The sequence below is a fragment of the Anas platyrhynchos genome, chromosome 36, assembly GCF_047663525.1.
Source record: "Anas platyrhynchos isolate ZD024472 breed Pekin duck chromosome 36, IASCAAS_PekinDuck_T2T, whole genome shotgun sequence".
NCBI lineage: Eukaryota > Metazoa > Chordata > Aves > Anseriformes > Anatidae > Anas > Anas platyrhynchos.
The window spans coordinates 4,598,958-4,660,022 of NC_092624.1; the positions used below are offsets into that span (position 1 = coordinate 4,598,958).

A 61,065-nucleotide genomic window follows, 5' to 3' on the forward strand; every position below is an offset into this window, starting at 1 on the left:
AAATAGTTTGTCTTTCAGGACTTATAAACACTACTGTTGTAGCTCAAGATCAAGTCTAAGTAGGAACATTAACTGGAATTGTCTTACAATTCCAGTTAAAATACCTGTTTATAGTGATAATACCTGTTTATAGTGATTCCAGCACAGAGAAGTTGTATTAAAATTAAATTTTCAAATTAAAGCAAGATTTTTTTTTATGTTTCCTAACAAGTTGTAATGCATCTTTGCTGCCTAACTGCAGTTGCATTGTAACAGATTCCTTTTCCCAGATCTGCCCCTTGTAGGAGACAGTTGAGCATTTGCAACATCTGTTGTTTGATGCAAATAGGCTAATTGCTAGATTCTCTTGGTATTCTTAGTTGAGTTACTACATAAAAATTTAGAAAACAAAAAGAAGATAAAAGAAATTCATGAGACAGGTATAGGATCACTAAGGAAAACTCCTCCTAGACCTTTAATAAATGACAGAAGTGTGTAAATATTTCTGAAACGCACAGGAAATTCAGTGTATGGATAGCTTGGCTCCTCTTAGAAACTAAGCTTATTAGTTCTAGGGTAAATTCTGAGAGAGACAAAGACTGGTGTTTTGTCTTAGCAAAAATATATATACTAATAAAGAAAATTAAAGTTACATCAGAAAGAAAAAAAAAAATATAATGATCCATACTTTGGCCAGATAAAAAAGTTTACCAGTGAATAAAAGAATGACTTGTGTAGTTTTGCTGTATTGACAACGAGAATAGAAACAGACAGAAACAAAACCAATTGAATAAAAACATTTCCAGGGCAATGAACATCATTAATGTTCTCTTACGCTTTTTCTCTCACTCTCTTTTTCTCTCTCTCCAAGGAAGTAAAGTATCTGTATGGATAATTGTTTATCTTGGGAAATTTCTTTCTACAGAAGGAAGAAAAAATTATGAGAAAAAAACAATTTCTATAGGACTGCTTAGGATTTTGAAACAGAGAAGCCCTAGCAGTGTAAGAACTGTACGTGCAAATTATGTACAGGAACACTGATGCAACTACATATTCATTATCTTGTCTAAGATGCCTACCATAGGGGAAATTATTTATTTAAAGTCTTATTAAATTTGTTGACATTTTGAGGTTTAAAAAAAATTTAGCAAATATCTGCTGACAGAATTATAGAATCATAGAATCATAGAATATCCTGAGTTGGAAGGGACCCTTAAGGATCATCAAGTCCAACTCTTGACACCGCACAGGTCTACCCAAGTTCAGACCATGTGACTAAGTGCACAGTCCAATCTCTTCTTAAATTCAGTCAGGCTCGGTGCAGTGACCACTTCCCTGGGGAGCCTGTTCCAGTGTGCAACCACTCTCTCTGTGAAGAACCCCTTCCTGATGTCCAGCCTAAACTTCCCCTGCCTCAGCTTAACTCCGTTCCCGCGGGTCCTGTCGCTGGTGTTAATGGAGAAAAGGTCTCCTGCCTCTCGACACCCCCTTACGAGGAAGTTGTAGACTGCGATGAGGTCTCCCCTCAGCCTCCTCTTCTCCAGGCTGAAGAGGCCCAGTGCCCTCAGCCGTTCCTCGTACGTCTTCCCCTCCAGGCCTTTCACCATCTTCGTAGCCCTCCTCTGCACACTCTCCAACAGTGCTTCTGTTGGAAGCCAATTGCTTCTCATTGGCTTTGAATATAGCGTGCCTGAGCACGAAAGTTTTGGTGGAAACTTTATTTGGGGAATGCTCAAGACACATAAACTGGTTTCCACAAAACATCCCACTTAGAGAAGGAATGAGATACACACCAAGCACCAGCATTTAACTGTCTTCCAGCTCTGATAGTTAAGGAACCATCTGTGAAGCTGATAGAGATGGTAGAACACCAGTTACTACTTCTGCCAATTGAACACAAAAAAGCTGGGACACGTCCTGAAATAAGAAAGTGTAGAGAAGAAATGATTAGCATTGGCACTGCAATACAATCAAACAATCAGATCTGTCAGTCTCAGTAAAAGTCCTACCCTCACTTCCTGCAAACAGGAAGATCTTAGAAAGGATGTGGGTTGCTTTTTCAACCCACTTTTGAGAAGTTTTTTTAGTAAGTGAGGTGTTTTACTCACAGTTTTTCTTGCACACCCTGTTGCAGAGATACTTTGATTAGAAGTTAACTTTTATAATAGAAATTTACCTCCTCTATCAGAGAAAGTGATCTCACAGTAAAAGGACAGAGTTCAGAGTGCTGTTACCTGTGACTGTTATAGAATAGTGTTTCTCTATAATTTGTGACTGAAAAGTTGAAGGATCTCATGGCTGGCACAGAAAAAAAAAATCTAAATGACTAAACCACAATGTAAAAGTGCTACTGTTCTTAAAATTTAATGGTCAAGCAGTATCCTAGGACAATGGGTTGTAAGAGACACTAAGGTTTTTGCTCTTTGCAAGAAGGGCAACTTCTAGAATTAGAAAAAAGATGTTTCTTTGTGTGCATTCTGTACCTAAATCAATCAGTTTAATGGCATTTGCCAGCTTAACTGTCAGTAATGCAGAAACAGCTACTCTTAGAAATCCAAGCTGTTCAAAATAAAGCGAGTCTCATCACATTAGAGACAATAGAGGCTGAATCTATTTTCTTCTTCAGGGAGAAGAAAATCTAGCTGTTATCTCTGTTGCTATTCTAGATGCTCATCAGATAGTGACCTCATTTGTCTTTTGGGTAGATACTTTGAGCACAAGTTATTTCTCATCAAATTTATTCAGTAGCCCTTGGAGAAATACTTCACTTCTATAGAGCCTCTTGCTATCAAAATAGTAGCCCTCGTTGTCCTGTTCAGACAATTATTTTAAACATTTAAACATAGATGAATAGCAGATTTGATGGTTTCTGGATTCTGCATCACCACAGGCTTTCCAAAGGCAATTTTAGGAGCTGAGTGCATCAAAAAGAATTAAAATGCACTGCATGTTGTAATTGTTGTTTCCAGGTTGGTAAGAACTCTCAGAAGTGTTTGAATTCAGACTTAAGATTTCTGCTTATGGAAAATCATCCTGTTTTCTCTCTTAATGTGACCACTGTGGTCATCATTACTTTTCTATTTCCTCCAGACTGAAAAGCAATCCTTGTTTTCAACCCTCTCAGGAATGATCTGGAAGATAACAGTTTTGTCTGACAACTTAGACATCAGATCACCTTAATTATAGAATCATAGAACCATAGAATTACAGAATCATAGATTGGCTTGGGTTGGAATGAACCATAATGATCAGCTAGTTCCACCCCACATGTCATTGGCAGGGATGTGATCCACTAGATCAGGTTGCCCTTCATCCAGCCTGGCCTTGAGCATTTCCACAACCTCTCTGAGCAAATTGAATTGTTCCAGTGCATCACCATCCTGAGTGAAGAATTTCCTCCTAATATCTAATATATCTAATCTAAATCTCTCTTTTTTTTTTTTTTTTTTAGTTTAAAACCATTCTTCCTTGTCCTATCACTATCTGACCATTGAAAAGGTCACTCTCCATCTTTTTACAAGCCCCTACTAAGTAACTAAGTATTGAAAAGCTGCAATAAAGTCACTCTGAAGCCTTCCTTTCTTCAGGCCAAACATTCCCAATTCTCTCAGCCTTTCTTCATAAGAGAGGTGCTCTAGCCCTCTGATCATATTAATGGACCTCCTCTGGACCTATTTTAATAGGTCTACATCTGTCTTGTGCTGGGGACCCCAGATCTGGATGCAGCACTCCAACTAGGCCCTCACAATGGCAGAGCATAGGGAGACAATCATCACCCTCATCCTGCTGGCCACTTCTCTCTTGATGCAGTTGTGTCTTCTGAGCTGCAAGCACACACTGCTGGCTCATGTCGACCTTTTTGTCCACCAGAAACCTGAAGTCCTTCTCAGCATGGCTCCTCTCAATAAAATATTCTCCTAGTCTGTCCTCTTATCTGGGATTGACCTGACCCATGTGCAGCACTTTGGACTTGGACTTGTTGAACCTCATGAAGCTCATGAGGGCCCACTTTTCTAGCTTTTCCAGGTCCCTTTGGATGACATCCCTTCTTTCTGGTGTATCAGCTGTACCACTGTGGTGGTTTTACTCGAGTGGGCAGCTGAGCTCCACCACAACCAGTCTCTCACTCCCCCTCCTCAAAGAGGAATGCAGAGAAAATATGATGAAAAGGGCTCAAGGGTTGAGATAAGGACGAGGAGATCACACAGTAATTATAGTGACAGGCAAAACAGACTCAGTGTAGGGAGGTAGTAAGATTTATTACCTATTGCTAGCAAGCTAGAGAAGCAAGAAACAAAGGAAAGAAACCAAAAATACCTTCCCCCCCCATCCTCCCTCTTCCACCTCCTCCCCCCGAGAGGCGCAGGGGAATGGGGGAATGGGGGTTATGGTCAGTCTTCTTCTCTGCAGCGCTTCTTCTCTGCCAGTCCTTCTCGTTCACTCTCGTCCCTTGTGCTGTGGGGTCCCTCCCATGGGATGCAGTCCTTGATGAACTGATCCGGCGTGGGCTTCCCACAGGCAGCAGCTCTTCCAGAACTGCTCTAGATATGGGTCCGTACCATGGGGTCCATCCCTCAGGAGCAAATACTAGGTCCAGTAACCCTTCTCTGTTTAGTTTGTCTAATACCTGGACCAGGAAGTTATCCCTGATGCATTCCAGAAGCTTCCTGGATTGCTTATAGCCTGCTGTGTAAAACAAAATGTTCTCAGTAACTTAGGAAATACTATCTTAAAGAAAAGTTGTGTTAAATATTATTGAGTTATTTAGTTTTGTCTTATGATCATTCTCTTAATATCTACATACTCATTCTGTGGAAGGTCATTAAAATAAAAAATCAGAAGACTGAATTTCAGCTCTGTATAGATATTTGCTCTCCAAGCTCACTACATTTGTAAGTCATTAAAATTATAAAAAGATAATTTGGCTTACATACTGGAAGCAGCAATATTCTTTATATTTTCTTCCATAACATATATCATATATACTTCAATGCACCAATGTTTACACTGATAGTTATCTATTACCTATAGTGAGGTTTAACAAAGTGAAAAAGTAAACCAGAATACCATATATTTTAAGTGTGTGGCTTATAGTAATCTTCCTCTGATCAGGTTGGATAGAGAAAAGAACACAACTGCATGTGTTTCCTTCATACTTGGAAGATTGAAAAGTTTGGATGCTGATATAAACTACCTTTGAAACTAAATGATACTATATCATTAGCGTAATCATTGCCATGCAGGTATTTGAATACCAGCTTTCTAAAAGGTAACGTCTGCTTTTCCTGTCAATTTTCATTTTGGAACAATTACATTTTTTGTATATTTGACAGCAACTTGGTTAGTGGCCTTGAGGTGACAAAGCTACACATATGTTCTGAATCAGAAGAAAAAAGGTCTTTTCCTTTTTATCTCTTCAGTGACATTCATTAGTGCATGCAGCTTTTTATGTCCTTTGTAAAAAGTTAATGGATTGCTGCAAAGGAAATCCTTTACTTTGTTAAAATCCACATCTCAGCACTATTTGTAAGGGAAAGACTCAACGCAGTACTTTAACACAGGCTTTAAATGAAGGTCGGTGCTAGATGATAGATACAAAGCGGGAGAACAAAAAGATGAAGATAAACTATACAAAAGAGCAAAATTTGTTAGGAAGTTAAGCCACTGAACAGCAGGAAAAAATACAACAAAAAGTATTTTTAACTTTTTAAAAAAAAAAAAAAAAAAAAGAAAATGAAGGATGTGGAAGAATGTGGTTCCAGTGAGTTCTGAGTTCTAAGGCAAAAGTTTATTTCATCAGTCTATTAGTAATTATGTATTCTTATAAATCTAGATAATATGATGTATCCATTCCAATAAAAAAAGAACAGTAGAAAAGTAGAAACCTGGTGTGGATTTCTATTCCCACTTGAAAGACATACCAGAGACAAAGGGTCATTCTCCTTTCTCATGCCTAAAATCCCTGCAAGGGAATTATTAAAAATAAGAATGTCAGAAGAAAAAAAAAAAAAGTATTTAGCATTTTCCAAAGTTTAATTTTACTGGAAACCTATCATAATTGTGCCTGTTACTGCTGCTGTTATTCCTGGACTGTTTTTGTTGACCTGGATTTTCTTGGAGATTCTTAATTCTTTAATTTCCTTAATTTAGAAGCTACCAGACCTGACAAATGACTGATTGTGTTACTCTTGTCAATATGGGCACTGTGTTTATGCATATGGAAAAGAACATCTTCTTAGATGGTGTTATAAATGAAGTCTCAACTCAATCTGAATTTAGTAATATTTATACTTATAAAAGGTATAAAAGCTATAAAAGGTATAAAAGGCATAAACAGTATAAAGGCATAAAAGGTATAAACAGCACTGCGTGTGCAGGGAGTCTATGCTCCATCAACAGGCACACACAAACATCAAACATTCTAAGTATACAGAACATTGCTTTTACATACTAAACCCGAGTATGCCTATACAATCAGAAAAGGTAACAAACAATCCTTTAAGTTCCATGACTTAACAGTCTCCATTTTCCATTCCTTTTGAACAATATGTCTTACTTTAAGTTGTCAAGCAACTCGGTCTTCAGGCCTTATGTATTCCGTTCTTCCCGGATTGAAGACAAGCATCCATCTCTTTTTCAAGGCCAATAGGGCCTGCGTCAAAAGGCACACCCACGTCACCAGGGGGTGTAACAGCAAAAGCCTTCGATGGCTGTAGTGGCAGAGGGGCCCATGGCGTAGCAGTCGGATCATTAAGGGAGCCCGCAGCTCCCTCACTATCTGGCAAACCGCACGTTTGTGATTGTGGCCCCACATGGCTCTTTAAGGCCTCAGAGACTGCTCACCAAGTGCTGAGCAATCCCCCCTCGTTGTTTTTAGTTGCAGAGTCCCACACCTTGACCTCAACTTGGTCCCATATTTCAGGCTCATAAACTGCCCAATTGTTAATACGGAGAATAAGCTGTAAGGTTACCAGGACAGTTTTTGTTTCTAAGGACGTATGATTCCCCATAATGCACAGCTGCTTACCAGCGAGGGGCAGTTGTATGCACTGGTCCGCTTCTCTCAGCTTGAGCTTCTTCCCAGCTCTGGTGCGTCCATTTCCAGCGACTTTCTGTACGAGCTTCTCTGAGCAGTTTGCTGAGTTTGGCCAAACCTATCTTCATGAGGCGATCAATGTACCTGTTCCTGTTCTGGTCTCCGTTCTGCTAGCCTGTTCCTTTTCATTCCTTCTTTCTGCTTCTTTATTGATGACATAACTTCATCACATCATGTTGCCTTTTTTTATTTTTTTTTTTATTTTTTTTATTTTTTATCTTGAGGGCAGGCTCCCCTCTTATACCCTTCTCCCCATAGCAGTTCTTTTCAAAACAACTTTTCATTGGTCAAACAACTTTGAATATAACAGCAACAGCAAACACCCAGAAACATCCATGCCTTAACGGCTGGAGAACAAGCAACCAGAGACTGCATGGAGTCTCCTGAATCACCCTTCTTTGTTCCCTCTAAACTCTTTTACATTCCTGATGGCCTCATCCTTAAGAGTCTGATGTTACCATCAACCACGGGGCTTTCCGACCCCCATGGCCACACTCCCAAATCTCCCCTTCTTTATTAATATCAACCATTTTCTTGACACGAATTACCACTCCATAGATAACACTGGGATTTAGCCTCAACCTAGAAGTACAACTTCCACATTTAACAATGATATTACAGCACTAAAAAAAAAAATAATAATAAAGAAAAAAAATAAAAGGCATATAGTCAGTTTCCTTGTTCTCACAACTTCACTTATATAGTATATGTGGTTATATTTCTTCACATTTATTCATAAAGTTCATAAACATTTTGTGGGAATATGAATGTTGTTTTTGCAGAGTTACATTGTTTAGAAGGAAGGAATATGGTACTGAGATATGCTTACAATGATAAGAAAGCTTAAGCAGACGACCTTGTAAAATGCAGACAACCAGACTCCTTAGGACAATTAGGTGAAAATCACGGTGTTAAGTCAAGTCAGATAAGTGAAGAAACATTACCACTTCAAACAGTAAAAATGGCAAAAGGAAATTGAAATTTAACAGGCCGGCGACTGAAGGCCATGCATTGTTTGTGAAGCATCAGATAGATTGTGAACCTGGATTACCCATTCAGTGGGGAAGCAGGGGAGGGTCCTGTCATCAAAAAGTATATAAACTGTGTTTTGAAACTAGTAGACGTGCTCTCTCCTGCTTGTGGGGCGCCCGCCATTGCAATCGCGAGTAAATTACTACTTCACTAAGATCCTCGCCTGAGCCTAAGTTATTGGCTACGGAGTGTTTCTCAGAATTTGTACTTACCCAGAATGGCTATTTCATTAATGATCCTCCCTAACACACATCTGTATCGATGTACATGGTATTTCTTCTTTTAAGAAGAAGGAATAAAGGTCTTGCTTTGATAATTTTCTGTAACCAACAAGATAGGTGGGAGAAATCTGTTTGTTCAATAGTTCACCAAGTCTATGTGTTACTTGTTCAGTGTCACCAATAGTACAGAAAGAGAAGAAGGAACCAGACTCATTTTTGTATTTCAAAGAAGCTTTGAAAAATGGATTATACTACAATGTATAATAAAAACACAGGAGGATCCAGCAGCTGGTAGTAAACAAAAGAGGTACAGAAGAAAAAAATATAGAAAGAAACACAGTCATAATAAAATAATTATAAAATAATCTGCATGGAGATAACTACATAATTACAAGAATTTTAAAATTAGCAAGGCTCCAACTAATCAGACATATCATCAGAACTGCGGCTTTACCATGTTAACCTTGTTATCTAATATTTGCACTGCTTGAGATGAAAATGAGAAAATATATGCTCCACCTCGAGTACTGTGTGCAGTTCTGGGCACCACAGTATAAAAAGGACATGAAACTGTTGGAGAGTGTCCAGAGCAGGGCTACGAAGATGGTGAAAGGCCTGGAGGGGAAGACGTACGAGGAACGGCTGAGGGCACTGGGCCTGTTCAGCCTGGAGAAGAGGAGGCTGAGGGGAGACCTCATCGCAGTCTACAACTTCCTCGTAAGGGGGTGTCGAGAGGCAGGAGACCTTTTCTCCATTAACAATCAGCGACAGGACCCGTGGGAACGGGGTTAAGCTGAGGCAGGGGAAGTTTAGGCTTGACATCAAGAGGAAGTTCTTCACAGAGAGGGTGGTTGCACACTGGAACAGGCTCCCCAGGGAAGTGGTCACTGCACCGAGCCTGTCTGAATTTAAGAAGAGATTGGACTGTGCACTTAGTCACATGGTCTGAAGTTTTGGGTAGACCTGTGAGGTGTCAAGAGTTGGACTTGATGATCCTTAAGGGTCCCTTCCAACTCAGGATATTCTATATTTGGTCTGTGACCTCCTGTTCTACCTCAAGCCTTGAGCTCTTTTCATCATATTTTTCCCCCCTTTTCCTTGTAATGGGAGCGGTGGCCATGGAGTTCACCTGTTTACCTGTGTAAAACCACCACAGTAGGGAGATTGAAAGGGTCCAGCACCAGAGCTGGGGCCATCCAGGGATGGCATCTCAGCACCCAGAACATGCTCTGCCAGCCTGGTGGCACAGGAGGGACTGGTTCCCCTGAAGGAGGTCAGTACAAGGGGAAGGCTTGATTTCCAACACAGGCATTTCTGGCACATTCCTGAGAGGCCTGTGGAGCTGCAGGCCACACCAGTCTCTGGGACACCGGACGTCCTTCCTCCCAGAGCCAGATCCTGAAGAGGCACCAGCTCCCAGGGAAACCTGTCCCTGGACTGTTCCCCTCACAAGGAAGCTGAGCCATGCCCAGAGAAGCCCTTGGGCTTAGGGCACCCCTAGCATCAGGAGCCAGAAATCTTGGCTACCACATACTCCTTTGAGCCCAGAGGGACACTCATGGAAGGTTCTTGCAGCAGCCACCAGCCATTTCCAGCCCCCCGCAAAGCTTTGGACAGCTGACAGCACCTGTGACACATCTTGGGAAGGGGCTGCTGACACCCTTACCTTTGGGGGAGAGATGCAGGAGCACTGGGAACAGGGAAGTCAGGACAGAGGTGATGGTCGTGCTCCAGCAGCCCTCCATCTCACTTGCTGCTGGCCCTCAGCTCAGGACAAGAGATGTCCGCCCTGGGTCCTCAACCACAGATCCTCTGCAAGGTGCCCCTGTTCCTCCGCCCGTCAGCGAGGGTCGCCCAGTGCAAGCTTGCTGCCTGCTGACCCCACTCCTGGCCACAGAAGGACAGCGCTGCGGAGGACCCAAGCAGTGCCCAGCAGGGACCAGGCCTTGCAGGGAAGTGCCGGCACTGCCGCTGCTCCAGAGACGATATCCTGGTGATGCAGCGCACCCCCTGTGACATCAGCCCGTGTCATTAGAAGGCCTGTGAGGTCAGTAGCATGGAGACAGCACAGATCGGGAGAGAGCCGAGAGATTTCCCTTCTTGTCCTGAGAAACAGTCACCTCCCTTCTGCCCAGTTCATTCCTAGCTTCCTAGTTCATTCCTGACCCATCCACCAGGAACATCTCCAGATGGTGACAAAGGCCACGGAATAAAGGAAGTGGAGTGCTGGAGAAGTCACTGCTGTGTTCCTGCCCCAACACGCCTGTGCTCTTGGAAGCCCTTCCAGGAAGGTGGGGTTTGAGGCTTGTCCTGGCACTGGGCTTTTTTCAAACGATGGGAGCGAAGGCACCTGGGATGCAGCAGCCCCTCAGTGTGCCTGAACTCCTCTGCACCGCATGTCGCTCACCTGGAGAAGTAGGATGCGTTATATGGAGGGAATTGCAGCACATTCCCGGGCCTTCCTCCAGGCAGAGGGCCTTTGTGGTGTTGGGGCATCCCTGAGGGCCAGTGGTGGAGCTGGGGCCGATCTCCAGGCAGGAGAAGGGGCTGCTGAAAATGTCCTTGGCTATGGGCACCCTGTGATCAAGGGACACAGAAAAAAATCACTGGGCTGTGTCTTGACTGAGTAAGGGATGGGGGTAAGACGCAGCAGCAGTGTTTGCAAACCAAAGGACACAAGTGGAAACCCCAGTGTGATGTGCCTCATATCCATGCACTACCTGCCTCTAACACATAGAGGTGGGACAGACCTTGGCTCACTGCAGCCCTGGGAAACGGTCACTTGCTCATAAGCACCAGGTCTACCAGAGATGCCCTCAGGGGTGCCCGTTAAATACCAGCTGTGAATGGCCAGAGCTGTCCTGTGAGTCCTGTGCTGCCCATGTCAGCTGCGTGCTCCAGTGGTGCTGGGCAGCGTTGGTATCTCAGGTAGCACTGCAGGCCTGCAATTGGCTATTAAATAGAGCAGCTGCCCTGAATTTAGTTAGGCAATGTAGGGATGTCCATGAGACAAGTGCCGTTACAGTCCCTGGAGATGGAGGGAAAACCAGATGGAGAAGAGGGAGAGAGAGACTCAGCTCTCCCTGTGGCACAGTTCTCCATTGGGTCAGGTGGATGCCTCTACAGGCTGCCCTGAGCCTACTGAGGAGGGACAGGTTTAGTTGTCCTAAATGGGTGCGTTTGCTGTCATTTCAGCTGGCCAAAGGCATTCATCACCAGCCTCCAATGGGATGCCCCCAGGTGCTGCCCTGTCCCTCAGGGTACCTCCATGAGAGCTTGCAGATGCCTGCACGTACCTCTACCCCCTGACATGTCACCAGGTGTTTGCAGCCCCCTGATTTCCTCCATCTCCATTTATGATCCTGGAGCTGAGATAAGGAGCTCACCTGCAGCTGCCCACATGGTGCACATCAAAGTGAGTGCAGACGAATCCCAGGTCCTATGGATTTGTGCCAGGCATGGGAGGGATCTGAGTCCCATTCCAGCCCCAGGACAAAAACACAGCATGAGATGGTGGGTTAACTGGCTGTGCTGAATCCCTTCCTTAAGCAGGGGGTTAGAGGAGTTACATCTATGACCATGTGTGGGTGTCCCACCATCAACTGGCATGAGAAGAGAAGACTGCTACAGATAATAATTTTTTTGCTAAGAGAAATGAGCCAAATGTCAAGAGGTGTGTGTGCCAGGTGAGGGAGGGAAGCCCAGGGATCCCTTCAGACTGTTTCCCAGCAGGTTCTCCTGCAGCCCCAGGGCCATGTGCAGGGAGCCTGGTGGGGGGCAGAGCAAGGGAGGCCTTGGGCTGGGCCTCTGCTGCTGAGCTGGGCCGGGCTCCTGGGCCCAAGGGGAGCTCCTGGCAAGCGGGCAGCGCTGCAGAGAGACAGCTCTGCCCAGGAGCAGCTCCTCTGCACAGCGCAGCAGGCCTGGGGGCACTGCCTGCAGAGACACAGTGCTTAAAGGCAGGCAGAAGTGGCAGCATGCCCAGAGCTCCATGCAGGAGAAGACTTCCCAGCCCTGCAACCGGTAAGTCTCTGGCTGGAGGGCAATGCAGCCGCAGTTCCTGGAGGCAGGAGAAGCCGGGGGTGCAGGCAGGGGTGTCCAGGGCTGTGGTGCAGAGCAGGGTCCCTGCTGTGGCCCAGGGGCTGTGTGCCGGGGCAGGGCCTCTGCCGCCTGCCAGGCTCAGCACTCAGCCTGCCCGGGGAGCTGCCCAGGGCGCTGCGGGGAGAAGCTGCGGGTGGAAGGAGCCCCCCAGCAGGGCAGGGTCCTGCTACTGCTGGGAGGCTGCTGCCTGGCGCAGCCTGCTCACAGCTACACAGCACAACTGGGTGTATAAAAGGGGACTTAGCAAGAGCTGGTTTAAGGAAAGGGATTTCAGCATCAGTCTCAGCTTTCCTGAGACTCCTGACCTTTCAGTTTTGTCTTATCTGGCTCAGTGGAAATAGAAATAAATACTGTTATTTCCAAGATGAGTCTGACACACTTAATCCATCCCATGGAAGGTTACAAGCAACCCTAGCAAGTTGCTTTCCTGCCCTTCAGCCCATAGAAAGCTCCACCACCACCCGTGCAGCGTCAGCAGGTTCTGTGGGAAGTAGTCTCTAGGACATGCCCTCAGCGAGCTGCCCCTGGGCAGAGCCCTGCTGCCAGGAGGTGTCTGCAGGGCAGAGCTGAGCACCCAGCGGGTGGGATGGGGGCTGTGAGCTGCAGGCAGGAGGCATTGGGACAGAGACCCAGCTGCAGGCAGGGACAGCTGCAGGCAGCACATCCCTGGGCTGGAAATGGCAGGACAGTGCGAACATAGTCTGGTACCTCCTTTTCCGACCTCAAGCCCACAGGAATCAGGATGTCTCATAACCTCATGAGTGGAACCTCCGGCAGAGCTGGCTCTCCTGAGATCCTTTCAGTCCCTCCCTGGCCTTGCCTCCCCTGGCAGAAGCCCTGGGCTGTTTCTCTTTGTTCCTTCATCTGCTGTTGCTGTTCTTGTTTTATGGCTTGCTGCAGGTCTGGCTTTCAGCTGCAGCTCTAGCACTGACTTCTACCACACAGATGTGTCCATAGGAGGAAGGTGCCCAAAGTTCCCCTTAAAACCTGTGGGGCTCAGGGCAATGCAGTTTACGGGGCAGGAAAAATCTGAATCGTCTTACAGGCAGTTCCTGAGGCCACAGTAATTGGGCCAGTGGACTGAGCCCTCAAGGACTCTGGCTGAGACGAGGGTAGATGGACAGACTGGCCAACCTCACTGCATGAAGGAGAGTGCCTATGTCTCAAGGGACTCAGAAGATCTCAGTTGGAATACCTGAAAAGTGCCGGGGTTTTCTTCCCTTAAGAAATGCTCCTGAGTATGACACAGCTAGCTGCAAGAAAGTAAACCACAAATTTTGGCAGTCAAGAGCATTCACAGTGGTAATGCTGTGAAGTCCACATACATCAGAGATAGATTAAGCAGAGATCACTCCTATTTCTTATTTACCTAGACATGAAGGGAAAGCCTGACTCCTTCAGAGCCCACAGCAGAGCCCCCTGCTCCCAGTGGCACCCTTTACCACGATCACCAACTGGAGCTCAAGCAAGGGAGCAGAAAAAATGTCTCAGAAAGAGGAAAATCACTGTGGGGGATTTCAGAAAGAAGTGGAGCAGGTTTTTATCAAAGATGTCTTTCCTAATTATCATTGTCTTTTATTTTCCTGGGATTGTTCCCCTTTGTCCAGGAGGATCAGATGTCCAACAGCAGCTCCATCACTGAGTTCCTCCTCCTGGCATTTGCAGACACACAGGAGCTGCAGATTCTATACTTCGTGCTCTTCCTGGGCATCTACCTGGCTGCCCTCCTGGGCAACAGCCTCATCCTCACCGCTGTAGCCTGCGACCACCACCTCCACACCCCCATGTACTTCTTCCTCCTCAACCTCGCCCTCCTCGACCTGGGCTGCATCTCCACCACTGTCCCCAAAGCCATGGCCAATTCCCTCTGGGACACCAGGGCTATCTCCTATCAAGGATGTGCTGCACAGGTCTTTTTGTTCCTCTTCTTGTTTTCAGTAGAGTATTCTCTTCTCACTGTCATGTCCTATGACCGCTATGTTGCCATCTGCAAGCCCCTGCACTACGGGACCCTCCTGGGCAGCAGAGCTTGTGCCCAGATGGCAGCAGCTGCCTGGGGCAGTGGGGTTCTCTGTGCTCTGCTGCACACTGCCAATACATTTTCCCTGCCCCTCTGCAGAGGAAATGCAGTGGACCAGTTCTTCTGTGAAGTCCCCCAGATCCTCAAGCTCTCCTGCTCACACTCCTACCTCAGGAATGCTTGGGTACTTATGATTGGTGCCTGTTTAGCGTCCATGTGTTTTGTTTTCATTCTTTTTTCTTATGTGCAGATCTTCAGGGCCGTGCTGAGGATGCCCTCTGAGCAGGGCCAGCACAAAGCCTTCTCCACGTGCCTCCCTCACCTGTTTGTGGTCTCCCTGTTTGTCATCACTGGACTTTTTGCCTACATGAAGCCCTCCTCAATCTCCTTCCCAGCCCAGGACCTGATGGTGTCATTTCTGTACTCAGTGGTGCCTCCAGCAGTGAACCCCCTCATCTACAGCATGAGGAACCAGGAGCTCAAGTGTGCCATTAGGAAAATGATTTCAGGGATGTTTCTGAAAAGTGATAAATTACCACTTTTTCTCCACAAATGACTTCCTGGGTATTTGTTTCATGATCACTATTGTTACATTTATCTTTGTTGTCATTCCCATTCATTAGTTTATTAGATTTATTTATTTTTAATATGTATATCTACTGTACACTGAGGAATTAAACTGCTTTTTTAGTACTCTCTCTTAGCATCTGCTTAATAAAACAGGATCTCCCCAACAGACTGCCTGAAATCCTGCTTCTTCTTTCAAAGCTGATGCCAGATGCCAGTAACACGGCTGAGCAGTGTGGTGGTTTCACACCAATGGGCAGCTGAGCTCCAGCACATCACACTTATCACACTTTCACCCCCTCCTCAAAGGAGCAGCCGGAGAAAACAGAGTGGAAAGGGCTCCTTTTTTTTTTTTTTTTTTTTGAAGATACAGGTAGAAGGCTTACCATTTGCAGTCTTGGGCAAAACAGATTCAGTGTAGGGAGATTAAGATCACTTACTGAGATTTAACTAACTGACTGGAGCAGTGAGGAACTAAAAACAAAAAGTTTCTCACTCTTTTCTCTCCCAGCTGCTGTTGTGTAGCAGCTTATTTTTTACCCTTTCTTAAATATGTTTTCACAGAAATGCAAACACCATTGCTTATTGGCTTGAATCTGGCTTGCGGCGGGCCCCTAGTCTAACATGGGGCTGCTTCTGGGTTCTTCTCAAAGAAGCCACCCCTATGGCACTCTGCTACCAAAACCTTGCCAAGTTAACTCACTACAGGAGGGATACAAATTTAATCAGAAGGTTGGAGCACCTCTTGTATTAAGAGAGTTTGAGAGGTGGGGATGTTCAGCCTGGAGAAGAGAAGTCTCTGGGGTGACCTCATTGCAGCTTTTCTTTTTTTTTTTTCTTTTTTTTTTTTCCTTTTTTTTTATAAAAAAAAAAGACCCTTAAAGGGACCTTAAAGAGGTCTTTTTAAAAGTACTTTTTTAAAAATACTTTTCAGTACTTAAAAGGGTGAAGAGGGACTCCTTATTTGGCTATATGATGATAGGAAAAGGGGGAATAGTCTTAAAATAAAAGAATATAGATTGTTATTATACTTTGTAGGAAATTAACCTGGCTGCCCTCCTGGGCAACGGCCTCATCCTCACAGCTGTAGCCTGCAACCACTGCCTCCACACCCCCATGATACCAGGGCCATTTCCTATGCAGGATGTGCTGCACAGGTCTTTTTCTTTTTCTTTTTAATGTCAGCAGAGTTTTTTCTTCTCACTGTCATGTCCTATGACCGCTACGTTGCCATCTGCAAGCCCCTGCACTACGGGAGCCTCCTGGGGAGCAGAGTTTGTGCCCAGATGGCAGCAGCTGCCTGGGGCAGTGGGGTTCGCTGTGCTCTGCTGCACACTGCAAATACATTTTCCCTGCCCCTCTGTGGAGGAAATGCTGTGGACCAGTTCTTCTGTGAAGTCCCGCAGATCCTCAAGCTCTCTTGCTCTGACTCCTACCTCAGGGAAATGGGGCTTCTCACATTTAGTGTTTTTGTTTTGTTTGGGGGGTGTTTTGCATTCATTTTGTTGCCCTATGTGCAAATCCTCAGGATCTGTTGCTCATATTCCTACCTCAGGAATGTTTGGGTACTTATGATTGGTTTCTCTTTAGCATCCACATGTTTTATTTTCATTCTTTTCTCCTATGTGCATGGACAGCAGAAAGCCTTTTCCACGTGCCTCCCTCACCTGTTCGTGGTCTCCCTGTTTTTCAGCACTGCCATTTTTACCTACCTGAAGCCCCCCTACATCTCCTCCCCATCCCTGGATCTGGTGGTGACAGTTTTGTACTCGGTGGTTCCTCCAGCCATAAACCCCCTCATCTACAGCATGAGGAACAAGGAGCTCAAGGATGCACTGCAGAAACTCATGAGTGGGTGTACATCAGAAGTAATGTCCTGCCTGTCTTCTCCTGAATAGCACTGGTAATATAACTCATGCCATGCCAAACTTGTCTTTTGTTCTTGAGTGGGTTTTTTTGTTCGTTATTGGGGAGAGGGCCATCAACGTAATCCATATAAATTGTCATTGTTTATCCCACTCCTGTGTTTAAACAAAATAAAGGAACCTGCACTGAAGAGTGTGTCTGAGATGCTTTTTCTGAGAATTTTGCTGGGGGTTCCATGGTAATGCCCATGGGTAGAAGTGGAAAGCAATAGAGTCCCATCAGAACAGCACTGCCAGGAAGCACCGGTGTTTGGTCTGTCTGGGGCAGCTCTTGCTCCATCTCCACACTCTCCTTCTGAGCCTTTTCTGTTGGCATAAGCCTGATTGTTCCTGCAGCTTGGTCACAGTACTGCTGTGTGGCAATCCTGTGACCAATCCCACGGACAGGCAACGGGCATTTCTGTGACACAGCTGGCCTCCAGAACAGCATTTCCATCCCATAATGTGATTCAGCTCAGGGTAGCGCCTAGGGTTCAAGTTTTCCTTCACAGTTGCTGTCAAGAACATTGCAGTCCAGAAATGGATTCTAAAGGGGGACCTGGCTTTGCCTGTTTCTCCATGGGCTCAGGGTGAAGTGATCAGAGCCCCAGCTGGGTGTTTGAGGGCATGGGGACTCACTCAGGTGTTGCTTGTTGGTTTCCAGCACTCAGGCAGATGGTGAGGAGTCTCCAATTAACCTGCCTGGGGCACTACAACATGTGCTGGGGCTGGTGGCAGGTGAGCAGTTTTTGGAAGGAATCAGGAGAGCCCAGGGGAGCTGCAGGGACAGTGTGTCCCAGGGGGTCAGCAGTGAATGGAGCCCACAGAGCATGAGCCTCTTCCAGGTGGAGTCCCCCTGTGATAAAGTGTTATATCTGGATGTGAGCAGGAAAAGAAGAACCCCGTGACCCAGGGGACATAGCAGGAATGGGGAAAGAAGTCTGGTGAGCGAATGCGGAATGTGAATAGTGGAATGCCATAGGGTGCAGCACCCAAACACTTCTTGTGGCACTGGAAAGAAGGCAGGCTACCTCTGAGCACCCTCGACAGCCACAGAAGAGCTGGTGTGGGAAGCAGTCAGTGGAAGAGCCCTATGAGCTGTCTCTGCCTCCCAGCCTGCCCAGCACAGCCCTGCAGAGTGCCCCTGTGTCCCAGACACCACAGCCCCCTTGCTCTGTAAAGCAGTACCACCAGCTGGGGAGGTAGGGAGCATGGGGAGAGGGTGCAGGAATGGTTGGCCAGGCCAGCACAGGCGTGCTCCTTCCTGGGAAAGGCTCTCTGTTGAGGTGGGAAGTCCTCGGAGGAGAGTGGGGCCCCGTGTGTGTGCAGGGGATCCCTGGAAAGAGAAACCCCTGGGTACTTCTGCAGCTTGGAGCAGGCTGCCAGGGCTCGGCGGCAGCAGGATCTGCCTGAGGAGCTCCAGGACCAGGGCTCTCAGCCCAGCTCAGAGAGGTGGTTTGTTCCTCCGCAGTGGGACACAGAATGTCTCAGTCAGAAGTCCAGATGTGCCTGGTACAGTTGAGGCTTCAGCATGCACATAGTGTACATGTGCTGAGGTGAACCTGAGAGAGCACAAATGCCCTCAGCCAGTGTCCATTCCTCATGCTGTGGAGGGTTGGGAGAACGAAGGCTGGTCAGCCTCACCTCAGTCCCTGTGAAGGTGATGGGGCAAGCTTTTCCACAGCCACCTCCAGGCACTTGAAGGAAAAAAATAGGATTGCTGAACCTATAGGGGAGGGGACGGAAAGGGAAGCAAAGGGAAGAGAAGGTGCCTACCTGTCTTTAGCAAGGCCTTTGGCTTTGTCTCAAAGAATTCTTATAGCCAGAATGGTGCTATGTGTATTTAACAAATTGGTGAGGCCGTGGGTGTGCCTGTTTGCTGGACAATCAGGCCCAGATATCATCCATGACACATAGTGCTGTCAGCCAGTTCTTAGCATCATCCCTCAGCGATCAGCACTTGGGGCAGCACTGCTGAATGTCGTTATTAACTCTCTGAACTACCGAATGGAGCACACTTTCATATCTTTTCTGGATGGTGTCAAGGTCCGAGGAGCCCTTGATCAATCTTATCTATTTAGTCTACCTTGATCAGAAAAGTTGAAGAAGATAAAAATCAGAGTTCTCTTGGAACATTTATTTGTTTAATGTGATTCAATGACCTGTCTTTCAGAGAGCTCTCTGAAGACATAGCAGGTAGAGGAAGAGGAAAAGGGAGAGAGGTAGAGGCAGAGATACATCTTGTGTTCCTATGACCACAGTAGATCCTGCAAAGAATGATTCCATATTTGAAGTAGTAGTAGAAAATTTACTTTATAAACTAAGGGTAGAAAATTTACTTGATAAGCTTACTTTTTTTTATCTCCCCAGGCCCTGGCACACAATGACGGTGCCGGGTGAATAAGTTGAGGTCTGTGGTGCCTCAGGAACTTAACAACGAGTAGGAAGCCTCTGGTCAGCTCAATCTCTGGAGCTGAAACAGCTCTCAGCAGCAGTAACATGGCTGGGGACAAGGCCTGTGAGGTGACTGCTTCCTGAAGCAGCTGTTGTGTCAGCCCTTGCCTCCTGGCTGACATCTGTGTTTTTCAGCTCACACCCGCCAGCATCCCTGATAAGGCAGCAGAAGGCACCTGCTTGGCACACTGATTGTGAGATGCCCTCTGTCTGAGAGCCTGACAGGCCCCATGCAGGAAGAGGCCTTGGGTGTGGGTTTTCAAGTCCCTTCTGCCTGAGCACATGGTGGGACAGGAACGGGTACACAACTTAGTTATGTCTACCTGAGAAACTGGAAGGCCAGCAGGAGGCATGTGGCATCGAAGATCCTGGTAACAATTCTCTGGTGGTGGAAAATAGCAGGAGAGAGTCACAAGTGGGACAAAGTGCTGCTTGGAAGGTGAAGAGTGGGAATGAGGACAAGGAAATGTCACTAAACGGGTAGTGCTGTGGGACCTGACATCACCCAGAAGGAGTCTATGGTCAGCCCATGCCATTTTGTTTCAAAGGACAGCCAGGGAGGGTGGGGAGACCTCAGTGAAAGTAAGGAAATGGCAGGGTGAGAGCAAAGTGGAAACGTGAAGTGCATGCCTGTAGCCTGCAGGGAGAATAGGGCAAGAATTGGACAGTGCAGGACAGCCTGTGGTGATGAACACCGAGTGCACTGGCAAGGCTGCAAGGCCCCAACAGCACTAAGGTCTTTGTCCCCCTGGCTATGGCAGTTGTCTCTGCTACTGAGGCTCACGAGAACACAAGCTGTGCTCATGACACTGGGGTCTTGTGGCCTCCTTGCAACCCAGTGGAGAGTCCAGCAGGTGTCATAGCATTGTCCTTCTCACATCACACACCCCACATCCCACTGCCCCAGGAAGAGCCCTGAGCCATGGGTGAGGAACAGAACCTCCCTGCCCAGGGGCTGGGGGCCAGGGCTTGGCCTTTCTGCTTCACCAAACAAACCAAGGCCTTTACTCAGCACCAGAGTCTCCTGCCCAGTGCCTTTGCCTACCTGCAATCATGGCCTCCAATTGTCTGCTCTAACAAGTCCATGGGGAGGCTTTGTCAGTAATAACCCTCACTGGGGCCCATTAATACTCCCAGACTCTTCAAAGTTTCCTTCTGACTTTTACTTCTCCTGCAGTTACATCATTCTCTTCTCACTACCTGAAGTTTATGGACTCAGCACCAAATGCACCATGGGGCTCATTACCATTCAGCCATTTTCATCCAGTCTTCCAGACTTGTACAGTTAATTAGTGAGGTTTCAAGAATGCAGTTTAAAGAGAAAGTATTCAATGACCAGATTTCTAAGAGCATTTTCCTTATTTAAGATTATTTTCCATTAGTTTAGAGTTTTCAGAAGAACTGCTAGCATCATTCTCTAGTTGTCATGGATTCAATGTGCCTCCTAAGGAGGTCTGGATGGATAGGAAACGCATTCCCTTGAAGTCCTAGACTGTATGGACAACCTTGCTGCTCAGCTCTCCATCCCCACCACTTCTCTCATCAGCCACCTGGGACTCGCATCACTTTTCCTTACATCAGTCTTCTCCACTGAAGTCCACAGAAGGATGTTACAGCATCTTTTCACCAAGTCCCAACTCCCTTCCTCAGACAACTGGCTGCACACAGGCAGTTTTGGATGTTGTTATTAACATTTAACCACAAACAAGCAAACTCCAATGTCCTGAACAGTGAGCCAAATCCAAGTTGCCTCCAATGAGGTGCACCTTCCACAAGGGATGACTATACAAGAAATTTTTGACATGGGTAGGAAATGATGAATAGAAATGCAATTACAGATTTGGGTGTAGGGTTGATGAGATAGGAGAGTGAAATACGGGCAAGCTTGAATAGTCCTCAAGTTCTGAGAACCAACTGTGCAGGTGAGTGGTATCTGAATGATCAAAGAGTGAGGGGAGGGGAATCTGGAGAAGAATGGAGAGTGCACATGTCCAGATAGTATGATGGAAATGTGACTTCCAACATGGTCTATTTCATAAAGCCAGGCAGAAATACCAGAAAGGCTAGGGAGATGAAGTGCAGAGCATAAGAGACAGAGTCATGCAAGTACAGGGGAAGATTGGTATTTTTTCTCTCAGACAGGATTCAAACAGAATTGTTCTTTATGGACACGAATTGTTAACACATTCCTCACATCTTGCTGCAATAAACATCCAAGGGAAAAAATTGTCATGGGACAACTCAAACATTGTATTAGAAGTGTTCAATCATTTCAGCTGATTGAAGTGTGCTGATTGAAGTGAAATGATTGAAATGGTTAAAATAATTGGAGGCAATGGGCCTACAGCCCAGCTCAGCTCTTCAGCGCAACTCAGGCCTACAGCCATAAAATAACAATTTTCTCTCCTGCATGGAGCCCAGTTACCATAAAACACTCCCTGCCCTGCAGTTTGTCATGCCACCCCTCACTCCTGACACAGAGCAGATCTGTGAAATGTTGTCCTCTCCTTCCTTTTAGAGGCCCAGATGATGTAGGCAATGGTATCTGAGTTATCAAGTGTGGGTATAGGTATAGCAAACTACGGATCAATGGGGGATAATGTGATTGGTGAGAACTGATAATTGAGCAGGGGACTGCATGCAAGAAAGGAAGGGATTACAGTGTCTTGAGGAGGAAGAATCCTGTGGAAGAGGAGGGGAGAGGGTTACAAGGGGCCAGCTGCATATGGATATGGGGCTGGTCAGGGCTGGTCATGTCAGGCCCTGTGCCTGATCACTGTCCTGCCCTCTCGTTCAACTCTGATGCTGGCTATTTGCTGTGTGAGTGTGCTCACTCCTGGGTGTGTTGGGGGTGAATCATATAATCATGGAACCACACAGTTATGTGTGCGTCTGCACCCATGGGTAATTGCTCTATACATGTATTACTCTAAGAGCACAATAAATCAAATGATACCAAAGAGAATATTAACAATATTGACAATGAAAGAAGGACCAGGTGTGAGGGGATGTACCAAGTTAAGTCATTTCTGGAAAAAGAGGGGAAATTTGTCACTATTCAGAAGCATTCATGAAATCATTTTCCTAATAGCCCACTTGAGCTCTTTGTTCCTCATGCTGTAGATGAGGGGGTTCAATGTTGGAGGCATCACTGAGTACAGAACTGCCATCACCAGGTTTAGGGATGGAGAGGAGTTGGAGGGGGGCTTCAGGTAGGCAAAAAGGGCAGTGCTGATAAACAGGGAGACCACAAACAGGTGAGGGAGGCATGTGGAAAAGGCTTTGTGTCGCCCCTGCTCTGAGGGCATCCTCAGCACAGCCCTGAAGATCTGCACATAAGAAAAAAGAATGAAAACAAAACACATTGACGATAAACAGGCACCAGTCACAAGCACCCAAAAACTCCTCAGGTAGGAGCATGAGCAGGAGATATTCAGGATCTGGGGGATCTCACAGAAGAACTGGTCCACTGCATTGCCTCTGCACAATGGCAGTGAAAATGTATTGGCTGTGAGCAGCAGAGCATAGAGAACCCCACTGCCCCAGGCAGCTGCTGCCATCTGGGAACAAGCTCTGCTGCCCAGGAGGCTCCCATAGTGCAGGGGCTTGCAGATAGCAACGTAGCAGTCATAGGCCATGACGGTGAGAATAAAATATTCGGCTGATATCAGCAAGGAAAAAAGAAAGACCTGTGCAGCACATGCTGAGTAGGAAATGGCCCTGGTATCATGAAGGGAATTGGCCATGGCTTTGGGGACAGTGGTGGAGATGCAGCCCAGGTCGAGGAGGGCAAGGTTGAGGAGGAAGAAGTACATAGGGGTGTGGAGGCGGTGCTTGCAGGCTATGGCGGTGAGGATGAGGCCGTTGCCCAGGAGGGCAGCCAGGTAGATGCCCAGGAAGAGAGTGAAGTGCAGGAGCTGCAACTCCCGTGTGTCTGCAAATGGCAGGAGGAGGAACTCGGTGATGGAGCTGCTGTTGGTCATCTGATACTCCTGGACAAAGGGGACTACCCAAGGAAGAAAAGACAGTGATCATTAGGAGATAAAATCTATTTATCTTCCTGTCCAAACACCCCTACAGTGACTTTCCCATTTCTGAGGCATTTCTGTTCCTCCCTTGCCTGAGGTCTGGTTGGTGCTGAAGGAATGTGGCCCTGGGAGCAGCGGTCTCTGCTGTGTGTGCTGGAGGATTCAGATCTGACCTACAGCTCTACACAAAAAGAAACCAGGAGTGATCTCTGATTAAATCTACCTCTGATGTATGTGGAATTCACAGCATTACCACTCTCAACACTCTTTACTGATGTGGTTTATTTTGTGCCATCTGTGTCACGCTCAGGAGCATTTTTAAAGGGTTGAAAACCCTGGCAGTTGTAAGGTATACCAGGTGAGCTCTTGTGAGTCCCGGGAAGCAAAGTGACTGTCCTTAGTGCACTGAGGATAGCCTGTCTGTCCATCTACCCTGGTCTCAGCCAGACTCCTCTAGGGCTCAGTCACGTTACCCACATTGAACTGCTCAATGATTGTGGCCTCAGAAAGTCCCTGGAAGGAGATACAGCTTTGTCCCAGCCCCACAGACTGCAATGCCGAGAGCCCCACAGGTTAGAAGGGGAACTCTGGGCACCTTCCTCCTATGGACACGTCTGTGTGGTGGGACCCAGAGGGTCAGTGCATGAGCTGCAAATGAAAGCCAGATCTGCAGGGAGCCATAAAGCAAGAACAGCAGCTGCAGCTCCAAGGAGAAGAATGGCACAGAGCTTCTGCCAGGGGAGGCAAGGTGAGGGACCAACAGGAACTCAGAAGAGCCTGCTGTGAGTGAGGTCCTGATACTGAGGCTATGAGTCACATCCTGAATCCTGTGGGCTAGAGGGCAGACAGACAGGTGCCAGACTACTCTGTTAGCACTGTCCTACCATTCCCTGCCCACGGCTGTGCTGCCTGCAGCTGTCCCTGCCTGCAGCCGGGTCTCTGTCCCCACGCCTCCTGCCTGCAGCTCACAGCCCCCATCCCACCCGCTGGGTGCTCAGCTCTGCCCTTCAGACACCTCCTGGCAGCAGGGCTCTGTCCAGGGGCAGCTCGCTGAGGGCATGTCCTAGAGACTAGTTCCCACAGAACCTGCTGACACTGTGCAAAGGTTGTGGAGCTTTCTATGGGCTGAGGAACAGGAAATCGTCTACTTCTGTTCCCAGTGAGCCAAAACAAAAAAAAAAAACAACAACGAACCAAACAAAAAAGAAAGCAGAAACTCAGGAGAGCTGAGCCTGAAGCAGGTAAACCTGACTCTCCTCTTACAAAGACCCCTTGGATACACCCTGGTTGAGCTGTGGAGCTGTGAGCAGGCTGCCCCAGGCAGCAGCCTCCCATCAGCAGCAGGACCCTGCCCTGCCGCAGCTTCTCCCCGCAGCGCCCTGGGCAGCTCCCCGGGCAGGATGAGTGCTGAGCCTGGCAGGCGGCAGAGGCCCTGCCCCGGCACACAGCCCCTGGGGCACAGCAGGGACCCTGCTCTGCACCACAGCCCTGGACACCCCTGCCTGCACCCCCGGCTTCTCCTGCCTCCAGCCAGAAACTCACCGGGTGCAGGGCTGGGAAGTCTTCTCCCCCAGGGAGCTCTGGGCATGCTGCCACTTCTGCCTGCCTTTAAGCACTGTGTCTCTGCAGGCAGTGCCCCCAGCCCTGCTGCGCTGTGCAGAGGAGCTGCTCCTGGGCAGAGCTGTCTCTCTGCAGCGCTGCCCGCTTGCCAGGAGCTCCCCTTGGGCCCAGGAGCCCGGCCCAGCTCAGCAGCAGAGGCCCAGCCCAAGGCCTCCCTTGCTCTGCCCCCCACCAGGCTCCCTGCACATGGCCCTGGGGCTGCAGGGGAACCTGCTGGCAAACATCCTGAAGGAATCCCTGGGGTTCCTTCCCTCACTTGGCACACACAATTCTTGCCAGCAGAATCACCTCTCCTAAAATAAAAATAAAGTTAATAAAATCTGTATAAGATTCACCTTCCTTTGTCCTGACAAGGAACTGGCAGTACTCTGGGGGAGCCCTTGTGAGGTCAGAGGAGAGCCAGTCAGGGTGACATTGTGATCTTGCTGAATGTGTGTGGATTCTTCAGAAGAGACAAGCGAGGATGATCAACGAGAGGTTGCTCCACGTGAAGAATCTGTCTGGATGCATGGATCTCTTCTATGGACTGGGCAGCAGACTGGGGGAGCCCTTATGGTTTAGGGACAAAAGCCAGTCAGGGTGACAGCATGGCAGGAGGTAAATGTCTGCAGCCAGGCTGAAGAAGTGGCTAAAGTCTTGTGGAAGCCATTGGAGTAAGTTGAGTTCAATGACTCCATGTCACTGTGAGGGACTTTATTCACTCTGACAACCACAGGAAAGGGACACTGTTGGGTTCAAACATTCCCCATGGTTTCTATGGGTTCTTGGAGAGAGCTGTGCACAGCTGCCAGATGGGCCAACCTAGGTGATGTTCACCAGGATCTGGCACTTGCAAACAGGAAAACCTGTGTCTTGACACTCCTCTTGCACAAGCCATGATGTAGTCCAGCTGCTTTTCAGCACATGGAAAGAGATGAGCTTTCATGGACAGACCTAAACCCAGCGCTGCACATGGTCGCTCTTGTCTTTCCCTGCAGCCCACTTGACATGGTCCAGCTGACACGGGACCAGTACATCTTTGTGCAGTACGGTCAGGGGCTGTAGTCCTGCCTTCAGCATGCCACAGGTCTCCTGAAATGAGAGAGCTTAGATCCTAAATCAGAATGGGTTCCTCCTCCATTGTGGACACCAAGAGACAAGTGGTCTCCTGCAGGCAGATCTGGCAGCCCAGCTGCAATGGGCAGGCTGCCCCCCACCTCAGCCCCTTCTGTGGTCTCCACCTCCTCTGAAGGCCCAAAGCCGTGGGCCATGGGGAGGCTGTGGCAGCCTACAGGAGAGCACGGCATCTGTCCTAGACCATTCTCCCCACTCCCCTTTTTGTCTGCAGCACTGCCCTACTCCTCCCTCTCAGCATGACATGTTGAGGGTACGTCTGCCCTTACCTCGTGTACCACCTCTGCCTCCTGCATGGCAGACTGGGGGATGGCGCTGAGGCCCTGGCAAGTACTCCAATTCACTCTGTAAAACACATCCTTCTTTCAGAAGTGAGTTCTATGCAGTGAAGAGTTCAGTCACTCCGAGGGGCTGTTCCAACCCAGGTGCCTTTGCTCCCATCTTTTGAAAAATCCAAGCCCCAGGACAAGCCTCAAACCCAACCAGTGTGGGAGGGCTCCCAACAGCAGAAGCATGTTGGTAAAAGGGGGCAGTAGTGGTATCTCCAGGGCTCCACTTCCTTTATTCCATGGCCTTTGCCACCATTTGGAGATGTCCCTGATCTGTTCCTGATCCCGAAAAGAACTAGGCAGAAGGGAAGTGCATCTCTTATCTCTCTCCTGAGCTGTGCCATCTCCATGCTGCTGACCTCACAGGCCTTCAAATGTCACAGGCTGATGTCACAGGGGGTGCACTGCATCACCAGGATATCGTCACACGAGCAGCGGCAGTGCCGGCACTTCCCTGCAAGGCCTGGTCCCTGCTGGGCACTGCTTGGGTGTTCCCCACCACTGTGCTCCTGTGGCCAGGAGTGGGATCAGCAGGCAGCAAGCTTGCACTGGGCGACCCTCGCTGACGGGCGGAGGAGCAGGGGCACCTTACAGAGGAGCTGTGGTTGAGGAGCCAGGGCGGGCATCCCTTGTCCTGAGCTGAGGGCCAGCAGCAAGCGAGATGGAGGGCTGCTGGAGGGTGACCATCACCTCTGTCCTGACTTCCCTGTTCCCAGTGCTCCTGCTGCTCTCCCCCAAAGGTAAAGGTGTCAGGATCCCCTTCGCAAGATGTGTCACAGGGGCTGTCAGCTGTCCAAAGCTGCAATTTCTGGGCACTGGGGGGAGGATGGACAAGGCTGTTGGCTGCTATGAGAGCCCTGCCTGAGTGTTCCTCTAAGCTCAGGGGACAATGTGGCAGTCAGGACTCCTGGGTCCTGAAGGTAGGGATGCCCTTATCCCTAGGGCTTCTCTAGGCATGCCTCCTTGCTATGGATGACAATCCAGGGCCGGCTGTCCCTGGAAGCTGATGCCTCTCTGGGATGTGATGCTGGGAGGAAAAACATTATAGAATCATGGGATGTCCTGGGTTGAAAAGAACCTTAAAATCCATCTACTTTCAATCCCCCTGCTCTGGGCAGGGTTGCCAACCATCAGAGCAGGATGCCCAGAGCTGCATACAGCAAGGCCTTGAATGCCTCCAGGGATGGGGCATCCACAACCTCTCTGGGCAACATGTTCCAGTGCCTCACCACCCTCTGAGTGAAAAAAGGTCTCCTAATTTCTAGTCTAAACCTCCCCTGTCTTACTTTAAAACCATTCCCCCTTGTCCTATCACTACCAACACATATGAACAGGCATTTGCCCCTCCTGTTTATACACTCCTTTCAAGTACTGGAAGGCTACAATGAGGTCTCGGCGGAGCCTTCTCTTCTTCAAGCTAAACAAGCCCAGTTCCCTCAACCTTTCTGCATAGGAGAGGTGCTCCAGCCCTCTGATCATCTGTGTGGCCCTCCTCTGGACCCGTTCCAAGTGCTCCACATCCTTCTTGTGCTGGGGGCCTATGGCTTGTATGCAGTATTCTAGGTGGGATCTCACAAGAGGGTGACAATCACCTCCCTCTTCCTGCTGGCCATTTTTAATGCGGCCCAGGACACAGTTGGTCTTCTGGGCTGCAAGCGCACCCTGCTGGCTCATGTGCAGCTTCTTGTCCAGCAGGGCCCTCGAGTTCTTCTCCACAGGCCTGCTCTCAAGTTCTTCTTTGCCCAGTGTATATAAAGACCTGGGATTGCCCAAGCCAAATGCAGCGTCTTACACTTGGCCTTGTTGAACCTCATTAGGTTCTCATTGGCCCAGTACTCCAGTCTGTCCAGGTCCTTCTGGATGGCATCCGTTCCCTCTATTGTATTGACTGCACCACTCAGCTTGGTGCCATCTCCAAACTTGCTGAGGATTCACTGGATTCCATCACCTATGTAATTAATAAAGATGTTGAAGAGTACCCATCCAAATACTGACCCCTGAGGGACACCACTTGTGACCAGCCTCCACCCAGACATAGAACCGTTGACCACAACCCTTTGGCTGTGACCAGCCAACCAATTCTTGATCCACCTAACAGGTCATCCTTCAAATCCATACTTCTCCAATTTAGAGAGGCAAATGTGGTGAGGGACCATATCAAAGGCTTTGCTCAAGTCCAGGTAGATGATATTCGTAGCCCTTCCTTTGTCCACTGATGCCATCACTCCATCGTAGAAGGCCACCAGATTGGTTAGGCAAGATCTGCCTTTGGTGAAGCCATGCTGGCTGTTTCGAATCACCTCTTTTTCTCATGCATGCCTGGTCGGCAGCTAAACACCACGCAGCCATTCGCTCACCCTCCCCCCTCCCTCTCTGAGACGGGGGAGAGAAATGGAAAGTGAAGCCTGTGAGATGAGATAAAGACAGTTTAATAAGACAGGAAAATAATAATAACAAAAATAACAAAAATAACAATAACAATAACAATAACAATAACAATAACAATAACAATAATAATAATAATAATAATACAGTGGTGATAATAGGAAAGTAATAATAGTATGTACAGACAAATGATGCACAGTGCAATTGCTCACGACTCGCTGACCGATGCCCAGCCTCACCCCGAGCAGTCCGGCCCCCTCCCCCCGGCTAGCCACCCCTATATATTGTTTAGCATGACGTCAGATGGTATGGAATACCCCTTTGGCTAGTTTGGGTCACCTGTCCTGGGTCTGTCCCCTCCCAGCTCTTACTGCACCCCCAGCCTGCCTGTTGGCAGGCCAGAGCAAAAGGCTGAGATGTCCTTGGCTTGGTATAAGCACTGCTCTGCAACAATTAAAACATCGGGGTGTTATCAGCACTCTTCTCATCCTAAGCCAAAACACAGCATTCCAGTAGGAAGAAAATTAATTCTGTTCTAACTGAAACCAAGACAATGCCTTAAGATGTGTTCCAGGAGGGACTGCTCCATGATCATCCCAGGCACAGAGGTGAGGATCACCAGCCTTTAGTTCCCCAGCTCTTCCTTTCTCCCTTTCTTAAAAATGAGAGTCATGTTTCCCTTTTTCCAGTCACTTGGTGCTTCACCCAACAGCCATGATTTCTCAGATATGATGGAGAGCAGCTCAGCAAGCACATCAGACATCTCTCTCAGCACCCTGGGATGTACACCCTCTGGCCCCATGGACTTGTACACATCCAGTTTCATTAGGCAGTCCCAGACTTGTTCCACTGTCACAGTGGGACAGAATCCACTCCTCTCACCCTCTCCTCGAGGTTCAGGGTCCTGACAGACACAGGAAACTTGACCACGAGTGATGACCGAGGCAAAGCACTTATTGAGTACCTGAGCTTTTTCCATGTCTGAGGAAGCCAGTTCTCCCATCTTGTTTATCAGAGGGGGAACACTCTCCTTGGCCTGTCTCCTCCTGCCTATGTATCCGTAGAACCCCTTCTTGTTATTCTTCATGTCCCTTGCCAAGTTCAGCTCCGTCTGTGCCTTGGCTTTCCTGATCCCATCTCTACACATCTAGATGACACCCCTGTATTCCTCCCAGGCTATACAACCCTGCTTCTGCTTCTGTACGTTTTCCTATTTTTCCCTCAGTTTAAGCAGCAGGTCCTTGCTCAGCCATGCCGGTCACCCAGCTCTTCTGCTCGAAGTGTACTTCACTCTGCTCACAGTGTTTGTCTTAGCTCAGCTGGATTACATCTGCTGGGTCTTCTGAGGCCCAATCCAAGGCCTATTGCCTGCTGTACCTACAGCACAATAACTTTTACTTTCCCTTACTGTGCAGATTGACATGATGATTCTGGTCATACTAATCCTTTTTAATTCCCCTAGGTAGAAGGGGACATATTCCCAGACTGGGGCAAGCTGCTGAGCTCTGCAACAGCCACTCAAAGTCACCTGCTCTTGAGTCTTTCCACCTGAGTTTATCACACGTGACCCAACACGAATATCTTCATGGCAATTTCAAGTGTAGTGAACTCCAGCAATCCACTGGCAAGTCTTCCAGAATGCGTGGTGCCAGCCCACAGGAATCCCTTGCAGAAACAATTGTCTTGTCCAGGCCATAGTCTCGAGTTCCGAGAGTGCAGTGGCTGCCTTCCAATGATTGTGACTTTTGTTAGACTCATAGAAGCATAGAACCATAGGGCCATGTAGATTGGAAAAAACATTGCAAATCATCAAGTCCGTTAACCTAACACTGCCACATCTACCACTAAACCATGTCCCTAAGCATCACATCTACATGCCTTGGGAATACCTCCAGGGATGACCACTCCACCACATCCCTGGGCAGCCTGTTCCAATGCATCACAAGCCTTTCAGGGAAGACATTTTCCCCAATATCCAACCTAAACATCCCCTGGTGCAACTTGAGGCCATTTCCTCTTGTACTTTTGCTGGCCCCTGTTCTGAGCCATGGGGGACTCCACTTGTGACCTGCTGCCAATTGGAAGTCTGGGAAACATTCAGAACCTTCACTAAACCTTAGGAGGACAACATCCACAGCCTTTCCATCATCCGCTAAGTACATCACCTTTTCATAGAAGAACAGGTTCATCAAGCAGGACCTGCCTTTCATAAATGCAGGCTGACTGATCACCTGGTTATCCTGTATGTGCTGCATGATGGCAGTCAGGATAATCTGCATCATGTCCTTCCCCGGCACCAAAGTCAGACTGACAGGCCTGTAGTTCCCTGGGTCCTCCTTCTGGCCTTTGCTGTAGATGGGCATCACATTTGCTAGGGGAGAGTTGACTGGGACCTCCCCTGGCAGCCAGAACTGCTGATAAATGTTGGAAAGTTACTTGTAAGTACTTCTGCCGTCTCTTTCATTACCCTTGGGTGGATCCCATCTGGCCCCATTGTGTATGTGTAAGTGGAGTAGCAAGTCGCTAAACATCTCCTCTTGGATTAGGAGGGCTTCATTCTGCTCCTCACCCCTGTCTACTAGCTCCGGGGGCTGGACAGCCAGAGAACAACTGGACTTCCTACTAAAGAAGGCAAAGGCGGCATTAAGCACCTCTGCCTTTTCCTCATCTCTTCTCAACTGTGTTTCCCCCCACATATTATTAAGGATGGAGATTCTCCTTAGTCCTCCTTTTGTTGCTAAGGCATTTAGAAAATCATTTTTCATTCTCCTTTATGGCCAGACTGAGTTCCAGTTGGGGTTTGGCCCATCGAATTTTCTCCCTGCACAACCTAACAACATCTTTGTAGTTAATCCTCCTGAGTGTCCTGCTCCTCCTTCCAAAGGTTATAAACTCTCTTTTTCTTACTGAGCTTCAGCCAAAGCTCTCTGTTCAGCCAGGACGATCTCCTCTGCTGGCTCATCTTTCAGCACATGGGGATGACCTTTTCCTGTGCCTTTAGGATTTCGTTCTTGAAGTGTGTCCAACCTTCCTGGACTCCTTTGCCCTTCTGGACTGCCTCCTGAGGGACTCTGCCAATCAGTCTCCTTAACAAGCCAAATTCAACCCTCCAGAAATACAGGGAGGCAATACCGCTAACCCTGCTCCTTACCTCTCCAAGAATCAAAAACTCTGTTAATTTGTGATTGCTATGACCAAGAGTTGTCTTCCAACCTCCACATCCCTCCCAAGTCCTTCTCTGTTCACAAGCAAAAGTTCCACCAGGGCACCTTCCCTGGTTGCCTCACTGACCAGCTGCGTCAGGAAGTTATTTTCCACCCACTCCAGAGACCTCCTAGACTGTTTCCTCTCTGCTGTGTTGTCTTTCCAGCAGACATCTGGGAAGCTGAAGTCCCCCACCAGACTGTATATTCAGTAACCCAGTCAGTGTCAGCCAGTATGTGAGTGGCTCTAGGACAAGGATGCACTCCAGATATTCCAGGCTTTCATTCAAAAACCTGCCATGCTCTAGGTCAGAAGTCACTGAGCACAAGCTAAAATATCAAAGCTCTTTTGTGTTTGTATAGAGCATTCCCATACTCCAAATCGACCTCTAGAAGAGTCCAAAGCACTCCAGGCACTCACGATTGACATAAGCTATAGCAGAATTATTGCAGCCTGTTGCAAGGAGTCCTGGAAGTGCTTTTCCCTGATGACCAGCTCTGATGAAGGCCTTGGGTTGCTTAGCTTAGAATGAATGCCAGTGGAACCAGGGCTTTGTGTATCTCTGTCCCCAAGTGCGGATGCCACTCACAGAGGTTGTCCAGGTGACATGTGGCAGCGATAGCTTCTGCCAAGAGGCAAAACCCCTCTCTTGGCACAAAGGATGAGGAAAAAAGCCTTCATCCTGTTGGACTGATCTCACAGTCATACCCAGGCACAACGCTGCCAGGCTGTCACCATGACTGTCGCAGTGTACCTCTCTGTCAAGCAACAAACAGCATTTCAGGAGAACTCAGCCCTATTACTTATTCTGCAAATAAATGGCCACTTTTCTGACCCTGTCACGCTTCTCATGCATTTGATACCACAAAGAAAAGGTGGTGTCTCCTTTCTAGCGAGGAATAACGCCAAGTACCAGTACAGGCTGAGTATAGGGGGGAGGACCACCTCCATTGACCTGCTGGCAACACCCTTCCGAATGCACCCCAGAATCCCATTGGCCTTCTTGGCCACAAGGGCACACTGCTGACTCGTGCTCAGCCTGCTGTCCCCCCAGACTTCCAGGTCCTTCTTTGCAGAGCTGATCTCCAGCAGGTCATTCCCAGCCTGTACTGGTGCTGGGGGTTTTCCTCCCTAGGAAGGAGATAGGACCCTGCACTTGCCCTTGTTCAACTTCATGGGGTTCCTCTCGGCCTGTCTCTCCAGCCTGTCAAGATCCCTCTGAATGACAGCACAGCCCTCTGGGGTATCAGCCACTCCTCCCAGCTTTCTGTCATCACCAAAGTTGCTGAGAGTGCACTCTGTTACATCATGCACTTCACTGATGAATAAGTTGAACAACAGAGAGGAACTTTGGCACATCCCGTAGCCCTGCACGCAGGTAGGGCAATTCCTGCTGCAGGAACCAGTCAGCACAGTGTTTAGAAAGGGCCAGTCAGTGTTTGCCTTGTCTGCTTCCAAGTGTGTTTCCCCAGGAGAGACCCTGCTGCCTTCCAGGAGCCGTGAGCCCTGGAGCCATGTGCAGGGAGCCTGGTGGGGGGCAGAGCAAGGGAGGCCTTGGGCTGGGCCTCTGCTGCTGAGCTGGGCCGGGCTCCTGGGCCCAAGGGGAGCTCCTGGCAAGCGGGCAGCGCTGCAGAGAGACAGCTCTGCCCAGGAGCAGCTCCTCTGCACAGAGTAGCAGGGCTGGGGGCACTGCATGTAGCTGGCACAAGGAGGGAAGAGAAGGGAGAGAGAGGTTACAAACTGAGAGGAATATGTGTATGCTGAGAGCTCAGTGGAGGAGAAATCTTCCTAGCATATAACACAGTAAGTCTCTTTCTGCAGTGCATTGCACAGGAATATCAGGGAAAATTTCCAGACTGAGAACTTCCCATAGAAGATCAGGACATATGCACTTGGTATTTCTTTAGTGGGGAAATGCACAAGCTCCAGTGCAGAGGTTCCCTGCTGCACGGTCAGTGTCTGGGCCCCAAGGGTTCCCTTGTCTCAGGCCAGCTGCAGGCTGTGAAGCTGGGGGTGCAGGCAGGGGTGTCCAGGGCTGTGGTGCAGAGCAGGGTCCCTGCTGTGCCCCAGGGGCTGTTTGCTGGGGCAGGGCCTCTGCCACCTGCCAGGCTAAGAACTCAGCCTGCCCGGGGAGCTGCCCAAGGCGCTGTGGGGAGAAGCTGAGGGCAGGATCCTGTTGCTGGCGGGAGGCTGCTGCCTGGGACAGCCTGCTCACAGATCCAGATCATAACATGGATGTGTCCAAGGGTCTTTGCAAGAGCTGGTCATAGCAAGGGATTTCAGCTTTAGTCTCAGCTTTTCTTATTTTCCTGAGCTTTCAGTTTTGTCTTCTTTGGTGGCTCCACCACCACCCCTTGTACAGTGTCAGTAGGGTTGGAGTGCCCTGGGCTCTAGGACATGCCTCCAGCGAGCTGCCCCTAGGAAGAGCCCTGCTGCCAGGAGGTGTCTGCAGGGCAGAGCTGAGCAACGGGTGGGATGGGGGCTGTAAGCTGCAGGCAGGAGGTGTGGGGACAGAGACCCAGCTGCAGGCAGGTACAGTTGCAGGCAGCAGAGCCATGGGCAGGGAGTGAAAGGGAGCGGCTCCCAAAATCTCATTGGCAGGGGGAATCTGAGCACTTTTCTGCCATCCCTGTACTGCAGATGCCTTCCTCTGACCAACCACATGGTGTCTGGTCCCATTCAGCAGAACCTCTGTCCCCACATCCATGGGATCTCAGGCTGCATTTTCCCTTTGGCAGGAGGACCCTCAGAAGAGAACCCCCACAGCTGCCCATCTCTCACTCCATTTCCTTCCTCCCTCAGGTGGAACACTGGGGCATTTCTCTGTGTTTCTTCTCCCATCCATCCCGCCCTGACTATTCCCCTCAGCCTCTCTCAGCAATGGAGTTTATGCAAGAGTTCTAATTCCAGAATTGTGAGTCCTGCTCTTGAATCGTGTTACTGGGAGTAAAGTGCCCAAGCTGTTATAGCCAATGTGGCTCTGGGCACTGCAGTGCACAGGGCAGGGAAATGAGCTGGCTCTGTTCAGGTCACTTTGATTTAAGGACATCCAGTTTTGTCCCTGTACCACCCCTCTGTATTAGAGGTGCACTGCATCTGAACAAAACTAAAGGTTTCAGAATGTGTAACCAGCTTTCCCAGGTACCCACTGCTGCATAGCTGGGCTGAGTCTTAAGGAGCTCATGGGCAGAGGCTGCTAATCCAAACAGCACTCAGCCAGCAGAAAGCAGAACTCTAGCAAGAGACGTGAGTGAAGCTGCTGCTGAGAAAGATTTGTGGAGGTGTGGGAGAAAGGAGGGGTGTGGATGAAAGAACAGAGATTTGCTCAGAGAAGTCTGCCCAAAGTTCTCCATGTCCTTTTGACTTTGGACAGTCCCTGTGACCAAGAGTCAGCACATGTGCAATTGCATTGTGCATCACTTGTTTTGTAAACATTACTAGTAGTGGTACTTTTATCATTATAATTATTATTTTCCTTTCTTTTCTGTCCTGATAAACTTTCTTTATCTCAACCTGCAGGCTTTCATTTCTTCCTAATTCTCTCCCCCATCCCAGAGAGGAAGGGGGGAGGGTGAGCAAATGGCTCTGTGGTGCTTAGCTGCCAGCAGTGTTAAACCACAACACCCTCTTTTAATGAACGTGTGTCTGATGTGACAAGGAATGCAGACAGTGTATCACTAAGTTTCAGAGGTTTCTGCAAGAACCTGAGCAGGTTTCACTAAAAGTCTGCCCTACACTGTCACAGCATTTTTCTTCTTCAACGGGTCCCCATTCACAGGGGCATCAAATGTCCAACAGCAGCTCCATCACCGAATTCCTCCTCCTGCCATTTGCAGACACACGCGAGCTGCAGCTCCTGCACTTCGCGCTCTTCCTGGACATCTACCTGGCTGCCCTCCTGGGCAATGGCCTCATCCTCACTGCCGTAGCCTGCGACCACCGCCTCCACACCCCCATGTACTTCTTCCTCCTCAACCTCGCCCTCCTCGACCTGGGCTGCATCTCCACCACTGTCCCCAAAGCCATGGCTAATGCCCTCTGGGACACCAGGGCCATCTCCTACATAGGATGTGCCACACAGGTGTTTTTCTTCCTCTTTTTGTTTTCAGCAGAATATTGTCTTCTCACCATCATGTCCTATGACCGCTACGTTGCCATCTGCAAGCCCCTGCACTACAGGACCCTCCTGGGGAGCAGAGCTTGTGCCCAGATGGCAGCAGCTGCCTGGGGTAGTGGCTTTCTCTATGCTCTGCTGCACACTGCCAATACATTTTCCCTGCCCCTCTGCCAAGGCAATGCTGTGGACCAGTTCTTCTGTGAAATCCCCCAGATCCTCAAGCTCTCCTGCACAGACTCCTACCTCAGGGAAGTTTGGATTCTTCTGGCTGGTGTCTGTTTAGCATTTGGCTGTTTTGTTTTTATCATACTGTCATATGTGCAGATCTTCAGGGCAGTGCTGAGGATGCCCTCTGAGCAGGGGCAACACAAAGCCTTCTCCACGTGCCTCCCTCACCTGTTTGTCATCTCCCTGTTTATCAACACCTGCTTTTTTGCTTATCTGAAGCCCTCCTCTATCTCCTCACCATCCTTGAACCTGGTGGTAGCAGTTCTGTACTCTGTGATGCCTCCAACAGTGAACCCCCTCATCTACAGCTTGAGAAACAGGGAGCTCAAGTGTGCTATTAGGAAAGTAAATTCATGGATGTTTCTGAACAGTGACAAATTTCCTCTCTTTTTCCAGAAATGACTTAACTTGGTACCTCCCCTCACGCCTGGTCCTTCTTTCATTCTCATTCTTGTTATTGTTATCTTTGGTTTCATTCGATTTATTATGCTCTTTTTCATCCTACTTCTGCTGAGGATTGACACTGCTCTGTTTTCTCTTGAGGCACTATAAATATGTGTCTAACAGACGGTCAGAGCTGACTCTGACATAGCATCTGCAAAATAAAATGGGATCTCCACAGTGCATTGCCTGAAGACTGGCCTCTTTCTTTCAAGGCTAGTGTCAAGCTTTCCAGAAGCTTGTGCCACTTTTCATCACCTATCAGATGCTTTCCATCATCTGTCAGTGGTCATGGTTTACCGGAGAGGTCCCAGATGACTGGGGACTTACAAATGTGAAGCCCATCTATAAGAAGGGTCATAAGGATGACCTGGGGAACTACAGGTGTGTCAGCCTGACCTTGATGCCAAGAAAGGTAATGGAATAGATCATCTTGAATGCAATCACACAACATACATGGGACAACCTGGAGATCAGGCCCAGTCAGCATGGGTTTATGAAAGGCAAGACCTGCTTGACCAATCTCATCTCCTTCTATGTCTGGGTGACCTTCCTGATGGATGAGAAAAATCATGTTGACGCAGTCCACCTAGACTCCAGCAAGGTCTTTGACATGGTTTCCAACAGTATTCTCCTGGAGAAGTTGGCAGCCCATGGCTTGAACAGTTACACTCTTCGCTGGGTTAAAAACTGGCTGGGTAACTGGGCCCAGAGCGGTGGTGAATGGAGCGAAATACAGCTGGTGACCAGTCACCAGTGTTTTTCCCCAGGAATTGGTGTTGGAGCCCAACCTGTTTAATATCTTTACTGATGGTTTGGATGAGGGAATTGAGTGCACCCTCAGTAAGTTTGCAGATGACACCAAGTTGGGGGGTAGTGTTGATCTGCTGGAGGGTAGGAAGCCCCAGTAGAGGGACCTGGGCAGGTTGGATTGATGGGCAGAGGCCAGTGGGATGAGGTTCACCATGGGTAAGTGCCGAGTCCTGCATTTTGGCCACAAAAACCCCATACAGTGCTACAGGCTTGGGACAGACTAGCTGGAAAGCTGTGCAGAGGAAAAGGTTGGATGTAGTACTTAGGAACATGGCTTAGTGGGTGATATTGGTGGTAGGGGGGATGGTTGGACCACAAGATCTTGGAGGTCTTTCCCAACCTTAATAATTCTAACATTCTATGCTGTCTTGGTTTCAGTTAGAACAGAATTAATTTTCTTCCTAGTAGCTGGTGGAATGCTGTGTTTTGGCTTAGGATGAGAAGAGTGCTGATAACACCCCGATGTTTTAATTGTTGCAGAGCAGTGCTTATACCAAGCCAAGGACATCTCAGCCTTTTGCTCTGGCCTGCCAACAGGCAGGCTGGGGGTGCAGTAAGAGCTGGGAGGGGACAGACCCAGGACAGGTAGAATCATAGAATCATAGAATATCCTGAGTTGGAAGGGACCCTTAAGGATCATCAAGTCCAACTCTTGACACCGCAGAGGTCTACCCAAAAGTTCAGACCATGTGACTAAGTGCACAGTCCAATCTCTTCTTAAATTCAGACAGGCTCGGTGCAGTGACCACTTCCCTGGGGAGCCTGTTCCAGTGTGCAACCACCCTCTCTGTGAAGAAGCCCCTCCTTATGTCAAGCCTAAATTTCCCCTGCCTCAGCTTAACCCCATTCCCGCGGGTCCTGTCACTGGTGTTAATGGAGAAAAGGTCTCCTGCCTCTCGACACCCCCTTACGAGGAAGTTGTAGACTGCGATGAGGTCTCCCCTCAGCCTCCTCTTCTCCAGGCTGAACAGGCCCAGTGCCCTCAGCCGTTCCTCGTATGTCTTCCCCTCCAGGCCTTTCACCATCTTCGTAGCCCTGCTCTGGACACTCTCCAACAGTTTCATGTCCTTTTTATACTGTGGTGCCCAGAACTGCACACAGTATTCGAGGTGAGGCCGCACCAGCGCAGAGTAGAGCGGGACAATCACCTCCCTTGACCTACTAGCGATGCCGTGCTTGATGCACCCCAGGACACGGTTGGCCCTCCTGGCTGCCAGGGCACACTGCTGGCTCATACTCAACTTGCTGTCTACCACCACCCCCAGATCCCTCTCTTCTAGGCTGCTCTCCAGCATCTCATCACCCAGTCTGTACGTGCAGCCAGGGTTTCCCCGTCCCAGGTGCAGGACCCGGCACTTGCTCTTATTGAACTTCATGCGGTTGGTGATCGCCCAGCTCTCCAACCTATCCAGATCCCTCTGCAAGGCCTTTCCACCCTCATTCGAGTCCACAACTCCTCCAAGTTTGGTGTCATCAGCAAACTTGCTCAAAATACCTTCTATTCTTACATCCAGATCGTTTATAAAAATATTGAAAAGTACCGGCCCTAAAATGGAGCCTTGAGGGACCCCACTAGTGACCGCCCGCCAGCCTGACGCAGCCCCATTCACCATAAGCCTTTGGGCCCTGCCCGTTAGCCAATTGCTCACCCATCGTATGATGTTTTTATTTAGCTGTATGGTGGACATTTTGTCCAGTAGGATCCTATGGGAAACCGTGTCAAAAGCCTTGCTGAAGTCCAAAAAAATCACATCCGCTGGTTTCTCTTGGTCCACCATACGGGTGAACAACAAGCCAATTGGGATCTTGGGCTGAGGGTCCCATGTGCACAGTGATGGTCAACAGTTTCCCAAGCTAATAGAGTATCCACATTTTTGTCTATCAGAAAATTTCCAGCCCAGGTCAGCTCCTTTCTGATCTCTCCCCATTTCTCCTCTGATCAGGCCCGGTGCTCCTGGCCTCCTCCAAGTGCTCCTCACAGGATCCTGAGTGCTGCTCTGCAGAGAGGGGACCGTGATGCCCAAGGTGCTGCAGTTACTTTGTACTGGCTAAGATGGTCAAAGTAGGAAACACCCACAAGTGCACAAGAGTCCAGTCCTCATTCTGCAACACACCTCCCTGTGACCCCCACCCCTGAACCTATGGAAAACGAAGCACAGCCAAGACAATGGAGACTGCAATTCCTGAAGCTAATTCCTGCTTTCATAAGGAAAAAGAGCCCAGCCTTCTGTTTCTGCAGTGAGGAGACACCCTTTTATTAGAGATGCTCCTCAGGAAGACAGAAATAACACCTTGATGACAACTGTACAGAAGGCTTTTGGGTTAGCAGGCACAGCAGGTTCATGCCTTTGGAGATGAGGGGTGGATAAATACATTTGTGTATTAACATGATCGTCAGACTTTAAAAGAAAAAATGCACAGACCTTCCCTGGGGTAAAAGAAGGAAAAACCTGTCAGGAAACATGGGCATCTTCCTGCTCCTGACTGTGAACCCATTGAATCAGTTTCCTGAGGGCATATTTGAGTTCCTGGTTCCTCATGCTATAGATGAGGGGGTTCACTGCTGGAGGAATCATAGAGCACAGAACTGCCACCAGCAGATCCAGAGATGGAGAGGAGATGGAGGAGGGCTTCAGGTAGGAAAACATACTGGTGCTGATAACCATAAAGACCACGGCCAAGTGAGGGAGGCACGTGGAAAAGGCTTTGTGCTGTCCCTGCTCAGAGGGCATCTGCAACACAATAGTGAAGATTTTAATGTAAGACAGGATAATGAAAACAAAGCATCCCAGAGCAAGGACAAAACTGCTGGAAAACACCCCAACTTCCCGGAGATAGAAATCTGAGCAGGACAGTTTGAAGATCTGTGGGATTTCCCAGAAGAATTGGTCCACAGCATTGCCTTGGCAGAGGGGCAGACAAAATGTATTGGCAGTGTGCAGGACAGCATTGAGAAAGCCACTGCCCCAGGCAGCTGCTGCCATCTGGGCACAAGCTCTGCTGCCCAGGAGGGTCCCGTAGTGCAGGGGCTTGCAGATAGCAATGTAGCGGTCGTAGGACATGACAGTGAGAAGAGAATTTTCTGCTGAGATGAAAAATAGAAAGAGAAAGACCTGTGCAACACACCCATCATAGGAAATGGCTTTGGTGTCCCAGAACGAATTGGCCATGGCTTTGGGGACAGTGGTGGAGATGCAGCCCAGGTCAAGGAAGGCGAGGTTGAGGAGGAAGAAGTACATGGGGGTGTGGAGGCGGTGGTTGAAGGCTATGGCGGTGAGGATGAGGCCATTGCCCAGGAGGGCAGCCAGGTAGATGCCCAGGAAGAGCGTGAAGTGCAGGAGCTGCAACTCCCGTGTGTCTGCAAATGCCAGCAGGAGGAACTTGGTGATGGAGCTGCTGTTGGACATCTGATGCCTCTGGACATGGGTCCTGTTCATGGAAGGAATTACAAGTGAAAAGTCAAAAATGTACAACACCTATTGCATATCTTGTAGGAAGTGCCCTCCACACCACATCAAAGACATACTACCTCCTGCTCAATTCTGGAAGAAATTTGTAGTGCTCCTTGGCCAGAACTTTGACTGAGCTCTGTTGGCTAAGGCTCAGTCTGTCAGCAGGAGCAGAGCCCTTGGGCACTGGGGGAATCAGTCCTGCTCTGCTTCCAGAAGGCATAAATGAACTGGGTGCAACCTCAGATGCCCACTGTCCAGGGACATCCTTCTCATTGCAGATCTGGAGGAGTAGGTCAAATAATCCCTCAAGAAACAACAAAATTTATGTTGTTGCTGGCTGTAGGCTGAGGTATCTAGAAGGTCTTTGTAAAGTGCGTCACTGAGCTGTACATCTTTTACAGAGGAATGTTCTTGGAGCCTCAGTCTCTGACACAAACACTATAATTTCATTACTAACCCCATGGCTCCCCAGCAGGGCATGAAAACGTTAACTGATACTCAGGACAGCTCTTATCCTGGAAGTAGCCCCTACCTTGAACGTTGCCTTGACAAATCTAGTACAAAGATATCTGAATTCTCCCGCAGCACAAGGGAATCCAGAGCTCATGACCAAGTTCCCCTGAAATTATGGATGGAGATCAATTCAGTAGGGGGAAAAGAGAGTAAGGGGTTACTGCGGAGAAGGTGTCTAAAGTGCAGGGATGGGAGGGAAGTACACAAATCCCCCCTGCCATTGAGTTTCTTAGAGTTTCTTGGGTTTCCTTTTCCCTGCTCATGGCTCTGCTGTCTGCAGCTAGGTCTCTGTCCCCACGCCTCCTGCCTGCAGTTCACAGTCCCATCCCAACCACTTGGTGCTCAGCTCTGCCCTGCAGACACCTCCTGGCAGCAGGGCTCTGCCCAGGGGCAGCTCACTGGGGGCACACCCTAGAGACCAGGTCACACAGACCCTGCTGACACTGCACATGTGGTGGTGGAGCTTTCTATGGGCTGAGGGGCAGGAAAGGGACTGGTTATGGTCCTTTTAAGCCTCTTGTGAAGGCTTAGGCATCACAACCTCTACTCTGAAATAATAACCTCTATTTCTATTCCCAGTGAGCCAAAGAAGAGAAACTTGGAAGCAGAGAGTCTGGAAACCGAAGCCTGAAGCTGGAATTCCCCACCTTCTCTGTGTTCTTGCAAAGCCCCCTTGGATACACCCTGGTTGTGCTGTGGAGCTGAGAGCAGGCTGCCACAGGCAGCATCCTCCCACCAGCAGCAGAACCCTGCCCTGCCGGGGAGGCTCCTTCCACCCCACAGCTTCTCCCCGCAGTGCCCTGGGCAGCTCCCCGGGCAGGCTGAGTGCTGAGCCTGGCAGACGGCAGAGGCCCTGCCCCGGCACACAGCCCCTGGGCCACAGCAGGGACCCTGCTCTGCACCACAGCCCTGGACACCCCTGCCTGCACCCCCGGCTTCTCCTGCCTCCAGGAACTGCGGCTGCATTGCCCTCCAGCCAGAGACTCACCGGGTGCAGGGCTGGGAAGTCTTCTCCCACAGGGAGCTCTGGGCATGCTGCCACTTCTGCCTGCCTTTAAGCACTGTGTCTCTGCAGGCAGTGCCCCCAGCCCTGCTGCGCTGTGCACAGGAGCTGCTCCTGGGCAGAGCTGTCTCTCTGCAGCGCTGCCCGCTTGCCAGGAGCTCCCCTTGGGCCCAGGAGCCCGGCCCAGCTCAGCAGCAGAGGCCCAGCCCAAGGCCTCCCTTGCTCTGCCCCCCACCAGACTCCCTGCACATGGCCCTGGGGCTGCAGGGGAACCTGCTGGGAAACAGCCTGAAGGGATCCCTGGGCTTCCCTCCCTCCCCTGGGCACACACATTTCTCACCAGCAGTGTTGTTTCTCCTAGCAGAGGATGAATTAGCTGTAACAATAACTTCTTTAAGCCCCAGTATCAGTTTGGACATGAAGTCATGGTGGGGGACATTCCTTCCTCCTTGTGGCCACTTCCAACCTTCCTGGATGCGCCAGAAGGGACAAGAGAACACATATCCGGGCCTTCTTTCTGTCTGGGTCCTCCTGGGTATGTAGGCAGAGGGGATCCCACAGTCAGCATGCCAACCAGGTGCCTTCTGCTTGCCTAGCAGGGCCACTGGCAGATGTCAGCCCAAAGGCACAGATCCCAGGGAAAAGTCAAGGGTGACCTGTCAGCTACTTCAGGCAGAAGTGACCTCACAGTCCCTTTCTGTGACACATTCCTGCTGCTGCCCTATCAACTGCAGGGACAGAAGTGACCTCACAGTCACTGCCACAGTCACATTGCTCCTGCTGGGGCAGGAGATCCTGAGGCAGAGCTGAGCTGAGCATTCCCACCCATCTCCTGTTTGTGGCCCACAAGCTGATCAGATCCATGGCCCCTCGCATTCCTCTTTGAATGCCATGTGACTGCACAGCAACCTCACGGTTCCTGCCCTGACCCAAGGGGGCAGGCACCTCAAGTTAAGGGTTGGGAGAGGGGTTGAAGGAATGGAGAGGGGCACAGGAATAGGGGCTTTGGGTTTTAGGTGTTCGTGTATGGGATTAGGGACTAGAGCTCACCTTTCTGGGTTAAAGATTAAGCAAAGGTTTAGTGGGAGGGTTTGGTCTTTTGCTTGTGGTGGCAGGTCTGTGGTTTTTTAGGTATGGGCAAGTATTTTGGTTTAGGGTTTTGTTTAAGGCTGTCAGGAAGTTGTGTAGAGTTAAGCAGAGCATTTTACTGCTAATATTAAGGGCAGGGATCAGGGTGATCAAGAGAGTAAAGGTAAGGACAATGGTCTATTGGCTGAGTTTGGGCTTCAGGGGATACTTTGAGGTCAGGCATTAGAGCAGTGGATTCCTGTCATGGTGTGGAGTAGCATTTAGGTTTAGGGAGTAATGTCACTGCTAAAAATAGGGAAAGGGTTTATGTGACTGTTTTTAGTTAGTGTTACAGCAGAAACACTACCCGAACCTTCTAACATCTCTGAAACTATTTCTTTTTCCTGGCCAAGCTCCTCTTCCCTCTCCCATATCTCACATCTCTCCTGGCCAGGCTTCCTCTGATTTCCCCATATCAGTCATCTCCTTAGGGGAAGTTTTCTGATGGCTTTCATGATCTCGGAGTCTCTGTCTCACCTCTGTTGGCTTCTCCATTCCTGAGACTGACACGGCACCTAAGCCAGGATGGAAAAGGACACAAAGGTCTGTAGGAGCACCCTGCACAATGTGACCAGCATCTCTGCACCACACTGAAATGGTGCTTCCTGCCTACAACTTTTGGATCTAGAATGGCTGCTATGGATCCAGGGTAGCTTTTCCCAGGCCCTCATACATGCTTCGGTTTGTTATGGGCGTCTTGGAGGCAGTGGCAGTTTCTTTATAGAAAACTGAAAGCAACCCTGAAGGATGGCTTTAGGTAAAAGCTGAAACCTCGGACGTGAACACCCCTCTTCCTCTATGGGGTTTACCAGGCCCTTGGGAAGATAGGCTCTCACAAACTACGTGCAAAGCAGGTGCCTTCTGCTTGCCTTTCAGGTGCATTCGCAGATGTGAGCCTAAAGGCACAGATCCCAGCCAGGAGTCAAGGGATGACCCGTTGGCTACTTCAGAAAGGAGTTAGTTCACAGCAGTTTAACAGCCATTCACTTCCTGCTGGACTTTGAGTTTCCGAGGCACCACTGACCTCATAATACCACACCTACATAACACCTTCTTTTTGTCCCAGGACCTGTCCAGGTAAAAGTGAGCTGGTTGTGATCCTTCCAGCCCATGGCACTGCTGCTGGACTCCCAGCCTCTCTGACGAACAGGAGCCAGTTCGGTGCCAGTCCTGGGAGGTGCCAGGGCAGGAGGGACCTTGCAGGCAGTGTCCAAGCCCTGTGCCTATTGGTGGTCTCTCAACTCCTTGCACAAAGTGAAGATCACACTGGCGTCCAGAAGCCATGTGCCTACAGCTGGCCTAGAAGACACTAAGGGGAAGTACCCACCCAGCCCCATCTCGTGCCCATCCCCACCCCCAGCCCCAGTCCCAGATCCATCCCCAGCTGACGATGTTGCTTTTCAGCAACATTGATGTTGCAAGGGGGTTGTGGTGCCTGGGGAACAGGGGCATTCTGCAGGACCAAGCTGGGCAGGCTGGGAGGCAGACCCAGCTCATTGGGTCTCTGCCATTGCCCCAAGGCTGCAAGAAATTACTCGCCAGTCTCCTTTGCCGGGATGCTGTATGCCCTGGAGCTGCAGAGCTGTCTCTGCCAGCTCACACCAGATTTACCACTTGAGGTCTGGTCAGTCCACCTGGAACAGGCTCACACTCTGTGATTGTCTCCCAGGCTCATATTGCCCCTGCAGATCACCTGGGCTCTCCTGGAAGCTCCTGGTTCCCTCCAGGTTAAATAAATAAATAAATGAATAAATAAATAAATAAATAAATAAATAAAATCTCATCTGCCATCAGCCCCATCATGTTCTGTGGAGCCCGAGTGCCTAGGAATTGGAAATACTCATCAGCTGCCCGGCTACTAGCAACTAATAGGGAACTTGTGAACCAGCCACAGATCCCTAAAAGTCCATTCTGGGACTCCGCTTTCACTACACCAAGCCCATGTGGAAAGCAGTAAAGCATGGAGCCTCTTTGGAGTTTCTTCCTTGGGCTTGTTCTTGACAGCAGCTTTGCAAGAAGGCCTCAGCCTTCAGGCAGTGCCCCGAGGAGATCCCCTCTTAGGCAAGAAGTGCTGCAGTGGAGGCCAGCTCTGCCACTGCTGTGCCCACCACCTGTCCCTGCCTGCAGTCCCAGCTCAGCCCCACAGCACCACTGGCACCAAGCTACAGGAGCAGCCACGCCTGACCCCACCAGCAGGGCCCAGCAGGAGAGGGTGGCAGTGGCAAGAGAACAGCTCTGCATGCACCAAGCACTGGTGCTCCCTGGCCGTGCTGCTGGGATGGGACTCTTTTCCTCTGCACACAGGCACTGTCCCTGCAGAGCCAGACCAGGTCTCAGAGGAAGGACGCCAGACAAAGAAGGCAGTGCAGGCTCCTTTATTTTGTTTCAATTCACAGAGAGCCCGGCTCCTCATGTATAGAGTCTTTGAGCTACACTTGACAAGTAGACACTGAAATGGAAATGTCACGAACTATATTATTTTAATGGGCAAAATAAGCCAAATTAAAACTATGAAAAACCTCTAATAAAAATGCGTCCAAGCACACAAACAAACAAAAGGATATTGCCTACAGGAGTAGTAATTCACATCATGAGTCAGATGCAGAAGCAGATTGGAAATATACCGTGTCTTAAACATATCCAGTCAGCAATTTCCACAGGGCAGTCTTGAGGTCCTTGTTCCTCATGCTGTAGATGAGGGGGTTCAGTGCTGGAGGCACCACCGAGTACAGAACTGTTACCACCAGGTCCAGGGATGGGGAGGAGATAGAGGAGTGCTTTAAGTAGGCAAATAAGGCAGTGCTGATAGACAGAGAGACCACGGTCAGGTGAGGGAGGCAAGTGGAAAAAAAGGCTTTGTGCTATCCCTGCTCAGAGGGCATCCTCAGTACAGCCCTGAAGATCTGCACATAGGATATACAATGAAAACAAAAGAACCAAAGGCTAAACAGACACTAAAAACAAGTGCCCCAACTTCCCTGAGGTAGTCATCCGGGCAGGAGAGCTTGAGGATCTGGGGGATTTCACAGAAGAACTGGTCCAAAGCATTGTCATGGCAGAGGGGCAGGGAAAATGTATTGGCAGTGTGCAACACAGCATTGAGAATGCCACTGCCCCAGGCAGCTTCTGTCATCTGGGCACAAGCTCTGCTGCCCAGGAGGGTCCTATAGTGCAGGGGCTTGCCACAGCCCTTGCTCCTCTCCACACCTGGCTGTCCTAAGGACTCCCAGACCTGCAACTCTTTCCTTGCTGGCTGCAGACCCTTGTGCATGGACTGTCACTCCGGATCTGAGCTGAGTGTGATAACTCAGACCACCCAGCCAGGATGATGACACCAATGAATTATTCTTTGAAGAGCTAAGAAATACCTCAAGATCAGTTGCCCTTGTCCTGATGGGGAATTCAACTTGCCAGTCGTCAACTGTGATTACCACACGGCCAACACAAGCAGGTCCAGGAGGTTCCTAAAGCACCTTGAAGATAACTTTTTGGTTCAGGTGCTAAGGGAGCCAACTAGGAAAGGTGCCCTACTAGATCTGCTGCTGGAGAACAAAGTGGGTCTTGTGGGAGATGTGGCAATTGGTGGCCATCTTGGTCATAATGACCATGAAATTGTTGAGTTTGAAATTTTTGGTGACAGGAGGAAAACTGCCACCAAAACTTCAGTCCTGGATATGGGGAGAGCAGACTTCAGGCTGCCTGGGGAACTAGTTAGCAAGGTCCCCTGGGAAACTGCTTTTGAAGGCATTGGCGTCCATCAGTGCTGGTCAGTCTTCAAGCGCTGCCTCCTAAAAGCACAGGATCAGGCAATTCCAAAATATCAGCAATGAGATTGTGGTGCTCTAATGATGAGCTGTCTCCTCATAGGCCTCAGTGGCAGAGACAACAGCCATAGCCATAGGTAGAAATATCTTGGTCTTGTTGGGACTTTCAGCCTTGCTAAGTCCTTGTTCCTCTCCAGACCAGGATACCCTAGGGACTCCCAGACTTACACCTCTTTCTCTGCTGGCTGTAGACCCTTGTCCGTGTCATGTCACACCAGATCTGAGCTGAGAAAGACAACTCATATTTTCTTGGTGGCCGTGTTCCTTGTAAGGCAGCTCTGTAGGAAGCTGGCCTGGTTCCTGGTGAGCAGGCACCACTGCTTGTATGGCATCCTTCATGGTGCCCAGGCCCTCTTCCTTTTCTCCTTCAAAATGTCAAGAGGTTTCTGTAGGCAAAATCCTGCTGTTTCTCAAGGTTCCTCTGGACAGATGCTCCAATGCGTCAGCTGTTAATGTCTATAGGCAGATGGCTCACCCTGATTGTGCTGTCTCTCACAAGATAACAGAATTGGCAGTTGCAGGAGAGTTTGGACAATACAGGAGTAAGTAGTTGAATGGAGTTGCAGCACAGACTCACAGAGGGCTCGAGCATGGAAGGCTGCCAGAGTCCACCTTTTCTGTGCTTCCTTCTCATGCCTTCTGTCATTTTGTTTGGAACTTTGTCTTAAATCTTGGAAGTCTTTGCAAGGACAAAAATAGAAGGGCCAAAGCCTAACTGGAGATCAGTCTGGCTGTTACCATCAAAGACAATAAAAATGTTTTTAGAAATACACAAGAAGGGGAGGATTAAGGAGAATCTTCATACTTTATTGGATGTGGAGGGAAACATTTTGACAATAGATGAGAAAAAGACTGAGGTATTTAATGCCTTCTTTGCCTCAGTCTTTAGCAGCAAGACCAGTTGTTGCCCTGGTACTCAGCCCCTGAGCTGGTAGATAGGGACAGGGAGCTGACAAAGGGGTGACACTTTTCACAACTTCTTCACTCTCCCTTTCTCCTTCTCCTCCCCTTTCTCTTCCAAGCTAGTTACAATAGCTTCAAAGCTTTCGGTATCCTGGGGATGGTCAAACCAGCCTGTTCCTATTGTGATGTCTCCTGAATGTGCTTCATCTTTTGTTTAAGGTTAAACAAGTACTTGAGAGTGCCATCCAGAAGTCTGCCCCAAGGCAGGAGATTTAGTAGAGGCTAGGAGTATGGGAGGATACTGGCAGGCACCTAGAGCAGTGGGCACATCCAGTGCTTTGGAATTTCACCCCTGAGCAAGTGCAGAATCCTAAAAAACATGGTGAAATGCATGAAAAAGGGTTGTGAAAAGACACAAATCGCTGCCAAGAGCTGGGGCTTTTCCTATGTATAGAAGACACAGCCAATGCTACTCCAAGTCCAGTGACAGGCCCTCCCACAACTCCACCCTGTGTGGTGATCCCTGCAGCCACTGCAATTCCTCCGAAAGGCCCCGCAGCCACAGCAACTCCTGCGATGGGCCCTGCAGACACTCCTACCCCTGTGACAGGCCCTGCAGCCGCTCCAGCCCCTCTGATGGGCCCCATAGCTGGGCCAGAGAACCAACTCATGCCACTATTAGTTGCTCCTATATGCAAGAGAAAACAATGAATGTAAAAAGTGTTTATTTTCTTTTTCTTAGAAAGGACAGAAACTCCTATGCAGGCAAGAAAGCAGGAAGAAGACAAGGAATGCTTCAACAAAGTTGGGCCATCAAGGAAGAAGGAGGGCAAAGAGGAAGAAATCAGAACAGCATCAGTAACCACAAGACCCCTATCCCAGGGCGAGCTATGGGATTTGTGAAAAAAATTCAGTCATCATTTAGGTGAGCACATTGTCACTTGGCTGCTCCAGTGCTGGGAGAACAGGGCCAATAGCTTGGAATTAGAGGGCAGAGAAGCCAAGCAGCTGGGATCCCCCTCTAGGGAAGGGGTGATTGACAAAGCAATTGGCCCTACCATTTTCCATGAACTGACCCAGACTGCCCTGCAATGGGGGAAGCTCCTGAACACCTGCAATACCTTGATGACATCATCATGTGGGGCAACAGAGCAGAAGTATTTGAGAAAGGGAAGGAAAGAATCCAAATCCTTCTGAAAGCTGGTTTTACCCTAAAACAAATGTCAAGGGACCGCAACACTTGATTCCCATGCAGGCTGGCCAGGGTTGAGGGGACCACTGATCGAGGACAGGCTGGGCATCGATCATTGGGTGGTGAGCAATTGTATTGTGCATCACTTGCTTTGTATACCTAATTATTATTGTTGTTATTGTTGCTGTTATTATTATTATTAATCTCTTCCTTTTCTGTCCTTTTAAACTGTCTTCATCTCAACCCATGAGCTTTACAGTTGTGGAGCTGTAGGGGCTGTGAGCTAACAGCTGTGTGGTGCTGAGCTGCCAGCTGGGTTAAACCACAACATATTGACAACTGTACATCAATAGCACAAATCACTCTTCTAACATCAGTCTCTCCCATGTTGAGCAAGGAGCAGTCGCTGATGACTTCAGTCTGTTTCAAACACCACACCCCAGGAGAGACCGTGATGACTTCAGGAGCTGTCAGCCCTGAGGCCTTGGGGACACCTCAAGGGAGCCCAATGGCACAGAGCAAGTGATGCCATGGTCAGGTGCTGTGCTGCTGAGCTGGGCCGGGCTCCTGGGCCCAAGGGGAGCTCCTGGCAAGCGGGCAGTGTGGCAAAGAGACAGCTCAGCCCAGGAGCAGCTCATCTGCACAGCGCAGGCTCTGACCGCAGGTGGCACGGGGAGAGAAGGAGAGAGGGCTTGGAGGCAGCGAGGAGTGCAACAACAGAAGGCAGCGTGTGGCAGGACAGATCTGCAGACTCTTGACACCGTGAGTCTCTGGCAACAGGGAAATGCAGATGGGGTTTCCAGATGGGTCTTCTCCAGCTGGCACATCTGATGGCTGATACCTTCTCTCAGAATGGCTCTTTCTATTTCTCCAGCACAGAGCAGAAGATGCTTTAGAGAAGGGCATTGATGATTGGATTTTTCAAGGTGAAGACCAAAGCAGGGGCTAGCCAAAGGGTAAGAATTTTTCTGCAGTCTGTGCTTGCAGATTTTTGCAGTGGAAGACAGGCAGGCTTCATGGTAATGGGTTGTCAGGTAATGTCATGGTAATGCCTGTCCCTCCCTAGCCTTGCCTCCTCTGACAGCACCATGGTGCCGTTCCTTCTGGCTTATCCATGTGGCTGTGCTGCTGCTGTTCTGCTTTCCAGGCTGGCTGAGGATGGGGGTTTCACATGCACATGGAGTGAGCCCTTGGCGTGCTTGGGGGAAGGGGAATACGGGGACAGGCTGAAGGGGCTGGAGATGTGCGTTTTGAGCATGGATTCAGCAGTGCCCTGCTGCTTTTCAGATGAACATGTGAGTGTAATTATCCCACAGCTCATAGAAATGCCAGCAGAAGAGAGCAGCCTTTATGGACAGATTGGCTGTCCCCTCTGAAGGAACACTCTGCACTAAAGGCACAGTTCATTTGTTTCTGTGGAGCCACAACGTTTCACTTGGAGTGCAGCAGGAATGACAGCCCTGGATTTCCCCCAGGGCTCGGTGCTGGGGCCGGTCCTCTTTAACATATTCATCAATGATCTGGATGACGGCATTGAGTGCACCCTCAGTAAGTTTGCAGATGACACCAAGTTAGGTGCGTGTGTCGATCTGCTCGAGGGTAGGAAGGCTCTGCAGGAGGATCTGGATAGGCTGCACCGATGGGCTGAGGTCAACTGTATGAAGTTCAACAAGGCCAAGTGCCGGGTCCTGCACCTGGGACGCAATAACCCCAAGCAGAATTACAGGCTGAGAGAGGAATGGTTGGAGAGCTGCCAGGCAGAGAAGGACCTGGGAGTGATGGTGGACAGTCGGCTGAATATGAGCCAGCAGTGTGCTCAGGTGGCCAAGAAGGCCAACGGCATCCTGGCTTGTATCAGAAACAGTGTGACCAGCAGGGCTAGGGAGGTGATCGTCCCCCTGTACTCGGCTCTGGTGAGGCCGCACCTCGAGTACTGTGTTCAGTTTTGGGCCCCTCGCTACAAGAAGGACATCGAGGGGCTTGAGCGGGTCCAAAGAAGGGCGACGAAGCTGGTGAGGGGCCTGGAGAGCAAGTCCTATGAGGAGCGGCTGAAGGAGCTGGGCTTGTTCAGCCTAGAGAAGAGGAGGCTCAGGGGTGACCTTATTGCTCTGTATAAGTACATTAAAGGAGGCTGTAGCGAGGTGGGGGTTGGCCTGTTCTCCCATGTGCCTGGTGACAGGACGAGGGGGAATGGGCTAAAGTTACGCCAGGGGAGTTTTAGGTTAGATGTTAGGAAGAATTTCTTTACTGAAAGGGTTGTTAGGCACTGGAACGGGCTGCCCAGGGAGGTGGTGGAGTCACCATCCCTGGAAGTCTTCAAAACACGTTTAGATGTAGAGCTTAGGGATATGGTTTAGTGGGGACTGTTAGTGTTAGGTCAGAGGTTGGACTCGATGATCTTGAGGTCTCTTCCAACCTAGAAATTCTGTGATTCTGCGATTCTGTGATTCTGTGACAGTATACAGAAAAGAAATCCAGAGAGCCCTGCTCTGCAGTTGGGTGAATTTGGAAAGGCAGTGCGGATAATAACCTGATATGAGGAGTGAATTTTATTTGTGATTATCACGTTTCCCTTTCCGTATTATTATAGGTGTGGACTGACTACAACATTGAATGCAGTAGAATATCCTACTCCCAGGGACACCCTCAGGCAGCATGAGTCACAACTCAAGAAAGGGATCTGCAAAATATATGATTAATGCTCCAAAATTGAATTAGTTCTTATCAGATAATTCTGTTGTACTTCCTTACTGCCTTTTTCCTCTGTGGTGAGGACCTCCTGCCTAAAATTAGCAAATGTCCAACAACAGCTCCATCACTGAGTTCCTCCTGCTGGCATTCGCCGACACACGGGAGCTGCAGCTCCTGCACTTCGCGCTCTTCCTGGGCATCTACCTGGCTGCCCTCCTGGGCAACGGCCTCATCCTCACCGCCATAGCCTGCGACCACCGCCTGCACACCCCCATGTACTTCTTCCTGCTCAACCTCGCCCTCCTCGACCTGGGCTGCATCTCCACCACTGTCCCCAAAGCCATGGCCAATTCTCTGTGGGACACCAGGGCCATCTCCTATGCAGGATGTGCTGCACAGGTCTTTCTCATTGTCTTCTTGTTTTCAGCAGAGTATTCCCTTCTCACGATCATGTCCTATGACCGCTACGTTGCCATCTGCAAGACCCTGCACTACGGGAGCCTCTTGGACAGCAGCGCTTGTGCCCAGATGGCAGCAGCTGCCTGGGGCAGTGGGGTTCTCTATGCTGTGCTGCATACTGCCAATACATTTTCCCTGCCTCTCTGCCAAGGCAATGCTGTGGACCAGTTCTTCTGTGAAATCCCCTCCATCCTCAAGCTCTCCTGCTCAGACTCTTACCTCAGGGAAATTGGGCTTCTCACATTTAGTGTTGTTCTCTTTCTGGGGTGTTTTGTTTTCATTCTTTTCTCCTATGTGCAGATTTTCAGGGCTGTGCTGAGGATCCCCTCTGAGCAGGGACAGCACAAAACCTTTTCCACGTGCCTCCCTCACCTGGTCATAGTCTTCCTGTTTCTCAGCACAGGCATGTTTGCCTATCTGAAGCCCCCCTCCATCTCCTTGACATCCCTGAACCTGGTGATGACTGTCCTGTACTCAGTGGTTCCTCCAGCTGTGAACCCCCTCATCTACAGCATGAAGAACCAGGAGCTGAAGAATGCCATTAGGACAGTGATGTCATGGAGGGTTTTCAGGATGTGCTGTGGAAACTGACTGGACCTCTCCACAGCTAGAAACTGCTTCTTTTCTTCTTCCTCAGATGAATTAGAGTCTATGTAATGATAGAGCAAGCTGTCTTAACTTCTGGATGGATTTAATTTCTTTTGTTTTTCATTTCCCCTTTTGATATTGTTTTCCACAAAGAAATGCTGTTCTTCATCCCCTTGTACCAATATATCTTTTGTGACCCTGAGGCTTTGCATAAACGAGGAGCCAGACTCTCTGTGTATTTAAACAAAATAAATGGAGCCACAACTACTTTGTCTGAGACCCACTCTCAATTGATCAGGAAGTAATGGAACCAGAAAACCCTTTCTGGCTGCAGCAGCTCAGGCCTGGCTGCCCTGGCCCTGGTGCAGCAGGAGCTGCCTGAGAAACCCCAGGGATGGCACGGAGGGGCTGCAGGCCTCTGAGGATCTGCTGCTGAAGAGAGCAGGGGACACAGCAGGGGACACTGACCTCTGTATGCTTCTGCCTCGGATGCTCCCCTCTGTGGCACTGAGCCCTCTGTGCCCCCAGGAGTTGCTGTGGCCTTCAGAGGGGCTGTGGCTGTGGTGGCAGTGCCCAGAGCCCCGCAGCAACCTGTGGTGAGCACTGTCTTGGGGTCACCCCAGCCTGGGCTGCTGGGCTGGGCTGGGCAGAGGTCAGGGAGGTGGGCAGAGAGCAGGGAGTTGGGAGAATTGGGGGGAAGCTAGGAAAGGCTGGAATGGTTGTTTGGCCATTGCTCATATCTATGCCCACCAAGGGCACGTGAGATGTTGCTGTCCCTCACAGCCCTGCCTGTACTCTCTCCCTTCTCACACTGTGCTCTGTCATATCCAGCACTTTCCCATGCCTTGTTCCACAGGCTCCCACCCCATGTCCAGCTGGCATCACTGCAGGGCAGCCCTCCCCAGGGGCCCAGGCATCTGCCTGCAGCTTCCACAGCTGCTGCTCTTGATGGCCTCCTGAGGCCTGCCTGCTCCTGGCCCATCACAGTGTTGTGAGGAGGTGACCTCAGCAGCAGCAGCCCAGCCATGGTGGACAGAGCTGTCCCCTGTCAGAGCTGCCCCCTGTGTCCCATGGGGTTTGTGATGCACTCAATGACATCGCCATGTCTGCCTGCCTGCCACCAGGCAGTCAGGTCACTGCAGTAGGAATGGCATCACAACCCACCTCCCAGCCGTGTCACTGGGACCTTCCTCCACATGTCCCCTTTCCCCAGCTTCCAGCACTGCTGGGTTGGTTTCCTGATAGTTCAGGTGATGTAAAAACCATGATTCCCAGCCACTTGCCCGTCTCTCTCCCAGTTATCTATGTATACACGTGTAACTCTGTATATACATTTACCTTTACTAGCACATATAACTTTAGTTATAGCTGTAGCTACACAAATATTTTTCACTATGCAGACAGAAAGATGTGAATATTCCCACCAAGAAAGGCAGATAATGTGAATATGTATATAGATATATATGTATATATATATCTTCCCCCGTACTTGCATTGCCAGAATTTCCCTTATGCACTGCACTTCATCTCCTCAGTCTTTGAGGTATTTCCACCTGGCCTTATGAAACAGACCATGCTGGAAATCCCCTTTCCAGCAGTGTGTGCACGTGCATTTTCCGCTCTTCTGCAGAGTTCCCCTCCACTTGCTCTTGCTCTTTGGTCATTCAGATACTTCTCATACACACAGTTGCTTCTAGGGATTTCGGGGAGGTTGATCTTGCCTGTATTTCAGTAGTCCCTTTCATCATCCCTGTAGCCAATTCTATATTTCTCTTTTACCATTTCTTATATCTGTGTCAAAAATTTATTGTACAGTCATCCCTTGTGGATGGTACACCTCATTGGAGGCAAGTTAGAGTTGACTCACAGGTGTGGACTGTGGTTTTTGTTTGATTGATTCTTTTATTTTTGTTGGTGTTTGTTTATTTTTAATATACGTTTTTTGTAAATATTAAAAGAAAAAGACACCCCCACACAAAAATAACAACAAAAAACTATGTGCAGCCAGATGTCTGAGGAAGGGAGGTGGGAGTTGGTGCAAAAATCATAGAATCATAGTATATCCCAAGTTGGGCAGGACTCATAAGGATCACAGAATCACAGAATCACAGAATTTCTAAGTTGGAAGAGACCTCAAGATCATCGAGTCCAACCTCTAACCTAACACTAACAGTCCCCACTAAACCATATCCCTAAGCTCTACATCTAAACGTCTTTTAAAGACTTCCAGGGATGGTGACTCCACCACTTCCCCTCCACTACTCAAGGTGAGGCCCCAACAGTGCAAGGTAGAGTGGGACAATCACCTCCCTCAACTGACTAGCAATGCCGTGCTTGATGCACCCCAGGATATGGTTGGCCCTCCTGGCTGCCAGGGCACACTACTGGCTCATATTCAGCTTGCTATCAACCAAAACCCCCAGATCCCTCTCTGCAGGGCTGCTCTCCAGTCTCTCGTCACCCAAGGAACAGAGTTCCCCTGAAGGAGAGCAGTACAAGGGGAAGGGTTTCTGGCACACTTCTGAGAGGCCTGTGGGAGCTGCAAGCCACACCAGTCTCTGAGACACTAGACAACTTTCCACCAAGATCCAGATCCCAAAGATGCACCAGCTCCCAGGGAAACATGGCCCTGATTTGTCCCCCATCATGAGGACACATTGAGCCATGCCCAGACAAGCCCTCGGGCTCAGGACAGCCCTAGCATGACGACCCAGGAGTCCTGACTGCTGCATTGTTCCCTAAGTCCAGCGGGACTCTCAGGCTGGGCTCCCACAGCAGCCACCAGCCCTGTCCAGCCTCCCCCACAGCCCAGGACTTGCAGCTTTGGACAGCTGAAAGCCCCTGTGTCACGCCTTGAGAAGCAGCTCCCAACATCCTTACCTTTCGAGGAGAGCTGCAGGAGCCCTGAGAACATGGCAGTAAGGGTGGAAGTAATGGTCACTCTCCAGGAACCCTTCATGCTGCCGGCCCTCAGCTCAGGACAAGGTGTGCCCACCCTGGCTCCTCAACTACAACTCCTCTGTAAGGTGCCCCTGCTCCTCTGCCCATCAGCAAGGGTTGGGCAGCGAGGGTTTTGTCACATCAGGGCTCCATGCACAACAGAAAATTGTCATTTTATTGGTGTAAAACTGAAGATTGCCTACATATTTTTTAAGAATTTCAAAAATTTCACTTCAATTAGCTGAAATGATCGAACACTTCTAATACAACATTTGAGGTGCCCCATGAAATCAAAATGATCATATGATGATTATTACAGCATGATCAAAAATACTGATCTTCCCCTGTAGTCGCATTGCCAGAACTCTGTCTCTTGAGCACCGCCTTTCATCTTCCCCATCAGAGAATCATAGAATCATAAGTCAAGGTTGGAAAATGCCTCCAAGATCAGCTGGTCCAACTGTTGCCCTACTGCCAATGTCACCCACTAAATCGTGTTCCTAAGCACCATGTCCAGCTTTTCCTTAAACACCTCCAGGGACAGTGACTCTACCACTTCCCTGGGCAACCTGTCCCAATGCCTGACTACTCTTTCTGAGAAGAAATGTCTCCTAATTTCTAATCTAATCCTCAGCCCCATTGCAAGTTGAGGCCCTTCCCTCTAGTCCTATCACTAGTTTCCTGTAAGAAGAGGCCAACACTCAGCTCCCCACCACTTCCTTTCAGTTAGCTGTAGAGAGCAACAAGGTCTCCCCTGAGCCTCCTCTTCACCAGACTAAACAACCTCAGTTCCCTCAGCTGCTCCTCATAGCACTTGTTTTCCAGGCCCTTCACCAGGTTTGTAGCCCGTCTCTGGACACGCTCCAGCACCTGGATGTCCTTCTGGAAGTGAGGGGCCCAAAACTGAACACAGTACATGAGGTACGGACTCACCAGAGTAGAGTACAGGGGGATGAACATCTCCCTGGTCCTGCTGGCTACACTACTGATACAAGCCAGGATGCTGCTGGCCTTTTTGGCTACCTTGGCACACTGACAGCTCATGTTCAGGCAAACTTTGACCACACCCCCAGATCCCTTTCCTCTGCACAGCTTTTGAGCCACTCTGCCCCAAGCCTGTAGCCTTGCATTGGAGTTATTGTGAGCAAAGGGCAAGACCTGGCACTTAGCCATGGTGAACCTCATCCCATTGGCCTCTGCCCATTGAACCAACCTGTCCAGGTCCCTCTACTGGGCCTTCCTACCCTCTGGCAGTTTGACGCTTCCCCCCAACTTGGTGTCATCTGCAAACTTACTGAGGACGCACTCAATTCCCACATCCAAAACATCCATAAAGATATTAAAGACGATGGGCCCCAACACCAACCCTTGGGGAACACCACTGGTGACCGCTCGTCAGCTGGATTTCACTTCATTCACCACTACTCTCTGGGCCTGGCCATCCAGCCAGCTTTTAACCCAGCATAGAGTGTACCTGTCCAAGCCATGGGCTGCCAGCTTCTCCAGGAGAATACTGTGGGAGACTGTGTCAAAGGCCTTGCTGAAGGCTAGGTAGACTACATCAACGGGCTTTCCCTCATCCCCCAGGCAGGTCACTGCTCATAGAAGGAGATGACGCTGGTCTGGCAGGACTTTCAGGTATTTCCAGATGGTCTGATTAAAGAGACCATATCAGAAGTCACCTTTCCAGCAGACTATCTGGACATGTGCAGTTTCTGTTGTTCTGCAGAGTTTTCTTCCACTTGCTCTTTGGTCATTCAGATCCTTCTGATAAATCGAGTTGCTTCTTGGGACTTGAGGGGAATTCAACTTCCCTGTCCTTTGGTAGCCTCTCTCATCATCCATGTAGACAACTCTGTAGCTGTATTTCTCATTTACCATTTCCCATCTATTTGGGTCAGATGTTTTTCTGTACGCTTATCCCCTGTGCATTGTTCAACTTGGAAATGGCTCATTGCTGTGGACTTCTTTTACTTTTTTTTTTTTTTTAACATGTGTTTCTTTGCTGTATTTTTTTGTTAAGTATTAATAGCAAAGACACACACATACATAACAAGAAAAAACTGTTTGCATCTACTTTTCTCAGAGAAGGAGGCAGCAGCTGGTGGAAAGGGGCTGTAACATCCACCTGCAGATATCAGTGGAGAAGTCTGATGTAATTAAAAATGATGCAAGTCACGCTGTCTGATGTGAGAAGTGGTGGGGATGGAGAGCTGAGCAGCAAGGTTGTCCATACAGTCTAGGACTTCAAGGGACTGCTTTTCCTATCCATCCAGACCTCCTTAGGAGACACTTTGGATCCACGTCAACTACTGAATGCTACTAAGTTAAATAAGCTTACATATGAAAATGTTGTTTTGTAAAGTGGTCATTGAAAACTTCCTCTTTAGCAACACTCTTGAAAACTTATTAATTAACTGTACAAGTCTGGAAGACTGGATGAAAATGGCTGAATTGCAATGAGCCCCATGCTGCATTTGGTGCTGAGCCCATGGACCTCAGGTAGTGAGAAGAGAATAATGTAACTGCAGGAGAAGTAAAAGTCAGAAGGAAACTTTGAAGTGTCTAGGAGTATTAATGGGCCCCAGTGAGGGTCATTACTGACAAAGCCTCCCCATGGGCTTGTTAGAGCAGACAATTGGAGGCCATGATTGCAGGTAGACAAAGGCACTGGGCAGGAGACTCTGATGCTGAGTAAAGGCCTTGGTTTGTTTGGTGAAGCAGAAAGGCCAAGCCCTGGCCCCCAGCCCCTGGGCAGGGAGGTCCTGTTCCTCACCCATGGCTCAGGGCTCTTTCTGGGGCAGTGGGATGTGGGGTGTGTGATGCTGTGTGAAGGACAATGCTATGACACCTGCTGGCCTCCCCACTGGGTTGCAAGGAGGCAACAAGGCCTCAGTGTCATGAGCACATCATGTGTCCTCGTCAGCCTCAGTAGCAGAGACAACTGCCATAGCCAGGGGGACAAAGACCTTGGTGCTGCGGGGCCTTCCAGCCTTGCCAGTGCTCTCGGTCTTTTCCACCACAGGCTGTCCTGCACTGTCCTATCCCTTCCCACTTTTCCCTGCAGGCTGTAGGCACCCACCTTGCTTCTCCACCTTGCTCTCATCCAGATATTTCCTTACTTTCACTGATGTCTCCCCACCCTCCATGGCAGTTGCTTGAAACACACTAGTATGAGCTGACCACAGACTCCTTCTGGGTGATGTCAGGCACCACAGCACTATCCTTTCAGTGACATTTCCTCCTCCAGGAGAACTTTGCAGTACAAATGACAAGTGGGCCAGATTGTCCAGCAGAATTCCCACCCACAGCCTCATCCATTTGATAAGTCCACATAGCACCAATCAGGCTATGAGGAGTCTCTGGGAGACAAAGACACAGGCCAAGGTGCAGGTAGACAGTGTCCCTTTCGTTCCCCTCCCCTATGGGTTCAGCAATCCTGTTTTTGTCCTTCAAGTACCAGGAGGTGGCTGTGGAAAAGCTTGCCCCATCACCTTCCCAGGGACTGAGGTGAGGCTCACCAGCCTTAATTCTTCCCACCCTATTTTCTCTTATTCTGGAAGACAGATTTGAAGTCCTTCTAAGTCTCCAGAAAGTTCTCTGATCCCTCTGGCACATTTGCTGACATAGTCCAGGAAGGCAGGGGAAGGTGATGCAGGAGACAGGCCAGAACACACAAGTCTTTCTCTTGCACACCCAAAGGCAATGGTTTTGCAATGGTTTTGGTGTCTCGCTGGCTCCTGCTGCCTCTCCCAGATGCTGGGAGGCACCTCAGCCCTGCAGTGCATTGCCCTGCTCTGCACTCATCTGAGATACTGTATGGCATGAGGGAGGAATGGACACAGGCTGAAGGCATTTGTGCTCACTCAGGTTTGCCTCAGTACATGAACAAAATGTACACACTGAAGCCTCATCTATACAGGGCACACATACGGACTTCTGACTTAGCCATTCAGTGTCCTTCTGGGGGGGAACAAACCACCTCTCTGAGCTGGGTTCCGAGCCTAAAAAGTCACCCAAGATGTAACCAGGACAATATCCACCTCTTATTCTCTACTGCATATACAATGACAGGTTCAAGACTTTCCAATAAGTCTTCATTAATCAACACCCTGCAATTAAGACACAGATATCATTCCCTTAGTCTATGGGCCTACTTAATGAAATGTCCATAAAATGTTCAATGATTCCATTTAGTCCATGAATTGGGTTCTATCTGTTGTTGTGACCCCAAAGGACAGGAGAAGACATACGTTACATGGAGTGAGAGGGCACCAATGCCAGCTCAGGTTAGGTCACTGCTGCACTTGCACTGCTCCTTGTGAGGCTCCTCTGCTATTGGTTCGAGTGGTACCTCCTACAGAACATGGCTGTGTGGTGCTTATCTGCCTGCTGGGTTAAACCACATCACAGACCAGGCCGCTGAATCTGACATTGCAATGAGCTCCACCCTTCACCCCTGCCCCAGACTGGGCTCATCCACCGGCCACAGTCCTTTAGAGGTGTACCTGTTCCAACACAGCCTTATTCAGGAGTCTTATTCCCTTCAGAGCTTTACCTACTGTGTCATGGAATTACCAGCGGTCACGGATGCTTGCAGGTATACCTTCTGTGTTGTACACTTATCCATGTGCCACACTCTCTTCAGAGGTGTACCTGTTCTAGTGTGGCCTTTTCCATTGCAGAAGGATGATGAGGAGTTCTGGGCTGCAATGTAGAGATT

General features: G+C 49.3%; 3 protein-coding genes across 3 annotated transcripts; all 3 read left to right on the forward strand.

The window, feature by feature from the left end:
- The first annotated feature begins 14,042 nt into the window (after positions 1-14,042).
- LOC140000977 (olfactory receptor 14A16-like) lies at positions 14,043-15,002 on the forward strand. Its single transcript, XM_072032096.1, has one exon. It carries the CDS (start codon positions 14,043-14,045, stop codon positions 15,000-15,002), a length of 960 nt encoding a protein of 319 aa, XP_071888197.1.
- A 20,835-nt stretch (positions 15,003-35,837) lies between these two features.
- Positions 35,838-36,797, forward strand: LOC113841265 (olfactory receptor 14A16-like). Its single transcript, XM_027447940.3, has one exon. The coding sequence runs from the start codon at positions 35,838-35,840 to the stop codon at positions 36,795-36,797; it is 960 nt and encodes a 319-aa protein (XP_027303741.2).
- Positions 36,798-52,460: 15,663 nt separating this feature from the next.
- Positions 52,461-53,405, forward strand: LOC119714662 (olfactory receptor 14A16-like). The gene has a single exon (XM_038171631.2). It carries the CDS (start codon positions 52,461-52,463, stop codon positions 53,403-53,405), a length of 945 nt encoding a protein of 314 aa, XP_038027559.2.
- The last annotated feature ends 7,660 nt before the right edge of the window (positions 53,406-61,065 follow it).

Coding starts and splice junctions, on each gene's coding strand:
- LOC140000977 (XM_072032096.1), top strand. CDS start 14,043: ATGTCCAACAGCAGCTCCATCACTGAGTTCCTCCTCCTGGCATTTGCA.
- LOC113841265 (XM_027447940.3), top strand. CDS start 35,838: ATGTCCAACAGCAGCTCCATCACCGAATTCCTCCTCCTGCCATTTGCA.
- LOC119714662 (XM_038171631.2), top strand. CDS start 52,461: ATGTCCAACAACAGCTCCATCACTGAGTTCCTCCTGCTGGCATTCGCC.